Source organism: Lygodium microphyllum, chromosome 28 (genome assembly GCF_053477565.2).
Source record: "Lygodium microphyllum isolate KBCC chromosome 28, Lygodium_microphyllum_v1.1.10, whole genome shotgun sequence".
Lineage (NCBI taxonomy): Eukaryota > Viridiplantae > Streptophyta > Polypodiopsida > Schizaeales > Lygodiaceae > Lygodium > Lygodium microphyllum.
In genome coordinates, this window is record NC_141162.1 from 2,350,744 (window position 1) to 2,422,832 (window position 72,089).

Below are 72,089 nucleotides of genomic sequence, written 5' to 3' on the forward strand. Positions count from 1 at the left end.
TCAAAATAAGACTCCATCTTAGAGGTCCATTCCTCTAATTCTGATGGTGAAGATGACTGGCCATTGAATTTGGATAAAATAATTTTGTCCTTGAATTCTCTATCATGGAAGGGTTGCTGTCCCAAAACTGGCTGATCAGAATTTCCAAGTACAGAACCCCCAAAATGAGATTGAAATCTTCCAACAGGTGGCTGAGAATTACCCTGTAATCTTCCTGTTGGTAAAGCACCCCTAGAATGCTGTGTATGCAGTCCGAAAGCTTGAGTATTGGCACCGTTCAAACTGCCCAAATAGTCATCATGCCTTTGTGAAGCTTCTCCCACTTCATATTGACTATTGGGTATGCCTCTTCTTCCTATGATTCCATCTCCATGACCATTTTGGTTGGATGGCTGAAGTGGAACTGAAGGATCAGTATTTGAACATGCCTTTTCATTAGCTTCTTTTGATGCCACTTGTAATTGTAAAAGTTTAGAGACTTGTGCCATGAGTAGTTCATTGGACATTACCAATCTATCAATGGAAGCCTTAGTCTGATCAGTAGATTGAACCATCTGATCCATTCTTGATAGCATGGCCTCATGTCGCTCTCTATGCCTTAGTTCATGAGCACACAAAGTATCATTGAGCATGCTAATTTCTCCTTGTTGAGGCTCTTCAGGGTTCTCTTGAAATGTGCTTTCCATCATAGAATCCCTGATTTGCTGTGCATAGTCCTCCTGGACCTTATTTTTGCCTTTATGCCCTGCCATACTAGTGCAGTCCTGCAGTACCCCCTGTCAGTAAAACGGCTATAACTTTGGCTAGAAAACTCCGATTGCAAAACTTTTTTGTGCGAATCGAAGCTTACAATGCCCTCTTCGAGATGAGCTATAGCACGCTATAACAGGTTTAGGACAGAAAATTCTGTAACTGACTTTCAGAGTCTGAACTGTCCAGTCCTGCACCCTGTTTAGACCTGTAAGTGCCCTGTTTTGACCCTGTAATGCAAGAAAGTAACCTCCAAAGGCTACCAAACCCTGCAAAGGGGTATATAGGACCTGTGGGTACCCTGTAGTACCTGCACCTGTACTTCAGTATCAAAGGGTGTACCTGTATCCACCTGTAAATACCCTGTGGGTAACCTGAAAATGCCCTGTTTTACCCTGTTTTACTCCAATAGGTACTTGAGTCGTTGGAAAGTCTTCAATCTTCAATTCTCCACTCGCTGTACCTGTGTGAGGGATAAAACGGCAGGACGGGCTCCCTACACGGGCTCCGAATCACCGGGAGGTGGGCAAAGTTCCCCCCGGGTCGGTTGGTTGCACCCCTTCGGGATCTTCGATAGTGAGGGAGGGTCACCTCTCTTTTGTCCCACTATCTCCCCCGGCATCCACCTTTTTCCTCGGTGGGAATATCAACATGGCAGAGGCTAGTGTACTAAGCAATCAGCATGATATGCATTTGGAAAATATTCATTCAGCCTTTCATGAGATGCAATTGATTGAGATAAAAGAACTTGAGATGGGAGAAGGGTTTTACCTATGCAATTCAGTGACTCACTGATTGCTAGTACTTACCCTTTACAATTTTCCAATTTAGGCAAAAGAGAATCAACCAATCAATTGGATTAGAGTAAGCAAAGGAATCAATCAATGTATTCAGTCCATAGGATTCAAATGTTATGCTGAAATCTCAGATTAAGGCCCTTCATTCACTGATTGAAACTAATATGCATTAGACAAGCATTGCATTCATGAATAGATGAATTCAAGCAAAGGTTGGCTGAGAATTTGATGAAAATGTTCAATTCTTTAATCTCTCAGTCAAATGGCTTAAGCTCAGCAATTGGATTAATGAGAGAGATTAAAAATTGAAGAGAAATACCTTGACATGGCTGAAAATAACTTGCCAAATGCTTGATAGGGCTCCCGGTTGTCCAATGTTAGCAAAATAATCCAAGAAGCTTGCTTATCTGATGGTAGAGACCAATCTTGAAGCTTCAAATGCTTGAAATTGAAGCATTAAACCCGTTTCCCCCAAATTTTTGCTCCATAGAAGCTCTTGATCTTCAATCTTAAGCCATCCCGTGCTTAATCCTTGCAATTTGTTGAAGAATCCTTGCTGAAATGATTCCACGGGCCAAAAGGATGAAGAATCTTCAAGAAATTGTCAAGAAATGGAAGCTTGGGCTGAAGCTTTCATGGCTGCCCATGGACTGTTCATGTAGGGTTTCAAGAGAGTGAAAAGCTGAGAAATATGGTTCTATTTTGGAGTAAACACACCAAAACCTTGAAGGAATCACTGCCAATGATGAATTAGAAGCACCATAGCTGAAGATTGGCTGAGAACTGGAGGAGAACAGGGCTGGAAAAATCAGCGCAAATTTCGGGCTGCTGTCCAGGCCACGTGGCAGCTTCTACAGGGCATGATTGGTACTCCACTTGTTGCATTTGATGTCTAGAGTGCCATTATGCAGGCCATTGTTGATGGAGAGCAAAGATCAGTGAGAAAAGAAGAGATCTCAGCCAGCAAACTCCATGAAAGCTTGGGCAGAGCTTGAGGAAAGAGGAAAGGAAGACCTCTTTTGAAAAGTAACTGTAGTTTAGTCTCTAACTAAGCCCGGTTAACCATTCTTTACCCTAGTTACCTCCATTTTTGCATAAAATTTGATGACGTCCAGCCATTTAAGCCTTTACCCGCCATATCTGACCTTGAATAACTCCAGATGTAGTCATTGCTAACTGTAGTTGTCCTGCAGCACTCCACTAGTCACTGTCTTGTACCATTTTTTTGTCTGAAATTGGTTTTGAAATAGGAAAATTGGAGTGAAAATGGAAGAAAATAATGGATCAAAGACTGAAGCTCTGATACCACTTGTCAGAGAGAGAACTAGGGAGAGAGAAAGAGGAGAGAGAAAGACTGCAGAGGAGAGAGAAAGACTGCAGGAAGAGAGAGAAATAGAGTGACGAGGAGAGAGAAAGACTAGAATTGGAGAGAGAAAGACAGGAAAGATGTAGAAGCCATGGAAGCTTGGAGCAAGAAGGGAGAGAAAGATTATAATTGTATTGATATGTCAAAAAGATATGAAAAATTACAACTTCTCTCCTTATATACCAGTGTCAGTGTGACATGGCATATTATTAACATTCTAAGTATTCCCAGCTTCTTACAATAAGATTCTCAAGTGCCTAGGATCAAGCGCTTACAAGTTACAACTCCCTGAGAATATAAAAATCCACAATGTATTTCATGTTAGCTTATTGAAAGCATACGTAGCTAACCCTAACCATATCCTTGATGATGAACAAGTTATAATACCTAGCCAAGGAGTCCTTGAGCTACAACCTGACAGAGTAATTGATGTAAGGGAGAGAAAATTGAGGAGTACAACCTGACATCTCGATTTCTCTAAGGGGAGAAGGATATAATATTTCCACACAATAAAAGTTAGTTGATTAGTTCAAAAGTTAGTTAGTTAATTAATAAGTTAGTAAGATTACTAACTAAGACTAACTAAGGTAAAAACTAACTAACATTAATTATTAATAATTTTTATTTAATTTAAAATATTTTATTTAGAAAAATCAAGAGTCGTAAATTCGATATTTTTTTCGAATTGGCAAGGATCGTGGCCACCCTTCACGTAAATTACAACGTGAAACGAAACTTATGAGTTATATTAATCACTAGGATAATGTGTATAGTTTGGATGGTCTAAAAATATTAGACTTTTGGACAAGACTAGAATATTTTAGATATTTTAGAGATTATCTTAATTTAAAAAAAAAGAGATATGGAGATTTCTAGAACTAGATGTCATTTAAAAGAAAAAACAAGTGATGTGTAGTTAGTTTGAAGATTTTAAAGAAAAGTGACTGGCGAAATCGCGCGTGCCGCGATCCAGTTTACAGGCAGTAGACAGCACTTTGAATAGAGAAAAGAAGAAGGAGTGAACTGAGAGCTTTCTAATCAAGTGTCTTGGGGTTTTACCCCCCTTTCTACCTTGGCTATGTGAAACTGTGATTTACATGTTGGGATGATTGTAATTGCACTACTTGATACATATTTGAAAGGACTATTTGTGTTTGCTAGAATCTAGATTTTGGATTGAAATTATTGCCAAACAGAATAAAAGGAAGGATCGGCTAGGCTACCCCCAAGCTAGCGGCGAGACCCTACTCCAAGGGGGTCATGATTATCGCTACGAGAGGCTTGGACCAGCTCCGTAGGCGAAAGGTCTGTCAGTAGGGATAATCTCGGGCAGTAGGAATTGTAGGTGCCAGAGGGGGCCCTGGCTGTAAATCCTGCATTGTTCCAAGAATCTGACGAGCACCTTCATGACCCAGGATGGGATCCTGGAACCCTAAATACTAGTTATGAGGGTGAAATCTTGGTGGACAGAATGTCCTTATGGAATTCTATGTATCTTCCGTTGGGACGGAATGATGGAAATTGTAATAGACTTCCAATATAATAAAGAAGTTTGCTTTACTGTTCGAATTGTATGCGTGTTAGTGAGATAAATTATGTGAAGGAACGTGTGACTTAATGGACTAATTAAGGAAGCTGGTTGTATATGTTCCAATAAAGGTGTTGTAGGTAATTAAAAAACTAAAGATGACCCATCATCAAAGGAAAGCGGGTGGGCATAACCCCCGACAGGTCCATCCAATGGTAGGGTGGTCCCAGTTAGATGGGAGCTTTTCTACGTCGGATATAGCAATAGGAAGACGATAAATTGACCAACTAGTCATTAGGTAGAACGGACTTGCATTGTTTTAGGGGGCCGGAATGGGATTTTGCCTTATGGGCAGGAGGGTTGACGTACCGCACTCCCCTCCGTCTCCCATTCTCTTTGAACCAAGTGCAATGGCAAGTCCGCTTGAGATCGAGTAATCCTCTAAAAAGTGGAACTCGAAATTACTGACGCTAACTAGCTGCTAGGAGACCCATCCAATTTTAGGAACCCAAGTCTTCAGGTCGATCCTAGTGGGTTCGGCCAGAACTCTCCCATTGCGAAGTAGACTCGGTAGGGCCTAAGTGACAACCCCGTGATGTTCCAAGGGAGCACCGGGCACCTTTTAGTAGTCCATCAGTAGGTTTTTCCATAGCATCATTTATGGAAAAACCTACTGATGGACTACTAAAAGGTGTGCCGTGGATTGGGACTAGCGGACACCTTATAGTTGATGCTACCCGGTGCTCCCTTGGAACATCACGGGGTTGTCACTTAGGCCCTACCGAGTCTACTTCGCAACGGGAGAGTTCTAGCCGAACCCACTAGGATCGACCTGAAGACTTGGGTTCCTAAAATCGGATGGGTCTCCTAGCAGCCAGCTAGCGTAAGTAATTTGGAGTTCCACTTTTTAGAGGATTAGTCGATCTGAAGCGGACTTGCCATTGCAATGGAAACATTGACGGTAGGGACATCTCCTACGGATGTGCCCTATCTCTCCACATGTATGGCATCTCTTACCTAGATCTCGAGAGTCATCTTTACTACAATTTTCCGATTTAAATTCTTGGATGATTGGATTCACTCGGAGTAATGCGTCTTGCAAGTCTGTTGGACGCATTGCTTCAAGACGATGGTTCAAAGGAGTGTTTAGGCCATGGCAAAACTTGGATACTTGCTGCTCAATATCCATAGGTGGTGCGTATTTTAGTAGGGTTACAAACTTTGAGTAGTAAGCTTCCAAAGTTAATTCTAGTTGCTTTAGCTTGAAGAATTCATTAATCTTCAAAGTCTGGTAGGTTGGCGGAAGGTATCGTCTGCGTACAGCATCTTTCAGCTGAACCCAAGTAACAGCGGCTTCAGAAACACCTTCATCTTTGCACCATTGCTTCCACCATAATCGAGCCTGGCCAACTAGCTTAAGTTTGGCTATCATTGCTTGATTAGTAGAGGCAGTTCCCGAAGCAAAGAAATAGTCATCCATCGACTCAATCCATATCTATGCCTCTGCTGCGATGTCTATCCCTTCTCCATCAAACTCGGGTGCCTTAATTTGCTTGAGAAGGAATTTCTTCTCTTGCATGTCAACATTCGTGGGTGCAGAAGGTGCCTAACAATCAAGCCATACTGCTTAGATTATTTTGTTTAGGATATGTCTACAAACCATACATTAATCAATCATGTATCATTACAAAATTTCGCTCTGATACCAACTGTGAGGTGCCTTCCCATCGGCTTTCCAGGCACTCTTTTAGCGGTCTATCGAGAAACAAATCTAAGTGTCGCTGCCCGACACTCCCAGGGAATGTTCCGAGTTTTGTCGCCTAGGGTTTCCCGAATCCGCCTCGCAACGGAACGTTCATGACCAAACCCACTAGGATCAACCTGAAATTCGGGTTCCTAGTTGTCAAGGTCTCCTGTTAGCATTCTAGCATCGGATCTTGGACATCCTACTTTACGCAGAGATACCCAATCCGAAGCAGATCCATGCCACACTTGGTTCAAAGAGAATGGGAAATGAGAGGGATGCGCTGCTCAACCTCTCTGCCCATAGGGCATAGTCCCATTCCGGTCCCCTAAAATGGCATGAATCGGGTTCTAACCTATCAATATCTAAAGGTCGAATGACGATAAAAACTTGTGAGAAGCCTCCTAGTTCTCTGGGACCACCCTGCCGTAGGACGGACCTATCAGGGGTTTCGCCCACCCGCTTCTCTTAATAGCTTTAGTTTTCTAATTAGGTCCTACCACATTTATGTGTGACACTTAAAGTCAGCTTCATTAATTAAGCCTTTTAGGGAACAGGGTTCGTTCGCATAACTTATAGCACAGACATGAAAACAGAGCAAAGCAATCTATTGACAAACAAGATCAAACAAGTTCCTTAACTTATCTTCAAGTTAATCTTTGTCTCCTGCCCATACAGGAGAAATTATATTTTGCTTTTGTCCAACAGAAGTATCCCTTCTGCCCTGCAGAAGTAACCGGTCCAATTCACATGGCACCAAAAACTCAATCCTTTATCTAGAATAAGATCTCCCAACATGCCCAGATGTTGGGGGCCATGGAGGTCTTCAACTCCATTCTAGACCTAACAAGGGGTGTCCAGAGCTCCAACTGACCCGCAAGCTGTCTAGGAGCGAAACATCATTTTTTTACCACTCGACCTTTAGCCCATGAATCGAGCAGTGCCCTCTCGGGTTATTACGTGGTGCGACCATGGAGGTGATCCACCCGTACAATATATCCTTCCTTAATTAAATCCTTTAAGAATGAAGCACAAACAAGGCATTCAGCCTAATATCATTTTCCAAGAAAACATTCATTTATTCCCATGGCGACTTGTCATCACAAACCCTTGCCATGCATTTACCATAAATCACAAGCACTTGGAATAATCATCCAAACAACAACTAACAACCAGTTGAATGTAAAAAACATTTAGGATGCTGTTCAATCAATCAACAAAACCAATTGCATTCTTTCCAAAACAATGCAAGAGTAGATGATATAATATTCTCCAGTGCATATTTGCTCTCCCCCTTGGGATCTAAGAGCAATATTATGCAAAATGGTTCTTAACACTTTCTTCCTTCGGCTAGGGCATATGTTAAGGGTTCAAACACTATTCATGATGTAAGTTCTATAGGTCACTTACCTTGATTGATAACCCAACCCTGAATTTGGATTGGCAAAAGTCATCGTCATCCGACGGATCTCAAGACATCCTAGTTTTAACCCTTATGATCAGTTTCTTGTACTAGCTCTTAGTCAAGTAATGAGGCAACTAGAAAATTATCCTCATATATCAAACATGTTATAGGCATAATGTGTGAATATTTAATAAGATAAGTACGTGATTATCTCAAGTAATTAGACTCTAACATGCCTTGCCTTGAGCTAGAATATAATTCTTCTTAATATTTGGGTTCTTAAGCTAAGTACTTTTGAAGTATCTAAACTTTAAACTAGTACTTTCTATTCATGAATATCAATGTCATCTTCTTTTAGTAATTATGCTATTTATAACCCTTGAATGTACTTTAATCTAGCACTTGTATGCCCAATCTTTTAATATCGTTCTTTTGACGTCTATGCCATTCATAACGCTTGACTAATTCTTCCTTGTAATTGCTCTACTAGCAAATAAGTCATATGTAACTAGGTGCAATTATCTTCCCTTGATATATGGACTTCACAAACTCCATCTTCCGAGTAGGTGAGATGAAATTTATCCTTTCCCATGACCTATACTCGTGCAATAGTATGGGGCCTAACGTATCTCATACGAGAGTCGAAAGAAGCATCTATCAATTTGAAAATACATTACTTACGACCGGAACCGTAGTTGGATTGATAGTGATGCCTTTGCCCGAAGCCTTGTTGCTAGTTGCAAGATTGTCATCCGCACATGACATTCTTCGCTTGGAGGCCATCGTCCGCAAATAGACTCAAGAGATTAAGGAGTGGAATAGATTCAATATGGGAGAACGTAAGAGAATATGGTTAAGTCGAAGATCGAGGTAGAGGGAATTGAGCTAATTCTCTTCCTTGCAGCCTCTCGAGGTGACTCTTCTCTCTCTCTCTCTCTCTCAAGCTCTCTTTCAAGCTCTTCCTCACAATCTCTTGAAGGAGTATCCTCCTCTCTACCTCTCTCTTGCAGCCTCTCGGGGTCTCCTTATGCTTCTTATGCCTCTCCCATGCCTCATATTTATAGTGAATTAGAGAAGAGGGCTTGTGGTTGAGAAGTGGAGCTCTTTGTGGAGGGGGATCTTGGAAAGATTAGTGATCTGATACTCAGATCATAAATCTGATGGTTCCATTGGCTCCGAAAGGGGGGTAAAACCCCAAGACGCTTGTTTAGAAAGGTGTTAGTTCACTCCTTCTTCTTTTCTCTTTTCAAAGTGCTGTCCACTGCCTGTGAACTACGATCGCGGCGCGCGCGATTTCACAAATCCTCTCTTTATTTTTTTCTTTTTATAAAATCTCCAAACTAACTAAAGTATCTCTTGTCTTTTCTTTTAAATGACATCTAGTTCTAAAAATCTCCATATCTTTTTTTAGGATAATATCTAAAATATCTAAAATATACTAGTTTTGCCCAAAATCTAATATTTTTGGACCATCTAAACTATACACATTATCCTAGTGATTAATATAACTCATAAGTTTCGTTCACGTTGTAATTTAAGTGAAGGGTAGCTACGGTCCTTGCCAATCCGAGAAAAATATCAAATTTACGACTCTTGATTTAAATATTTTAAATTAAATAAAAATTATCAATAATTAATGTTAGTTAGTTTTTACCTTAGTTAGTCTTTAGTTAGTAATCTTACTAACTTATTAATTGACTAACTAACTTACGAACCAACCAACTAACTTTTATTGTGCGGAGATATTACATGCATTTTCTTCATTTAAAACAAACTCATAGAGGCCTTTTCCAATAAGGAAGTTTGTGATATGAAGCTTCTATAGAGGGTAGTTGTTCTTATCCAACTTCTCAATGATGCAGTTTCCACTATTCTTAGCCATTATCACAAAATTGATGCAAAACAACAAGTAAGTCTTTTGCAACCTTTCGCAATAAGTGTATAGTAATACTCATAAGTAACCTTTTTCACTGATTGTTCAATAGTGCATGTAATCTGTAACTTGTTAGCAAATAAAACTTGTGTTTACTTCTTGGCAAACAGCTCAGAACTTACATATTCAAAATCTATAACTTATGTACCTACTTTCGATTGACATGACTAAAATTGCAGTATATCCTAAAACTATTGTCCATAACTTTGTGGATCTAAAACCTGGTCTAAAATGGCCTCAGCTGATCTCTGCTTTTGATGCCTCCATAGGCACTATCCAAGAGAAAAAGTGAAAGAATGGGAGAGCTTCTTACATATTGATTGGTTGGCTACTTCACTTCAGCTTTCAAATCCAGTCTTTGTCAATGGTGATGCTCTAATACCATGTCATGAATCATGTGGTGGGAAGACTTGCTTGAGCTACTGCACGAAATACACACCATACACACAAGAGAAAGCCCACTCAAGAACACAAGGAGAAAGATGGAGGCCAAAATATTTTCTTCAAAGTATAGAATGTACATAAAGTATAGATAAGATATAACATAAAGGATAGTAGTTTACTAAGTCAAACAGTGCATAAATAACTATATTATTGAACTAGTGCTATTTTGTAGGTAGTTGCAATAAACTAAATGTAATAAGTGATAAGTCAATGGCCATGTAAGAGTCATAATGACCATCGACATGCTAAGTCTGAATGTAAGGATCCATCTAACCAAGCAGTACGTCCATCGTTATTTTTTGCAAGCTTGCTATCTCAACAAGATGGATAGGGCAAACTCTACACTATTATTTTATGACCAAGTTGCATACTTGCACCTATCCTAGAAGGCTTGCCTTCTGGGAAGGGGCAGGATGCCATGGAGTACTTCCAGTAGACACCCTAGTATATTCTAACTAGAAGAGAATCATTGATATTAGGGTCAAAGTAGCATTGTTAACAAGAATATACTACTAAGTTTAAATGGTGTAATACAACAACCTTGAGGTTGCAGTCTAGTACATGAACTCGGGCATAATTGTGGGCTTGAGAGAAGGAGGGTCATGATAAGAGGGTATTCTTACATATGAATAGGGCTTAACCCCCCTTTCTTTGTGTTAAATTTATAATTTATCCCCTCCCCCAACAAAAAAGGAAAAATGAAAGAGCAAAGAAAGGCTAGATTTAGCATAAGCCTAAGCTACATGCTTGGTCTACATAATTGTGGGCTTGAGAGAAAGAGGGTGATGATAAAAGGGTGCTCGTACATATGAATAGGGCTTAATCCCCCTCTCTTTTGTGTTAAATTTATCATTTATTCCCAGCAAAATAAAAGGAGGAAAAATGAAAGGGCAAAGAAAGGCTAGATTTGGCATAAGCCTAAGCTACATGCTTGGTCTACAAGGTGGTGGTGATCTTCAACACGATCGTGCTCTGAAACAATACCGTCGGCATCTTCATGATCAACATCGTATGCTCCATCACCTACGCCTTCTGCGTGACGTTCTATTGTTGTGCCGACCTGTAGAGCTGTTGTGCTAATCTGTAGAGTAGAACTGCCGAATTGCAGGGCCCTACGCCACCTCGGGTAGGACTTAGATCACCACCTAGGCCAGCGCTTTCATGCCAGTGCCTGGAACAGAGTTGCCAGCCAACTGAGCTGCTACAACCAATTGTCGCCCTTGAATTCACTGTGTGGAGCCCTTGAGTGGCTGCCCTGGTCTGCAGCAATAATGTTCCTGTGTTGATGCTACCGGCTGCCGCCACTACTAGCCGCTTGACCTGCTTATCGCCACCTGGGGCTTCAAGACTGAGAAGGGAGTTAGAAATTACCCGCATCAAACACAATAACCACACCTCATTGCTTAGTATCACCAACATTGCATGTCATCGTCGGCACATGCATTCTCAGAGGCTCACACTATATATCAGCCTGCTACGGGTGATAGCCCGCATATAGGCCGTGTGTCAGTGACCCAACACCTTTTAGGGGCCATTTAATATATTACTTTATATTATTATTATTATTATGTTGCACGATTTCCTCAGCACGTGCACATGTAAGTTGGTAGAGTGCAAGGATCTCTAGCAAAGGACAAAGGTTTGGTTCCCGGTTGCATCATGAAATTTCTTTTGGTACGAAAGGGTGGTTCCATTTCCCCTGGATGATACCGGGTATCATTGTCGCATGGAATATGTGTAGGAACTCGTGAAAGTCGCTCGTCGCAAGGACGCTTTGCGAGATGGGAGCAAAGGATGAAGAAGAGTATTCAACTCAAAGTAAATACATGGAATAAGAAGAATGGTTAGGTTTCACATTCAATCGAATACATATGTGGGCAAGGTAAGACGAAGTGGGATTACAAGGATTACAATCTTCACAATGCATCATTTCAGCTTAGATGAGCATGTTCATGTTTAGGTATAGATGCACAAGGTTTTCATTCATATACATTGGCAATCAAAATAAGAAGCAAGGGATATAATAGAGAAATTATGATTTTAAACTCTAGAAACTCTCTCTGTCTCTACTCTTTCTTGTCACAACATCAAAATCCCTTCACAAGATGACTCTATAAGAGCTCTTAGCACTTGCCATAATGACTTCGAATGGGATAATTTACTCATGGCAATAAGGAGTAGGGCCTTCAAACTTGCAAGTGATGTCGTTTAGCAAACTGGGCAACAAGCTCAGAAGGTAGCTCTCCTTCCCCTTCCTAATCCATAGCTACGCGAGGTATGATCAATCCACGATCCTCAAAGAAGGTGTGTTGTTCTCCTAGGCCTGTTTTGTTGTCCTTCCCTAGATATTGCACGATTGTAGAAAGGTAAGGAAGATCAAAGAAATGGCGCAAAATTATGAGCCATGGGTAAAATAGAGTAGCCCTCATGGTCAATATGTGACAATTGGGAGAAGCAGAAGAGAGCCTCTTCAATACACAAGCTCCAGGGAAGAGTAGATGGGCACAATATCCTCCTGCTGATAAATAAATAAGACCAATATTGATAAAAAAGTCGAAGCCATGCAGTAGCTTCTCCACACGTCGACAAAGCTATTCATCCCTAGCAACTCCACAAAGAAGCTCTTATTCCAGCCGCCAGAGAAAAGCTTCGTGTTCAAGGTTGCAATGAAGCCTAGCTTTGCCACCTCCTTATACAATCACAAAGCCACCACGTAGAGAGGAAGACGGCCTAGAATTCAGAGAACATGCTCATAGATGCCATACTGTAAACATACAAGCCCCTATTACACGTTGCCTCTCCGCTACACCGACTACATTATCTTTATCATCTCGACCCACACTTGCAATTGTCGTCACCTTTTCCAATCATAGCCATCACCATGAATAATGCGTCCCCCCCCCCCCCCCCAAGGAACTTTCAATCGATCCCCATATAGGAAAAAAAGAGAATTCCCCATGGAATTCCCTAGTTGAAAATATATATAAGTGGGGAAAGTAAAAACTAGGGAAAATGGGACATTTCCTAGTGAGAATAAGTAGGGAATCACATAAGACCTTTCCTATATTTCCTACATAGGAAAATACAAAATTTTCTATGTAGGGAATAATTCCTATATAGGAAATATTTCATATATAGGAAAAAATTTCTAGAGGTGATTCCCTAGGTACTCTCACTAGGAAATCTCTCATTTTTCCTATTTTTTACATTCCCTACTTATATGTACTTTCAACTAGGGAATTCCGTGGAGATTCTCTTTTTTCCTTATCACTTTATCTACTTTACCCTTCCTCTTAGACATGCTAATATCAAACAAGAAATTGCACAATAAATTTTTAACTAGAAAATTATATAGAGAATGTCATCATTTCTAAGTAAGGATCAATAACATACATCTAATGATCAAAATAGATTAAACAAATTAAGACATCAACATCTACTTCTAGCAACCAAAAGAAAAATAAAAATAATTTTAAAGGAGCATAGAACTAAAAACTAATTAAGCAACATGTGTGTCTTGATTGTTTTATCCCTTAAATCTCCAATATGTTGCAAAGTAATAAATGTTTGTCTACCCTCTTCTCTAAATTTCAACATGGGTGGCGGATAGATATCATCATATGATGGTATGTGTATCACTCCTATTGATACTCAAGTGATCAAATATCATTACTTAGTATAACCATTTCAAAAAATGACTCATTATCAACATAAGAAAGCTGGTAATACTTGATTCTTGGCTTGAAGAAGTGTTAAGGCAAGCAATCTCAATGTCTTCCTTTCTTGCATTGTCTCTTGTGTCATCTTTAGTAACTTGTTTACCTATATATACATAGAGTTAACCAAAGCTCATGATAATACAAGGTTATGAAAAATTTCAATAACACAAAAGAAAGTAATCAGATATTTTGTATCAATTTGGGTCACCAAATTTGTACAAGTTTTTGATCCTTAAAGTTGGTACCTGCATCTTGACTTGAAGAAACATTATTGCAAGTAACCTCCTGATCTCCCTTTCTTACATTACCTCTTTTTCCACCTTTTGTTGTTCTTTAATCTATATTTATATATATACACACAATTACTGAAAGTTTAAAAATATGAATAACTATGAACATTTTAAATTAGACAAAGAGACTAATTAAAGCTAGTTAATCTCAAAATGAATCACCTAATAAAGCAAGATGTAAAATATGTACAAATTTTAATTTTCAAAGTTTAGTAGAAATAAAGACATATACCTGTATCGTGATTTGAAGAGACATTAGGGTCAATGACCTCCTTAGCTTTCATTGTTCCATTATCTCTTGTACTATCATTTGTGATTTTGTTACCTTTATGTACACATAATAAACCAAAGTTTAGAAACACATGAGACATTTGTAAAACATCAAAACACGCATTTGTAAAACATCAAAACATCAAAACACGCATACCTTTTTTGCCCTGTTCTTTACACCATCTGATAGTAAATTGAGCAGGAGAAAACAAGGAATTCATTGTTCATACTTTTATGGGCTCACCAACTTCTCCTTTTGGTTTGAAGCATCTTACAGACTTCCTGTTGAACAGTGCGCGAGGGAGACGAGGATGGAGGAACAGAGAAGAGAAGAGAGACACGAGACACCGGAAGTGGAACCCCAGAAGTGCATCAAGTGAGCACACATTAGCTGCAACATCAGCTCCTTAGCTAGAATAGATAAAACATCAAGTAGAATAAACATAAGCTTGAACAGACGAATCAACTGAAAATAGACAAACAACAATTGGAAATAATGAAACATCAGCTAGAACAACTCAACAGCTGGAATAATAATGAAACATCAGCTGGAACATTTCAACAGCTGGAATAAGAATGAAATGAAATATCATCCCATCAGCTCGAAACATTTCTTATAAACAAAGCGTGGAATAATTTCAACGCATTAGCTGTAATATGGATGAAATGATATGAAACATAGCATGAAGAGCCAAAAATCAGCTGGAAGAAAGAAACATTTAGAATAATCAAATGATGAACGAAATACCGACAATCATTAGCAAGAGCTCATCAATTTTCTTAGTGCTGCTCAGAGCCCAAGCAAACATCTCAGCAATCTGGTTCTGGGACTCTAGGAACATCTTTGTACGCCTAGCCTCCAGATCATCACGAAATCGCTCAGACTCTCTTTGCATCTGCAGTTTCATCTCTTCTAATCTGAGAAAGCGCTCCCCCAAAGTGTGGATCGCGGAGACCAATTCGGAGAGCAGAGTGCTCTCAATTGGGGGCTGTTGATGCCGCAAGCTGGACTTTGAAGAAGTCCTATGGTAGAGGAATCTATCCATCTTGAAAGCCTTCGCAGCCTCATAGTCCATATTGTGGCTACGCTTCTTGTGGAGAGATGTCTAAGAAGTATCATGGTCATCCAGAGACCGGTTGCGATACCAGCATTATCACTTATGGGACCATATGCATTTATGGCTAGACAGGTGGCAATGGTACAAAGCATTCCAAGAGCTGCAACTGTGATCCCGTACATGGCTGCTAGGGTATGGCTAACATATATGGCAACAACAATAGCAAATATTGGAACAATTACAGACTTGTAGCCAAGTGCCAAACCAAAGATGACATTGGTAACAGCTCCTGTCCTGCAAGAATCAGCAACATCCTGGACTGGTCTGTATGTATTGCTGGTGAAATACTCTATAACGTAGCCAATTACCAACCCTGCCCAAAGCCCTACTCCAACGCAAAAAAATAGTTTCCAGTTTTGAACCATCTTTGCACCACCGTCAGGATCATATATGTAAAACGTGGATGGTAGTGCAAGCCAACAAACAAAAGCTGCACCGAATGTCATTAAGTCATGATTTGTGCCAAATGATGACATGGAAGCCACAACAAGAGCTGGGCTAGAAGCTTCAGCAAAGGAGCCAAACAAATCTGAACCCATTCTAGCAATATCTCCCAATTATCACCCACATTATCAGCAATGATCGCTGGATTTTGTGGATCATCCTCTGGGATATTCTTTTCTACTTTTCCAACAAGATCTGCTCCAACATCCGCAGTTTTGGTATAGATTCCACCTCCAACCCTTTCCAATAGAGCCATAGATGAGCATCCAAGCCCATAGCCAGTGATGGCCTCAAAAAGGCCCTCCCAATCATCCTTGTAATAAAGCTGGAACAGTTTTATAGTGATGTATAAAACTATGAGGCCATTAGCAGCAAGTAAGAAACCCATCACCAAACCTGATTGGAAGGCGATTTTGAATACTTTGCCTATCCCTTTTCTGGCTTCCAAAGTTGTGCAAGCATTCGCATATGTTGCAATCATCATGCCCAAAAATCCCGACACTATGGACGTCAAAGCTCCCAATATAAATGAAACTGTAGTGAAAATCGCTGTAAAGAGAGCTGGGGCACATTCCTGCTTTGGATCGTATCTGCAAGGCTGGGGCTTAGTACTGAACCCCTTCACAGATCCCAGGAACAAGAAAATGACAGCAACAAATATGCCCATGAAATAAACCAAATACTTGTACTCTGTCCAGTAAAAACCAGGCTGCCACTGTCTCCCTACATGTCAAATGCCTGCTGGTTCTCGCCCACAATCAGGAAATCAGTGAAAAAGCAATTGCCCTTCTCGTCATTGTACTCAAAGGCATATGCCATGATGCTTCCTTCTGTTAGCCCTGAGCTTCTGCCAACTTTTATTACCCTCCTCCCCACGATGCTGTTGATGCTTTCTTGCAAGTTAATAGTTATAACATCTCCCATCTCACCTACCCCTTTGATAGTATTTGTGACTTTGGAGACATCAAAATTGTCCCCGAATGGAATGAAAGCACCATCAGCTCACACAAATGTCTCTACCCCATGAGCAAACATCATCAAGTATCAATATTGTCATATCAAGAAATGGAAACCAGAATTCTTCTTTCAACTCACAGAGAAGTTTATAAAATGGACAATAAAGAATGCCTTAACAGCATACAGCTCAAAAACAAGTAGCAAAGAGGGAAACCTGGATTCACACTTGTAAAAATGCCATACCACCGCTCATCTGTAATAAAAGATGTTGCCCTTTCCACTGCACCCAAATAAACACCACGTCCAACATTTGGAGGCAATGGATGGAACATCTTCTGGTTGGGGTAGTCCAAATCAACCGCAACATGTCGATTTGTCAGAAACCCAACCTGACGAGTCCTTGTCCTACTCTGTACTATGGCTCCAAGTGTACCAAATGTCTCCTGACCTGCAACCTGTGAAATTCACCAGAGAAAGAAACGTATCAGAATTGTCAAACTAGTAATGATGCAACAATTATTTACATGTATTGCAACTAAAAATCTGCCAATCTTCACCTCTACAGTGTAAAAAGCACCATCAATTGTTTAATGGATATATGATGAAGCATGTACACACTCTCAACATTTTTCAAAGTTTATGGAAAGGAGGGAAAAAATGTGCAGAAAACATCTAATGACACCAAAAACACAGAAACACATGAGATGGTCATTTCTATTTTCTATACACAAATATGGACATCATCATGCTGCAATTGAGTATATTGGTAAACAAAATGATGATAGATTCGAGAGTGATGCCCCTCAAATATCAATGTAGACATATCAATCTTCCACTAAATTGTACACTATCATAATGCATCAAATGCCCTCATTTGATATGCTAGTTTATACAACTCAATTAAATAAAAAATACTAAACAGTTTGTTAGATCAATATAAGACATCAATCTTGATTACATAAAAGGGCCTACAGTTGATCCGAAAATTGAACTAAGACCACAAGCATGACATCAAAAGAGTAGACACATCCAGATTATGACCATGCTCTAAGGCTATGCAACTGATCCTTGAGACAATTTAGAAACTTGGTTGTAAGATGCACACCTCCAAAACAAACGTAAAATTATAGAATGACTAAATTTCAAGACGAGTAGTTTGTATTCAAACTTTGAAGTTATTCACTGGCTTTTTACCTGAGATCCTGGACCGATGGATGGGTCATTGCCCCTTAAACCTTCAGCCAGCTCTGTGTATACCTCTTGCTTAGGGGTTGCGGCTAGAATACCAAAATAAGAGAACTCTACCACATCAACATCACACCATATGCCTCCAGCTGGTCCCTGAAATCATCCAAATGGGTATAACTATAATATTTCCGTGTCAGCTTGCCAACTTAGATAATGATTTAGCACTTTTACAGAACTGGACTTTTCTCCTGCACATTACTCATGGAAAACCAGGCAAGGAAACTTCTCTGAAAAAGGGACCATGAAGTTAAGCAAGAAGTCCACTACATTGAAACTAGTATTACCTGTGGATCTTTAGTTGACATCATAACGCTTCTCATGTACAGGCAATCTAGGCAGTTATTGCTTAAACTTGATCACAGAATTAGAGGCCATAAAACCACATGCCATGGGTTTTAGAGACAACTTCCTTCACCTCAAGATAAGTTGGAAGCCTCAGGCACTCTTGAAGCCATGCTTTATGAACCTTCCGAGCTACAAACACAATGATTGTAGGAGTACTTGTTAAATGCCCCTGCCTTCTGCGGAATCCCACTGCTGTTCGAAGGCTGACTCTGCGTAGGTGCTTGCTATGATATGCTCGGATAGTCATGACATCCAGAAGTGTCAAAGCTTGCCTGCCATTGGCCACCCTTTCACTTATGTCTGAGTTTAGATCCTTTTATAGACCAAAAAATAAGCTTTTCCTTTCTTCTACTCTAATATGAGGCCTATATGCAGGAGGCCATAGGAAATAAGCAGCACTACCTTCCGAATGGTGATGAGCACTAGATGCCAATGCTTGCAATGTAGGACCATCTTCTCCAAGAAGATGACTAGAGTTCCCAGATGACATGGAATAATCATGATCTAGTGCTGAACTCTTTGATATAGGTGAAGAGGAATAGCATACCCATGAATGATGAACCTTTGAGATGTCAATCTCCTCAAAAGGCCTACAAGAACAACATTTGATGTCTCAAACAAAGGTAATTCAAGAAAACAGGTAATTCAAGAGAAGTAAATGCCAAAAGATCACTTTGGGTTGTCTTGGCCTTTTGTTAATCAAGCGCACACTGCACAAATAAGGATGGGATTTGCTATGAATCTATTAATAACAAATTTCAAAATAAAGAGGGTTTCCTTGTCATCTGCAAAAAGACCCGCCTTCTGGGCACATGTGATATTCGATGAATTGCATCTGAATTGCCTCATATTTTTGGTTTTTTCTGTTTTGGGTTCTCCATCAAGAAGCCATGGTCATCATCAGGAAGACAGCAGGCCTCCTGTCCCTGCCCTGCCTCCATGCCCAGAATGTCAAGACTCATTCAATCCGGAGGATAGACATCATCCTCGCAGAAGGGTTGGGGACAATCATGAAAGAGCCAAAGGCCTTGAGCCCTTACACCTCCATTGATGCTGTGAAATCATCAGGAGAGAGAGCGGTAATGATGATGATTGCCAGAGTAAGAAGGCCATAGCGATTTCGTGTCCCAGGGCTACCTATTGCCTCGCACAAGGGTGCCCACCATCCAAGGTCAGCTCTGTTCTCTCCTCGCCCTTGTCCTCGATTCGTAGATTTCTATGTGTGCGCTGATGGACAGAGCAAACCTAGCAGAGCTCTTTGTATTCAATTGTGGAGGACCCAATGCCTTCACTCTTCAACCTCGTTATGCAGACCGGTCATAGGGAATTTGAAAAATTTACAAGCAAATGCGGCAAGCTGTCGTAGGGATAGCAACTGTGTATACCTCCATGGTTGTCGATGATTATGCCGTGGGTTGAGTCTCAACGACCAGCAGATGAAGAGCTAGCTAGCACTATGCAGACTGATATGCAGTATTTACAATACGAGTTAGGAAGTCTCAAATTGAAGGGCCTTGACCTATACAGCAACAATGGTTGCCAGATGTGTTTCAATCTTTCACCCAACCTCGCTTATGTAGATTGTCGCATGTAGTAGCAGAGCCCCTGCCCCATTGTTAGCCCTCGATTATGCACAGTCTAAATAAGTACCCGCACTGTTGCAAAAATCAAAAGAGAACTCTATTCTCTCTTTCCTTCTTTTAATGTGAAGGTTCGATCACAAAGTATTTTGAGGTTCATGGAAAAATATGCTATTGGGCTTCAAAAAGCCTTCCCAGAGGCTTCAAAATTTTGTCTTTCTAAGGAGCTTGTACCCCCACTTTGAAGATATGCTCTCTCCTCCTCATCTTTCTACATGTTGCAAGCACTTCTCTTACAGTCTATCTAGATAGTAGGTCATATTTGAGCATTCTTATTGGCCCAAATGGTGCTAATGTTAATGCCCTAATGACATTCCATAGGTTTAATATGCCTTTGTCCAATACACCTTTGTCCCCAAACAATGCCATCTTCATCATAACCTCTACATTAAGGCCTACAATTGTAATCCACCCTGTCACGTTCTTTTAGACAAAGCCTTCTTGCAAGGCAATGCTAGAGAACATGGAGAATTGACTCCTAAGATTGATGGCACATGACACACCATGCATGGATTTTTATGAACTTATTAAGCCTCTCCTTCATGTTTAGCTTCTGCATATACACCTTACATAGAGGGGTGTTCAATTTGTTTATGGAGTACTAGACCACACTTTTCTAGTGCATTTCTGCCATATCTATTCTAGGTGCCATTCTCTATAGCATGAGGCCCATTTGACTTGCCTAAGCTTCCATGAACTTGTCATAGGGTGAAGCCTATCTCCTGGAAGGAAAAATGAATTTCAGGGGTTATTGTAGTATCTCTATTTGAGCCTAGTCTCCTTATTGGAACAATCAAGACATTGTATGTACCACCTAGCTTAATCTTGATTGTCTTATGTAGGGAAGGCTCTCATGCATAATAGGGATAACGAGGGTAACATCACAAAACCACATGGCTTGATAATGGTCATCTTATGCAAGGAAGCTATCATGTATGACCAGGATTATATCCTTGCATGACCAAGATTATGGTCATCATTTTTGTTCAAATTTTTTTATGTTGTAAAGAAATTTCAATGAAAAGCAATGAACCTGAAGATGAAAATCAAGGGAAGTCATGTGTAGTTGCACTAGTTGCCTTTGATAAGCAGTAGTTTGGCGAGCACCTCTGTTGTAAGCAACACTATTGCAAGATAAGAGCCCAAATCAATTTCAAGCCACGTACTCTAAAAACACTAGGCAAGATGGTTGCTTTGAACTACTATGACACCTAGGCAAGCATCTAGTATGTTATAGCTAGGTTGATCAATGTCATTAAGTATTTCTCTTGCTTTAATATATTTCAGTAGTTTGTTTTTTCACCTTCAATCCTATTGAAAGATATGTTTAGACCCTAGAGTTTATGCAAAACACCCAGCCACTTTGGAACATTGCCAATCAGAGTGTTGCTCAAATTGGTAAGATAGAATATATGCATTGAAATGACTTCAAATAATTGGATGGTATTTAGGTACATGACCACCACCACAATACACTCCCAAGTTGAGTCTAATATGCTTCTTGACATGAGATTCTAGGGCATAGCTGCTACTTAAGATGGATGCCTATTGAAACCCAAAATAACTTACTTGTACCAAGCTACTCAAGAGGATTACCACACAACCTACTTGTACCAAGCTTCTCAAGAGGATAGGCTGAGGAGTGTACTAGATAGCTAGGCTATGGATCTTCAACCTTCATTAATCTCACTGGATTCATAATGCCAAAATTAGGACTTTCATGTGCATGTATTTCTAGTCACTGTTGCATGTTACTTGAATCATAGCATACATAATGTACAAGATAATCAAATAAATTCCTCCATCATATGCTCAATAATTAAGGTCTGATGCTAGAAATCTTGAAATCACCCAAATTATTTAGAATCAAGCAACTACAGCTTCAATTATGCTACTTGGAAGCCTGGCTCCCTTAGCAACTTTGCTAACTCATTCAATCCTAGGTAAATAAACTTGCTTTTGCTCACATTAGTTACAACCCTAGATAGCTCTCGAAAACTTTCATACACTTTCATCAACTACATCTACTAGTTGCTTCTCTACTTGCACAATATTGGTTGGTTATTATTGGCAAAGAATTGGGAGACCAAGTGTTTTCTTAATGGTATAGGAAGCCCCTTGCTTACTCCATGTTGCACCTTCAAATCCAAATTCCTAAGTAAAGGGTTGGTGATTATGGTGGCAAAGAGTAATGGGGCAATGAGACACCCTTTCACATCGACCTCTTTACCTCAAATGGACCTAAGCATAGACCATTTACAAATACATTCTAAAGAGATTGAAACATCCCTATAGAAATTCCACGATTCCTCCTTGATCATCTATCATAGTGATGAACTCTTGTTGCTTCTCTTACTTCATCAATTTATAAAATTAATTGGTTGAAGCACCAACCCCATAAGATACCATTTCCCTTAGACTAAATTTTGGCAACTTCACCTTTATGTTTTTGCAAATCCTCCATGTAATTCTCCACTTCTTTGAGAAGTTGATAAAACATCCCATTACTAGAACACCTAGCAAGCGTCGTAATAATATGCTCCCTACATTGCTAACTTCCTAGATGCAATCCTCTTTAAAGTCAATCCTGATTTTTGCCATACGTATTGATAATATCAATGATAGTATCTATGGATCTCATCTAGTTCTACATTGGATTAGCCATTGGATTGTTGGTTTGTTTCCAAGCATCCTTTAGCTATAGGTTGAATCCTTCCCTTAAATCTAGAAAGGAGCTGTTGAAAGAGAGGGGCTTCCATTTCTTTCTCCTACTAAACTCATCTAGTTTGTAAGGGGCTCAAATAACTTTTGATAACCATTTGTGCTTGTTTGGATGCTAGGTATATCCCACACTTCAGGGGGATTTGAGGGGAATTTCAAGATTTAGAGCTATGTCATTGAGTTGAATTGAGATTCTTCTTTGTTTTAATGTGATAAGGAAATATTTATATTGTTAAAAATGATATTTTATTTGTGGATGTGTAAACGATTTGTGCTATGTGAGTAATAATTAAAAGTTATCAAAATGCACAAATGTATCTTACAGCACATGTACATTTTGGATGCGTACAAACATATCCATTACAAGTGTGTATTGACGTTTTCTTATTTGAGATTGACTACATGGCTAATGGTTAAGTCTATCAATTGTGATGTGTTATTACTTAACATGACTATATAAGCATGACTATGTTAGATGTTATTTACAAATTTGTTTTGATTTACTGTGCATGCACATTATCCTATGATCCATAGCTTCATAATTTTGTCCAATAAACATGGCTATATCAGGTGATATATAGAAATTTGCCATGCTTTACCATATAGACACTTATTTTACTAGTTATAGCTTTATATCTATCTAATAAAATTAAAAACCTAGTTCCAATTTAAAAAATCCTAGTTACTAACTAGAAAAAAATGTGCATTTACTAGATATAAAGCTACCATCTAGTTTAGTGTCTAAAGTTCCTTATGGGGGGGCTCGTTGAGGTGGGCATCGTCCTCCTCGTGGCCGTAGCGATGCTGGGAGGTGTCGTCGTCTGCGGCCATGGCAACAGTACAGGGGAGGTAGAACAAGGGTCAAGGGGCAGAGGAGGGTGTGGTGACTTCACATATTCACCAACAAGAAAGGGAGGCAATGGTCTCTCCTCTCTCACAGCCCTGTCGTTGCTGCAACTTGCCGATCCTGGCTGTTGTGCGCACGCTCGGGTGCAGCGACTTCACATATTCGCCGACATGACAGGGGAGGCAGAACAGGGCAGGTAGGGGCAGGGGCAGTGGTCAGGGGCAAAGGAGGGCGAGAAGGAGTTTGAGCATAGGTCCCTGTCACATCATTTACTCGTGAAGGAAGGTCTTCAGCATTAGCACCATACTTTTTCCTAACACCAAAAGAACGATCAAGTTTCAAGCAATGTACATGAAAAGCCCCCAAGAAAACCATTACATGAATTGCCATACCAGGCTGTTATTCTTAGACTTTCCTCATGAATAGGTGGTGGTGTGATGAGAACAACAAGTGTGGCATCAGAAACACTCTGAGAAACAGGCCAAGAATAAGACTTTGAAGTCTTTAAGATCTTAGAAACTTAGCAACTAACAACCTCGCTCTGATACCATGTTGAGCAGTGTGCGAGGGAGACAAGGAACGGAGGAAGAGAGAAGAGAAGAGAGACACGATACACTGGAAGTGGACCCCCAGAAGTGCATCAAGTGAGCACACATAGTTGGAATATATAGAGGGGACCAGGGATGCTATATATAGACAAACTATATATAGCTAATACTTCCCACTAGCAAGATTGAGCATGTTCAGCTTCTTATCCTGAAACCATACAAGACAAATAACTTAACATATTAGCCAATCACGTTTCAATATAAAACTTATGGTAACCTTCCATGAAAAGAACTTCCAACCTGTCCAACAGTTACTGCTATCTTGTTGTATGGATCAATATCCATATCATAAGCTATGCCACGAGAAGCCATTTCTTGATGATAATGTGTACTCTTGATGCCCATTGTTGTTGCCTCTATGTTGCAAAACACCACTGATCTACAGGTAAGTGGTTTTACAATTGAGCCAAAACAAAATAGACTTGAGAATCTAAAAATTAAAAGTAAAAACCATGACTTTAGGAGGAAGCCATACTTGTCCGCACTAGCACTCAACAAATTGAAACCACCACAAGCAAATTTTGATGCACTGATTAAAGCTGAATGATCATCTCATGTCTCGATGACATCAAAGTTCTTAAATTCAAAAATCAAGTGTGCTCAAAGAAGTACTCTATAAGACAAACTCTTCAATAGCATAAGACAAAAAATATATCTACCTCCAAAACATGAACTTTGAAAGTGAATTAAATGACCACCATGTTGACAAAGGAATGATAGACTATGAATGTACAAGTCACAATAGCTGCATAAATCCACAATGTCTAAGACATGCAAAAGCATAACTGAAGTTACAATGATCTTCATTTAATATTGGCCACTAGCACACCTTGAGCGTGAAGATTGTAGCAGAGTTTCTCAAAAGATACAACCAACCTGTGCTGCCTTTGAATAATCTGTTGTCAACAGGCTTATGGATGTATGGTACGTTCCAAACTCTGGATGAGGTTGCACAGCTCAGCAATTTGGAGGCGACAATCTAGAGGAAATCAACATATACAGCAGGAACTGCATCCTTCTTGCTCTACAGCTCCGCACCATTTGGTTGCACATAAGAAGGTGAATGACCTTGGCACTTGGTTCAAAGAGAGTGAGAAGTGGAAGATAATAAAATGTTGATCCCCTTGCAGATAAGGCATCATCTCACATTAGCCCCCCAAAAATGAAGTTGAACCTCATATATATCCTACTGAATTTGGAGGATCATGTATTAATAACTCCATCTAATGTTTAGAAAAGCTACCCAAATTATTAGGTCCATCTAGCCATAGATGATTGGTCATCAGGATTGAGGTATTCTCACGTTCCTTGATGGGATTTATTTTACTTATCTAATTAGCAAAGGTACCATACTATTACAACATAAAAAAGTAGCTTCCTTTTATTATCATGTTACATAGGGTCCATTAACACAACATCTAGCGCATAACAAACACTTTGGAAAACAACATTCTATTGCACAAAAGATAATATATAAAAACACCATCCCATGAAGTAGTATAAAATCCATCTCCCTACAGAGAAAACAATTTTCTAGCCTAGGATGTGAGCTTCCAACCCCATAAGATTGGGTTGTATATGATTACACTACTTCAGTCAACAACACACAGTAGGGAACTTATTAATTTAGAGCCATGATAAGCTTCCCTCAGCATTAAAGGTATCCTATATAATAGGGTCACTTGACCTTTTGCCTTCTCAAACACTCATGTAATAAAAAACACCTATCTCCTAAAAGATCATGGGATCCCAACCCACTAGTGAGTATTTTGGCATCTTATAGGATGTTAAGGCATATTGGGATGGAAATGCCAATGGCTTGAACTACAATGATAAAAATTTTGTCAGATTGTTCCATGAAAAACAATAATTTTAGAGAATAATTTCAAAATATTTGTTATAATTAGACGAAATGATAATTTCATAGAGTAATTTTAAAATATTCGTAATAATGTTTTTTGGGGCCATAAATATAGTCGTTGGGATATGATCTTCACAAGTATATATGAATGGTCTTGCTAAAAATTCATGTGTCTATTATTTCTAAGGGTAGAGAAGGGATATGATAGTGCTCATGAATTTTCTTGAGTTGTTCCAAGATTTTTGGGAGCTTTGAATTACCTCTAGGGCTTGACTTATAGGAATAAGGGCTGGAGCAAGTTAGGAGGGATTAGAGGGTAGCATAAATAGACTTGTCATGGATGTTACACTTGATGTTTGTTATGACCACAAGATGATACTAGCCAAATAGGTGCCTATAGGAGAAGTTGCTACACAAGATTGCACACATCATAATTTTTGAATTGCCAAATGCATAGCATGATTGAAATCCTCACGGAGAGTACATTAAGATCCTCTAGGGGTTCAGCCTCTCTTGTAGAGATTCAAACCTATGGTTTTTTACCCAACATGGAAGGTTTAAGATGTATAGGAGAGAATAGCCCAACATGCTTTCCTCCCCTCCTTGCTTTTTATAGTACTCTATTTTAATATTGGCCTTGTTGAGCATGTTCTTAGCACAAAAAACATGCCTTTCTTTTAGCTCTCTTATTTTTTCTCAAAAGATAAATTCAAAATTTTTCCAATCTTAATTTGTTCTTCTTTTCCTCTTATGTTTTCCTTTTATTATGATGCACTTTCAATGTTCCATTGAGAATTTGCAAGAGTTTCTACATTGTTTGAATTATTTCACCTACCTTTGAGATTGGTGAGAATTTGATATGCTCCCATCGATACTTTTCTATGGAATTTCTCAACTTCAAACCCTAATAAAATGAGAATATCCAATGAGGATTTCTTTGTTTTGGAGCACTAGTTCTTTGTAAAGGTAATATACTTCCACCCTTGTAAGGCTATTTAGGTGTAGCCTTCTTGTTATTCAAGTCACCTCATAGTGAACCTTAAAGTAGCTTCCCATCTATCATGTTGCAAGCTTCCACATAGAGCTAGCTACAATAGTTGGCAATCACTAGAATCCTTGGTACTTATATTTTTGTGTTAAGACATGAAGTTTATAAGTTTAGTGCTAGTTTGAAAGGTGATAATATTTCATCATACAACTAGCAATGTAGTTTGCTTTATTTTCTATAGCCACATGTTTTGGGCAATGCAATTTAGCTTTTTCTCAATATGGCTACGCGCTTTGCCTTGGTGGTTCTTTTTTCCATGTGCACTTCCATGACCAATATGGTCATGCACTTGGTAATGTGCTTTCCTTTTTAATATGGCTATCTAATTTTCATGATGGGGTATATATGATTGTGTGGTTGCACTTTGAATGTTTGCTCTTTTTGTTCATTTGGACAGTAGGGAATATGATGTTAGTGTGTGGAGTTTCTATTTAATCCGTTGGTGCAATATGCTTTTTTCTCACTAATATAATCATGAGCTTTGCAATAAGATGGATGTCATGGCCATGATATATGCTTGGTCAATGTGGCCATGTACTTTGCTCAACATTGTAAGTGTTATTGTTGCTAAATGCAATGACTCTATTGTTGGGGCCACATAGTTTGTGTTATTCATGTGTACTAAACATCTTTTTTTTTTTTTTTGTTATTGTGATTACCTTTCAACAATTGTGGTCTTGCTTTTGTGTCAATGTGAAAAGCTTACCTGTGAGTAAGTATTATACAAATGTAAATGTCTAATCAATGAATATTTATTTACTAATTATACCTAGAAAAATCATGAGTTCCAAGTTAACTTGATAGAATATCTATAATTCCTACTTAGAGGATAGTACTTGCTAGTTATGACTAGTAAAAAGTAAAATTTTCTAATTAGGTTGATATTATTACTAGTTACACAATAACTTGCTAGATAATGTTGCTAGATAGGGCTTCAATTTTCTAGATACTATCTAGGAAAAGGATGTTACTAGTTAGAAGAGACTAGTGATGGCAAAATTATCTAGTTATAACTAGAAAATTCTACATTCTTCTAGTTTGGTTAGTAATCTTCCTAGTTATAATGTGAACTTTCTATATAGTAAGTGGTTTAGAGTTTCTTGTGACCTTTGTCCTTACCTTCTCGAAACCATCATTATCAACTTGAATTGAGAAATAGAGAATTGTGATCAACATCATCTTTATCTTATCCTCATTGTACCTTTAATTCCCTATTACATAAAAGTAGGGAATCACATCCTTATAATTCCTTATTTAGGGATTTTCAAAGGAATGTGGGGAATGCTCTACATTCCCTATTATAAGATGTAGGGAATGTAGGGACTTTCAAAGGAATGTAGGAAATGCTCTATATTCCCTATTATAAGATGTAGGGAATGCAATTTCCTAGTTATAGATGGGGAATACGTACTTGTCTACATAGGAAATATTGGAGAATTTCCTATATTTCACCAAATTGCCTATGTGGGGAATGATTGAAAGTTCCTTGTGTCAATTCTTCATATCCTCTTCAGCACCATGCGGCCACCTAGAAAGCACGAAGCTTTTTCTTAAAAAAGCGTAAGGCTTTGAAAAGCTTTTAACAAAGCTATTCTCCTCTATCTCGCCAAAATCACGTTGCCATATCTCTGCGCCTCAGGATAGATTTCAAGCGGGGTTTCTTGTCTTTTGTGCACCTAGGATGAAGAGGCTGCAAAAAGGCCCTACACTTGCGAACCATTCTTTTCTTTACATTCAGAGTAAAACTGAGATTAACTATAAGATGGATGGTGGATGGCATTGAGCTTGCATCCATGGCCCGTGGGGTCTACGTTTGACAGTGTTGCAGCCTGCAACCTGCAGCTACGATTCCACCCCCCACTCTCCCTCTATTAATTGAGTCGTTACTCCTCCGTTTAAAAACTAACTTTAAAGAATAACTTTTCAAAAAAGAATCACTCCTTCGTTTCGGCTCCCCTAACAACACTAGTTGGATTTCTCAAAAGAGTGATCTGCTCTCCTTCCTCTTCTCTCAAGATAGCGCCCTCCTCCATTTCCCTTTCTAACAGTCATCCATCAAGCTATCATTTCTACCCGTTTATTTAGCAATGTAACAAAGCTACCCACACGTAACAAAACACACATTTTGACTATTTTCTGAAGTTACCATTTCTACCTCTCACCATGATTCCCGTCAATGTAAACCATTCCACATCCACTATTGCCAATCAAAAAATTTATGTCCAAAATCTTCCATCTGGTCCCTTTGATGCCTCAAATCTTCAATGGGAGGCACGTTCAAATCCGTCATCAAAATTTGACATCCAAAACATCACGTACATTCCATGGGACCGATTGGATGATTTCATATGCGGTGAATCTCAAAGAAAGGATGCTCCAACTGGATTTCACAAGCAATGGACCTCAAAGAATGCACCAGGCAAACTTCTACGTCCGATGCCAGATAGTCATATGCAGCGTATCTGGTGAATCCATATTTTAAAAGCGGAAAGTGGCACACTCAAATCAATCTAAGTACATTGTGCAATACCATTGAATGTTATATTTTATTTTTTTTCCATAGGTTTTGGTGTAACTTTGGTCCGATTGATGCTGTGATAACCCACCATCCATGAAAATCCAAAAGAAGACCGGAAAACGAAGGGTTGAGTCCCAAACCTATGCTGTGGGTTGTCAATGCCACTTTGTGGCTACACAACTATATCTTTGGCCCACAATTTGCCATTTGAATTATATACAATACAAGCATGTTGATGCAAAATGAAATGTGTGTCATGGTGCACTATACACTGGACAGTCCAATGCAAGGATGGCCTTTGCACCATGGCTATCAGTGAGGATGAAATCATGGATCTGTGACATGCTTCACAAAGGGTATACCCCGCAACAAGTTTTGCAACAACATGTAGACACAACGCAAAGGGATGCCAAAGATGGTATCTTGTAGACCACAAGAGATACTTTTCTTACATTGCGGGATATTTTAAATATATCAAGAAAGTTGGAAGTTGTCACTTTGCAAACAGACCAGGATGATGCACGCAGCGTGCACAATTGGGTCCTTACCAATAAGAGCCAAACCTTTTTTCATCAGCTCTTTGATGAGGCAAAAGGGAATGCATTTGCGCTCGTTGTGCAAACTGATTGGCAACTAGAGATGACAAAAGTGCATGGGAACAATGGATTGTTGGCAATGGATGCCACATTTGGAACTAACAAATATAAGGTATAGTATTAGAAAACAAATTTACACTAATTTTTTTGTTCATTGAAAAAAGTTTATTAATGTTAACAAGAATGGTCTTCTGCAGTTTCATCTATACACCATCTTGGTGTTTGACTCTCGTCGTAATGGTGCCCTTGTTGCATGGGTCATTACATCTTTGAGCACCATGGCTGACATTCGAGCATGATTACTAGCCTTTCGGGATCGAATGTTTGATGCAAAAAAATCATGGCAACCTAATGCATTTATGGTAGATGATGCGCTTGCAGAAATACAAGCTATTAGGTAAGCCATCTATAAAGTATTTCTCCATATTAATTGTTTATTTATGGCACTTTTATGTTGCATTGTGCATGGGATTGGAGGTTCATTATATTTTGCTCTTTGCAATAGGGAGGTCTTTGGCGTGCCAGTATACCTTTGCATTTGGCATGCCCGATGGGCTTGGTTAAAGAACTTGTGCTGACATAAACTAGATCAATAAGACCTAGTAAAACCCTCTCTCGCACATAGTGATAATGCACCTCAATGTGCTTTGTTCTAGCATGATAGACTGGTTTATTTGCCAAGTGTATACTGCTCATGTTGTCACAATAAATGACAACTGGCCCATCTATAGACTGATGCATATCATAAAGTAGCTTATGCAACCAAGCTACCTCACATGCAGCCATTGCTGCACCCCTGTACTCAGCCTCTGTGCTCGACAAGGCAACTGTAGGCTGTTTCTTGCTGCTCCAAGTGACTGCAGCACTCCCAAAAGAGAACACATATCCAGTGGTAGATCGTCTATCAGAAATACTACCAGCCCAATCAGCATCAGTGTATCCATGCAACTGTATATGAACCCCAGTCTCATAAAATAGTCCATACTGCAATGTGGACTTCACATACCTGAGTATGCGTCTAGCTGCATCCAAATGCGGTTTCCTTGGAGCCTGCATAAACTAACTTACCAATCCAACAACATAGCTCAAATTGAAAGCCAATAGTGACAAGATACTGTCCTATCTTGTCAGACCATGCTCTAGGTGCTTGCTTCAAGCCATACAATGCTTTCTTCAACCTGCAAACAAACTCAGGATGAACAGCATGCACATAACCTGCTGGCTGCTCCATATATACCTCTTCTTGCAAATCACCATGCAAGAAGGCATTCTTTACATCCATCTGATGTAAAGACCATTCCTTTGATGCAGCCATAGCAATGACTGCTATTACGGTTGCCATCCTTGCAACCGGACTGAATGTTTCTTCATAATCAATGCCATATGTTTGTGCATACCCCTTCACTACTAATCTTGCCTTGTATCTGTTCACAGAACCATCTGCATTGTGCTTCACCTTATAAACCCACTTATAGCCAATTGCATTCTTACCTTTAGGCAAAGGTACCAGTTCCCATGTAGCATTTGCTTCCAAGGCATCCATTTCTTCATCCATGGCTTTCTCCCATTTTTCTTTTCCCATGGCTTGCTCAAAAGAAGTGGGTTCTCGTTCCTGTATCACTTTGACCATATATGCATAGTGAATTGCTGTAAATCCATCATATTTCAGCCTATCCACAGGATACCTAACTCTGGTAGACCTGCGCAAAGTAGGTTCACTCCCAGGTGCTCTCAAAACATCCCTGGTCTTCCTTACTCCAGGTGTAACAATAGAAGGAATACCCAATTCATCATCAATGCTCTATTCTGAGCCACTGGATTCACCATCCACATAAGAGTGACCTGCATTCACATCAAACATGGGTTGATCTACCTTCTCTTTTCCTTTTCGTGATACCTGCATACCACTATTTGCATTGCTTAGAGAAGATTCTCCTGATCTCAATCTGCCTGTCCATGGCGAAGAATGTGAACCACTGCTAGAGGACGCTCCAGGTCCACTAATATCTTGTGACTGCTGCTGTGAATTCTGTGCAGCATTACCATTTTGTGCATCTACATTATCAATCACATTTACTGGTTTATACCAGCTACTCATCTCATCAAAAACAACATCTCTGCTCACTGTAAACTTACGAGTAGAAGGGTTATAGCATCTATACCCTTTCTGCTGCAAAGAGTAACCAATAAAGATGCACTTCTCAGCTTTTGGATCCAACTTGGATCTCAACTCATCTGGCACATGAACATAGGCAATGCAACCAAAAATTTTCAAATGAGAAATATCTGGTTTCCTACCAGTATACCTCTCCTCTGGAGTCATCCCATGTATTGCTGCGGTGGGAGTCCTGTTCATTATGTAGACTGATGTAGCAACTGCCTCCGCCCAATAAAAATCTGGCAAGTCTTTTTCATTGAGCATGGCACGAGATACCTCTCCAATATGCCTGTTTTTCCTTTCTGCAATTCCATTTTGTTGTGGGGTATGACTGCATGAATATTGCTGCTTTATGCCATGCTCCTGCAGGAACCTTGCAAACTCATTTGAGAGGTACTCTCCCCCTCCATCTGACCTTAGGCATTTTATTTACAGGCCTGTTTCTTTTTCAACCATAGCTTTAAGAGTTTTAAAATGCCCAAAAACTTCACTTTTCTTTTTCATAAAATACATCCAAACTTTTCTGCTATAGTCATCAATAAAAGTGACAAAATAATGAGAGCCTCCAAGAGATACAGCTTTAGTAGTCCACACATCAAAGTGGATTAATTCCAATGGCTTCTTACTCTCTTGAACATGTCTAGGAAATGGTTTCCTTGCCTGTTTTCCAAATTGGCAGGCTTCACATACCTTATGCATTTCTGCAACCTTGAATTTAGGCAATCCTGCAACAATATTTTGGGCCTGCATTGATTTAAGTCACTGTACATTAACATGACCAATGCGTTTATGCCAGATATCAATATCTACAACTACACCGGTCCCATGTGCAAACATTGCTACACTCAATTCAAACATGTCTGCATCCAACGTAAACATTCTGCCCTTCTTCTTTCCTTTTGCTATCAAGCGACCTTTATTTTCCATATCCTCAACAAAGCATCCATGAGGATTAAATTTGACCTGCAAGCCCTACTCAACCATTTGACCAACAGAAACCAGATTCTTGGTGATATTCGGGACATGAAATACATCGGACAGGTATTTCTTTTTCCCATCCTGCATAGACAAAGGATTTTTTCCAATCTGCACAATAGGATGTGCAGTATCATCACCAGTCTCCACAAATCCTGGTTTTTCCATTTTCCTTGCATCCTCCATCCATTCTACATGACCTGTCATGTGGTTTGATGCACCTGAGTCAACATACCATACATCGTTGCTTTCTTCTGCACTTGTCACAGAACTGTTCATGTCCTGCACCATAAACAAATGCTCATTTCTGTCATCACCCTGTCTACTAGAAGATGCATAATTCCCTTGTTGCAGTTTTCCATTCATGATGTCATTCTGCTTTTTATAGCAGTCTTTAGCCATATGACCCATTTTACCACAGTAGTAGCATTCAACATTACTGTTTACATTTTGGCCTCTTTGCCATCCACCACGACCTCTTTGGCTCCCCCTACCTCTAGAGTTACCATGTCCTCCTCCATAGGACTAGTTTTCTTGAGTTTGCTGCATATTCTGATTTCTACCACGGCCTCCAGATCGGCCTCCTCTACCTGTGCCTCTACCTCTTCCAGCATTTGAGTAGAAGACAGCTTCTTTTGAAGTTCCTCCTGAAGAAGTTGCACCACCATTTCTCTGCTCCTCAGAAATTAGAAGAGCAATCAACTCCTCAAAATCAGGAAATCTTTCACGGACGGAAATGGATGTTCGAAACTGTGCATAATCCTTTCCTAGACCATTCAAGGTCACAGAAACTAAATCATCATCTTCCACTGGCGACCCAATGGAAGCAAGTGCATCTGCAATCTTCTTCACCTTCATGTGGTAGTCATTGATGCTCATATTTTCTCTTTGCACATTATGCAACTCTTGCTTGAGCTGCATTTTCCTGGCTTGCTTATTTGTGCTATACATTTTTGACAAAGTATCCCATGCCTCCTTTGGCGTACTTGTATCTTGAATATGCACAATCATAGAGTCTGAAATGTTGATAGACAGCCAGTACATAACTTTCCTGGCTCTCTCATGCCATGCTTTAAATGCCTGCATTTGCTGTTGATTGGGAACATCAGGAAGAACTGGTTCTTCTTCATTTCCTGCAACAAATTCCCAATATCATTTTCCCATAAGGAAATTCGTCATTCTAAACTTCCATGCTTGGAAGTTGTTCTTGTCAAGCTTTTCAGTGACAATCTGTGAGAGAGAATCAGACGCCATTACAAAACACTGCAAAAAATTCTGTCACTGCAAAGAACACAGCTTCAACCTCACAAATGCAAATCTGCAAAACTGACGAAAGTGGTATTTGACCACACAGTCACTTCCTAGTGACGATTTTGCATCAACAGGCAACAAGGATGATTCTGTAACTCCCAATGTCTCTGTGCACAAGCATACGATGCAATTTCTACAGTAACTTTTCATCGACTTGTAGAACAGTGGTTGCACAGCATAAAACTGGGCCTTTTCCTAAGTGCGTGCAGAAAACTTCCGCCTCCAAAACAGGCCCCGAAATGGCCTCAAATAAAAAAAACAGGGTCGCCAAGGGCTAAAGCCCTTGCCCACAGCATATACTGCCCTCTTGCTTCACCGCGAAGGGTGTCTCAACCTGAGACAATGCACTCTTGCAATTTTCGGTTGTACTCCCTGTAGAGATCTGCTCCCAAAACAGAAAATGAAAGCAACACTGCTCCTCTTACCAGAACACCGCGAGCTTGGCTTGCTTTCTTGAGCTCCTTACCACGAACAAGGCTCTGATACCATGTCAAGATTGTGGGAGAGAAGGAAGGAGTCTCACTTGTAGCTTTCTTGCTTGCATAATAGGAGAATACACACAAATGTGGAGGCTGAAAACAGTTTTCCTCTTCTTAGTTGTGTAAGCCAAAAAGAACTCAAGTACAAAGAAATAGAAGAACCCTATATATGGGTCTCAAACCAAACTCAACTAACTAAGGTGGCATACTAACTGAGCCATGAACTAGAATAGATAAGGATAGCTGTCATCTAGCTATTATTCATGGGCGGTGTACCAACCGCATCTGCAACTGACAAGTCGGTGACATAAATGCACAACGGTCACCCTGGCATATCACGAGTGGAGCTCGATATCTCAACATAAGCACCACTGGATGAACTTTTGATTCTCCTCAGCCTTAAAAATATCATGGTATTTACTTGGAGTGGATGGCCAATGACCATATCGAATGGATTGTGGAGCGAGGGAAAATACTTTTTCAACACAAGCATCTATTTCTCTCTTTGTCTACATCCAATACATTCAATGCAAAAATATGCATTGAATCATAGACTAAATCCAATGATAAATTGAAACCATATAGATCATGCAATCTCCACATTATAGACTCTCCTGATAATCCTGTTTCCTTGAGTATACATTCTCGTTCAATCTGTGTGAATGCTTTTTTGTATTGTACAAGTGCTTCTTTCATTCCTTCTATGGTACGTTTTTATGGAGGATACCAAGCTTGATATCTATTTCCATCATAAATATAGCGACCTTGAAATGATGAGTTATTACTATCCAAGGTAGCTTGAGCTTTGTCCCTTCGGCAAAAGGATTGACCTCCATCTTTAAACATTCCAAGTTTGCATTGGGCTGGATGATCACCTGTGACCATCATTAACATTGTACGTATCTTGCAAAATTGTGTTTGTTGAGTGGAATTATCAAATATATGTTCAATTGGATAATTATAAAACACATTTACTCCCTCAATGAATAACTCCTCAAGCTCTTTTATTAATGGTCTCAAAATGATCCCGAATGCAAAGCTTGAATTGCGAATCAACTTCTTGCTACTTAGTGGCAAAAATAATACAGGAAGAATCCCAACCCTAGACCTTTTTCCACAGTTTAAAATCATAATTTCTACTGCACCAGAGTCTTTTTGAGTTGTTCGAGAAGCTTGGAATCCATCCCAATGTAGAAGTAGAGCAAAGTTTCAAGGCTCTCACTACATAAAAAATTAATTTAGTACAAATACGCATAGAGCAATAACTAGTATGATTCCATGTATTCACAAGTAGATTTGGTATACATATTTTGAAAAGATAACTAGTGAAATATGTACCTTGCATAACTGTTGATGGTGTTTATTCAAAGTACGACACTTATTGCATATAAATATATACTCCTTGGTAGATTCACTCCATCCATGCCGAAGTGTTTCTGATTTTCTTGGAAATGTGGAAAACACAGTATTACACCTTGAGTTTTGGCAGATGATAGGTAACTCGTACTCAACATTTGGATTCCAGAAATCTTGGACCTCACGACATTTTGATCCATTCCAAAATTCAAAGGATGAGTTTGGATACATAGAAACAGCATGTCCAAGCCATCTCTCCTTGTGGCGCCACATTTGTAAAAATCCATGGCAAAGGCTTTGACTTTTTACTAAAAGTTGTAGTTGATTCTTAATAGGTAAATAGTCAAATGAAAGCATATCCTTTCGTGGCTTTTGACACCTTGGACACTTGGAAGAACAAATCAAGCAATCACGTTTCAAGATGCTTTGTCTTCTATTTCTTGGACAAAAACACTTTTCAACATTTCCCACATATAGATATTCTCTACTAGGCTCAAAAAGCTCTATCTCATGAGGATTATCATGTGTACCTCCACAAATCTTATAGCGTTGAGATTGAATCATTCCAAGTCCATTGTACATTGTAATCAATTGCTCCCAACATGCAGGAATCCTTACTCCATCTAAGGTCCCATCCCATGTCTTAGGCAATTGAACCAAGAGCTTACTCAAGCTTGGTTTCAAAGGCTCATTATCTCGTTTTCCAACTCTCTGGCCACCCATATCACCAAACAAAAGTTGAAGCATTTCATCCTGAGCTGTAATAGATATTCTATGTTTATCCCAAAGAGCTTGTAACTCAATTACCTTCTCAAGTATCTGGATGCATAATAAGGACTCTGTACCATCCACATCTGCACTACTTGGATCAACGTCTTCATGTATATCCATATGTTCATGTATATCCTCACAATGTTGATCTGGGTCACTATATGCATGATCTCCGTGATCATGAACATCATTTATTATATCATTAAGATGATTTATCATACTTGGAGACCTGTCACCATAGGCATTGAAAGTACTATTGTTGTCATTGCATTGTGGTGTCAATCCTATCTCGAGTACCAAGTCTCGATATTTTAACCTTAATTGTTGATGAATAGCAAAGGTAGAAGGAACCACATATCTTCCACCATGACAGTATAAAATGCAATTGCACCAAACTTGTCTCCTCTCTGTGGGTCCATCTATAGTTTCAGTTAATTGTTCCTCATCTTGGGCCATAGTCAAGTTTGGATTTTGTAAACCAGTCCTCCTATGCATATTACCAAGTAAATCTTGGCGGCTATGATGGTAGAAAGTACTTCTACTAACCATCTGCCATCCTTGATTAGTTTTTGAGCACTTGTATAAGCATGAGCATCTTCTCATATCACTTGAGGAACTTGCCATCTGTGCCACAAGAATACCATTCAATTAAAACTTTATATAATCTCTTAACAAATTCAGTTTTCAAGCTTGCTTTTCTAAGCATGGTTAAACATCTCCTCAAACAAGAGATTACAAAATCCTACTTAGATAGAACAAGAATGTATGTCCTAGTAGAGGTGTTTGTACAAAAAGGAAGGCCCATCACAACAGTTATCCTTTCCCAAAGCATGGTTAGACATCTCCTCAAACAAGCAAAGGAGATATTACAAAACCCTGCTTGGATAGGAAGATCGTGTACCTAGGGCCAAAAAGACCCATCACAACAGTTATCCTTTCCCAGGCATGGTTAGACATCTCCTCAAATAAGTCATTTTAGGATGATTACTATAGGAAAATCATGAGTATTCCTCATTCCAAAATACCATAGAATTTTATGCAGCATAGAAGAGTTAGTGGTAGCTCCATTTTTACTTTTAGCTTTTGAAGGCATAATCCATTTAAGTAGAGTGCATTAACATTCCATGAACATACCCTTAAACATGCTAAATAATCATATTATCAATGTTTTCAATGCATCAAGACGAATATCTATTGTGAAATTTTCACAAAATTGAATGGAATCTATGATTAACATAGCACTGATCTCAACATTATTGAAGGTGTTGGTTCTCAAGCTACTTATTGGTCCTATTATCCTTGATTAGGATTGCAACCATCAAATTCCTCAAGTTTTGTAAAAGAAAAGTAGGGGATCTTTATGTGGTTCTAAAATTTTTTAATTCCAAGAAATATTAGGATACTAAGATAGTCAATGGTCATTGTATTTACTCCATGCAATGAGGGTTATTTTTTTAGGCTAGACGACCTTGGTTATCTATTCATAGGGCCAATAATTTCTCATGATAAACTTCCCTTCTATAAACTTTTTCTAATCATATTGTAAATCACCAAATATAAACATTTTGATGAACTTAAGTTCTTTTGTCCTCTTTGACATCTTGAGATCAATGGTAAGTTGGTTAATTTGGCTAAAATTTTATAAAGAGATGGGGGTCCCATCATCCCCATTTTGGGCTCCAACAACTTCCGCTTTAGATCCAAATATACTCTAGATATCTACATCTTTTCTAGGAAATTCATTGTGTCTCCTCTATATATTTGGGATGGATATTGGTAAATACTGGCATATAATGACCAATCTAATACGATATGCCCCATTATTCCTATGTCATCAAAACACCTTATAGTTAATATATATAAACTTGACTTAGGTACAAGGCTCTGGTCATTAACGCTATATCTAATCAATATTACTGACTCCCATAGTACTCTTATATTACTTTTCTTATAAGTCAAACGCTCTTCGGAGTTGTAACACAACATAAAATAACTTGATACTTTGGGACAACCCCATACTCCAAATCTAGCAGGTGGGATCCTTGGCATTAAGGAAACTCTCTTGAGTGAAATTATTTGGGTTACATGTCTATAAACCATAAGGTTAAGGGTACTCGTTCATTTGAAAGCAAGGAATCTTCATGGATGTTATAGAAAAGAAGTAGGTAGACTAAATCCCTTCTACCCCATGTATTCTCTATAGTATGAAGGTAACATATTGTATTATATTGGTTTTCAAGATGAGATTTCTTTCTAGATGCAAATTTATATTGGGACCAACCGCTTATAATTTGTGGGTATAAAATATGTTGGGGGATGCAACTAGTATCAAAGTAGGCATTCAAGGAGATTCTTCACTCCTTGCTTCAACCTCGGAAGAAGAGCTTGACTTGAAGCTTTCATGGTAGCCCACTCTTCATCGTTCCAAGGTGTGCATTGACCTTTCTCGTCAAATCTTGTTTGAGGGCTTCAAGGAGATCTATTGAGCATTGATTGATGGTCATTGAGCTTAGGAGCAATAGTAGAATGACTGAGCAGCTAGTGCACTTTGCGTTGATTTTCAATGCATCAAGACGAATATCTATTGTGAAATTTTCACAAAATTGAATGGAATCTATGATTAACATAGCACTGATCTCAACATTATTGAAGGTGTTGGTTCTCAAGCTACTTATTGGTCCTAGTAGAGGTGTTTCTACGAAAAAGGAGTTACAAGAAAAATATCAAGGACATACATTGATGGGCTCATTTTCCAAGCAAGGACATACATTGGTGGTTAGACATCTCCTCAAACAAGTGATACTTGGAGCTTGCTATAATAAACTTATGCTCAAGAGAAAACCTTGCATAAAAAGCAAACAAGAGAACCCTAAACCCTACTTGGATAGGAAGATCGTGTCCCTAGGGCCAAAGGCCCATCACAACAGTTATCCTTTCCCAAGCATGGTTAGACTCCCTCCTCAAACAAGCAAAGGTCACTAATTAAGAGACATGTAATCTTCAATTTTAAATTCTCTTATGCAACAAAAGTGTACCATTAAAAAAAGTTAAATTCTCTTATGCAACAAAAGTGTAATACTATCTAAGGCATCTTGGAGATTTCACTTATCAAATGCTTTGCATTTCTATTCTTAGTTGTTTCATTAGATCCATCCCATAACTAAATCTTAAAAAAGACCAGTATCACTCCATAATTAGCTCTTTAGAAAAAAAACAATTTCAATATCATTGCAAGACATAGAGGAATTTAATTGAATAGATAGTGAACCATGGAAATCTACATGAATTGATGTACAAAAGTGAACCTATTATATACACTAGTATACAATGCATGCGAATGCTCAAGCAAAATAATTGACATAATTTTTTTTTTCATATTCCAATTGATGAAATCACATCCTATTATCCTTAGTGTTAGGTAATTCAAAAACTCCCCTATTATTATCCTTAATACCATAACATTAAAACACTTTAGTTAAAAAAGCATTTCAAACTATATATTTTTTAATTATCCTTAGTCAAGTTTGGTTATACCTGGCTGGAGTTGGAGGCGTAATGGGCGGTTGAGAGACACAAGACGTCAGGAGCTAGGCCGTTGTTGGGAGGAGCTAGCCATTGGGAGGAGTTACTTTCAGGAGGAGATCAATTCTTTCCTGAATTGGCAACACAAGAACCCCCAAAATTAGGCACGTGTGTTAGAGAAAATATAAAGACCTTACAAATCAAGCAATCACGCGCATGACCAAGTGTATAATAATGAGGAAGACAAGTATAAAGACCTTACAAAGTTTCTCTAGTTCGAACGCCTTTGCCGAACTGGCTCCATTGGATGTTCTCGTGCCGTTTCTTCAGGACAATGCCGATAACTCCCGCGACTGCCACGCCCAGACTTTGACGGGAGAGGGCGCCCAGACTTTGATCATGGGGGAGGGCCACGCCACGCCCAGACTTTGGCAGGGGAGGGCGCCCAGACTTTGACGGGGGAGGGCCACGCCACATCGATGATGGTGAGCTGCGTCCAGACTTTGATCGACGGGGGAGGGCCACGCCACGCCACGCCACGCCGACAGGGCCACGCCGACGAATATGGTGATCAGCTGATACACTTTGACGGGGGAGGGCAGTAGGTCGGTGTAGTCCCGACGGGCGGAGAGCTTATATACCGGACGACGGCAAAGTACTACCGGGGGAATATGGTGGAGAGTAAGAGGACAAATATGGCCGTGAGCTGCCAGACTTTCACGGGGGAGGGCAGTAGGTCAATGGGGTAGTCCTGATGGGATCAGAGCTACCGAACGATGGAGGAGTGTAGGAGTACGTCGGGCCGAGATCAGAGCTGCTGGCCGCCGAGTGCAGTTCGCTCTTACGAGTTGCCGCGCGGCGCTTGTTGGCAGGCAGGGCACCACTTATAACAAGGTCACCTGCTAGTCGGCGACGTCGACAGTGCGCGCCTAGGAGCATGCGTCGCGCGCCCAATCAAATCAGGCCGATAGACGTATATATTGGGCGCTAAGCTGATGATCACTGTTGAGGAGAGAGCGCGTGCAGGTCACTGATCACAGTGCCAGTGCATAGGGCGCGCTATATTTGGGCACTACAATATTGATTGTTGCGAGAGCGAAGCTGGAGGGCGGGAATATGCATGAGAGCTCAAGGCGATTCAAGCCAGCTCCAGATCAATAAAAAAAAGAGGAAGAAGAAGATGAGGAGAATTAATTTGGCGCCAACGTTCCTCTTGCATGTCAATATTAATGTCATTAAGTCATTAATGACCTTGCAAATAATAGTAGTGTGACTTGCAACTAGACCTAGCGATGAAGAGGACTTTAACATGTTTTTATTTATCAATGTGGGGAACCAATGAAGAAAAACCCATGTTAAGGACCCATTTTCATCAAATTTTGTACTAGATAATACTAGATACCCCTAGCTCCATTATTCATAGATTTTTGAAAGAAATATTTATATTGTCCATGGTTACATGAGATAATTAATCTAAAGTCACACACACACACACGTGTGTATACAGACATGCAAAAAGAATTTATAAATGTGATGAGTTTTTCCAATGAGGTATTGTAAAAATTTCATAGCCATAAAACTACATTTGTTTTCAATTTAAATGTGCATTCAAAATCTTAATTTATTAAAACTTCCCTTTTAAGTGCTTATGCAGATTAAGATATGCTATCCTGAATTAAGAGACTTGAAGCATTGCATAATAAATTTCCATATCCACAAGGACACTCACAACATTTGAGATAAAATATAAAAAACCTTTGAGAATGAGGTAGAAGGAAACTTTGTGTTATAGCTGGGGGTTAGATCCAATTGTATCACATTGGGGTAGATGGTTGAAGTAGGGGCCACAAATGTTGGAGGTTTCTCGCAGGCCGGGGTCCTCAAGCACTTGTAATTGTGTATGCTCCTTGGGGGTGTGTCTCCCTATCTGTGATGTGATTTGTGTGTATGTTGGTATAAATAGAAGCCAATCTTCACGGGGTGTATATAGCCATCAAAAAAGTTTTACTAGCAATTGTAGATACTTGCATATTATGATGAATGATGGATTAGGAAAGTTTCTTAACTTTCTTACCAAATCAGTTGATTGAAGGCAAAAGGTCTCTAGCATGAAACATATATTGCTCCAGTGGGACTTCCATGGCCTACTACATATACTTGTGTCACAAGTATCTACAACACTCCCTAGTCATTATCCATGTCGCCCTTACAAGTAGAAGTTATACCTTGTTCAATTCCATTTCCATAAATAGTAAGCTTCATTTAGTTAGATAGAAGATGAAAGGAAATTGAGCTCTTGTAAGAAGTTGGGAATAGTTAGAATGTTGATAATATGCCATGTCACACAGACATTGGTATATAAGGAGAGAAGTTGTAAATTTTCATATCTTTTTGACAAATCAATACATTTACAATCTTTTCCTCCCTTCTTGCTCACAGCTTCTATGGCTTCTTCACCTTTCCTGTATTTCTCTCTCTAAATCTAGTCTTTCTCTCTCCTCGTCACTCTTATTCTCTCTCTTCCTGCAGTCTTTCTCTCTCCTCTGCAGTCTTTCTCTCTCCTCTTTCTCTCTCCCTAGTTCTCTCTGACAAGTGATATCAGAGCTTCAGTCTTTGATCCATTATTTTCTTCCATTTTCACTCCTATTTTCCTATTTCAAAACCAATTTCAAACAAAAATGGTACAAGACAGTGACTAGTGGAGTGCTGCAGGACATCTACAGTTAGCAAAAGACTACATCTGGAGATATCCAAGGTCAGATATGGCGGGTAAAGGCTTAAATGGCTGGACGTCATCAAATTTCATGCAAAAATGGAGGTAACTAGGGTAAAGGATGGTTAACCGGGCTTAGTTAGAGACTAAACTACAGTTACTTTTCAAAAGAGGTCTTCCTTTCCTCTTTCTTCAAGCTCTGCCCAAGCTTTCATGTAGTTTGTTGGCTGAGATCTCTTCTTTTCTCACTGATCTTTGCTCTCCATCAACAATGGCCTGCATAATGGCACTCTAGACATCAAATGCAACAAGTAGAGCACCATTTCATGCCCTGTTGAAGCTGCCACGTGGCCTGGACAGCAGCCCGAACTTTGCGCTGATTTTTCCAGCCCTATTCTCCATAATTTCTCAGCTAATCTTCAGCTATGGTGCTTCTACTTCATCATTGGCAGTGATTCCTTCAAGGTTCTGGTGTGTTTACTCCAAATAGAGCTATATTTCTCAGCTTTTCACTCTCTTGAAACCCTACATGAACAGTCCATGGGCAGCCATGAAAGCTTCAGCCCAAGCTTCCAATTCTTGACAATTTCTTGAAGATTCTTCATCCTTTTGGCCCGTGGAATCATTTCAGCAAGGATTCTTCAACAAATTGCAAGGATTAAGCACGGGATGGCTAAAGATTGAGGATCAAGAGCTTCTATGGAGCAAAAATTTGGGGGAAACGGGTTTAATGCTTCAATTTCAAGCATTTGAAGCTTCAAGATTGGTCTCAACCATCAGATAAGCAAGCCTTATGGATTATTTTGCTAACATTGGACAACCGGGAGCCCTATCAAGCATTTGGCAAGTCATTTTCAGCCATGTCAAGGTATTTCTCTTCAATTTTTAATCTCTCTCATTAATCCAATTGCTGAGCTTAAGCCATTTGACTGAGAGATTAAAGAATTGAACATTTTCATCAAATTCTCAGCCAACCTTTGCTTGAATTCATCTATTCATGAATGCAATGCTTGCCTAATGCATATTAGCTTCAATCAGTGAATTAAAGGCCTCAATCTGAGATTTCAGCATAACACTTGAATCTTATTGACTGAATACATTGATTGGTGCCTTTGTTTACTCTAATCCAATTGATTGGTTGATTCTCTTTTGCCTAAATTGGAAAATTGTAAAAGGGTAAGTACTAGCAATCAGTGAGTCACTGAATTGCATAGGTAAAACCCTTCTCCCATCTCAAGTTTTCTTATCCCAATCAATTGCATCTCATGAAAGGTTGAATGGATATTTTTGAATTGCATATCATGCTGATTGCTTAGCACACTAGCCTCTGCCATGTTGATATTCCCACACCGGAAAAAGGTGGATGCCGGGGGAGATAGTGGGACAAAAGAGAGGTGACCCTCCCTCACTATCGAAGATCCTGAAGGGGTGCAACCAACCGACCCGGGGGGAACTTTGCCCACCTCCCGGTGATTCGGAGCCCGTGTAGGGAGCCTGTCATGTTGTTTTATCCCTCACACAGGTAGAGTGAGTGGAGGATTGAAGATTGAAGACTCTCCAACGACTCAAGTACCTACAGGACTAAAACAGGGTAAAACAGGGAATTTACAGGTCACCCACAGGGTATTTACAGGTAGATACAGGTACACCCTTCATTGCTGAAGCACAGGTGCAGGTACTACAGGGTACCCACAGGTCCCATATACCCCTTTGCAGGGTTTGGTAGCCATTTGAGGTTACTCTCTTGCATTACAAGGTCAAAACATGGCACTTACAGGTCTAAACAGGGTGCAGGACTGGACAGTTCAGACTCTGAAATTCAGTTACAGAATTTTCTGTCCTAAACTTGTTATAGCGTGCTATAGCTCATCTCGAAGAGGGCATTGTTAGCTTCGATTTGCACAAAAAAATTTTGAAATCGGAGTTTCCTAGCCAAAGTTATAGCCGTTTTACTGACAGGGGGTACTGCAGGACTGCACTAGTATGGCAGGACATAAAGGCAAAAATAAGGTCCAGGAGGACTATGCACAGCAAATCAGGGATTCCATGATGGATAGCGCACTTCAAGAGAACCCTAAAGAGCCTCAACAACAAGGAGAAATCATTATACTCACTGATACCTTGTGTGCCCATGAACTGAGACATAGAGAACGACATGAGGCCATCTTGTCAAGAATGGAGCAGATGGTTCAATCTACTGATCAGACCAAGGCTTCTATTGATAAGTTGGTAGAATCCAACGAACAACTCATGGCACAAATTGTAAAATTTATGCAGTTGCAAATGGCATCAAAGGAAGTTAATGAGAAAGCTTGTTCAAATAGTGGCCCTTCAGTCCCACTTCAGCCATCTAACCAGAATGGTCATGGAAATGGGATCATTGGAAGAAGAGGCATTCCAAATAGTCAGTATGAAGTAGGAGAAGCTTTATAAAGGCATGATGACTATTTGGGCAGTTTGAATGGAGCTAATACTCAAGCTTTTGGACTGCATACTCAGAATTCTAGCGGTGCTTTACCAACAGGAAGATTACATGGTAATTCTCAGCCACCTGTTGGAAGATTTCAGTCCCAATATGGAGGTTATGTACTTGGAAATCCTGATCAGCCAATTTTGGGACAGCAACCCTTCCATGATAGAGAATTTTAGGACAAAATTGTTTTAGCCAAATTCAATGGCCAGTCATCTTCACCATCAGAATTAGAGGAATGGACCTCTAAGATGGAGTCCTACTTTGACATATTCCCTAAAACTCATGATATGAAGATACACTTTTCCTCCTTGCACTTAGAAGGATTTGCCCACACTTGGTGGAGGTATATCAAGAAAGAGAATGTACTTATTGAGAATTGGGAAGCTTTCAAGGCACTTATGGCTGAAGTCTTTGTTTCGCCTCTTGAAAAAGAGAAGTTAGCACGAAGATGGTATGGTTTGGAACAAAGGGGCCTAAGTGTAAGAGAATATACAAACCAATTCCTCAACTTGACCATGTATGTGGAAAGCATCAGTGATGAGGCCAAGTTACATAAGTTTATGTATGGTTTAGAACCATCCTTGTCAGCTGATGTTATGGTGCAAAATCCTACTTCACTTTTCAAGGCTATTGAGCTTGTAGAGCGCTATAGAAGAAAGTATAGGAAAGAGTCTTCATTTAAGCCAAGTTATGGACAGCCAAGGACTGTTTTAAAGCAGGGATAAGTTGGTAACATTTATGGCAGCAACCATATGCCTAGTGGGAGTTTATGAGTACCAACTTATCCTCCATTTAATGCTTCTAGGCTTCAAAGCAATTTCAGGACAGCAAACAGTCCAAGGGTTGAATTTAAGCAGGGTGATAACAAGCCTAAGTCTACTTCAGCCATTACAAATTCCAAATCTATTCCCATGGATCTTTACAAGGAAAGAAAGGACAAGGGCTTATGCTTCAAATGTGGAGAAAAGTATACTCATGACCATGCTTCAAAGTGTGTATACAAGAATGTCAAGCCAAAGCTTCAGAGTATGCTAGTCTTCGAAGACTTTGAAGATGACTCTTTTCCTTTTGATCTAGACGGAGATGTTCCATTTGATCCTGGTGGATTTTGTAATGAGTTGCCTACTGCTACTAATTGTTCTATCTCTATGGATGCTTGGATGGGATCTAAGAGCCCTAATACACTTCGTATGAAGGGAAGCATATGTGGAAAGCCAGTGTTCATCTTGATAGATAGTGGCAGTACCCATAGTTTTGTCAATAAATCCATTATGTACAAGTTGAATTGTGTTCCCACCGACTTATAGCAGCCCATTAGAGTACAAGTGGCTAATGGTGAAGAGGAAATCAGCACACAGATTTGCCCACAGGTTTCTTTGCAGATGGCTGAAAATTTTGAAGTCAAAGTAAACCTGATCACTTTGGAAATGGGGCCCATAGATATTGTACTTGGTTGTGATTGGTTGATGACCTTAGGCAAGATTACTATGGATTTTTCACAGTTATATATGGAGTTTTTCTTCAATGGACAGCTCATCTGTTTACAGGGAATCCCTAGTAGATCTGATTTTCAGCTTATCACCATTCAACAACTCAAGAAAGAGTACAAGAAGCGCTCACAGATATTTGTTTTGCATTTGAACAAAGAAACACAGGATCAGCCCAATAATTCAGCAAACCATCCAGCCTTGACAGCTCTTCTTGAGGAGTATAGAGATTTATTTGAAGTACCTACTTCATTGCCTCCTAAGAGAGCGGTGGATCACCCCATTGATTTGGAACCCAACTCAAAGACAATCAATAAGCCACCTTATAGACTATCAAAATGTGAACAAGAGGAAGTAGCCAAGCAAATCAAAGAGCTTCTTGAAATGGGATTCATTGAACCAAGTTCTTCACCTTATGCATCCCCAGTCCTGTTAGTCAAAAAGAAAGATGGATCTTTTAGAATGTGCATTGACTACAGGGATCTCAATAAGATAACAGTGAAGAACAGGTATCCTATACCCAGGATTGATGATTTGCTTGATGAGCTTAAGGGGGCTCGATTCTTCACGAAGATTGATTTGAGATCAGGGTATCATCAAATTCGCATGAGAGAGGGTGATGAAGTCAAGACTGCTTTTAGGACTGATCGTGGGCTCTACCATTTCTTGGTGATGCCATTCGGGCTTACAAACGCTCCAGCTACCTTTCAAAGCCTGATGAATAAGATTCTGCAACCTTTCCTCTTTCAGTTTGTCCTGGTATTCTTTGACGACATTTTGATCTATAGCAAGACTTTACAGGATCATTTGTCACATATGAGGAAGGTTTTTGATGTGTTGAGACATCATAGGCTTTTTGCTAAGGAGAAGAAGTGCTATTTCATGCAGACTGAAGTGGAATACTTGGGACATATAGAAAAAGGAATACAGGCTAATCCCAAGAAGGTGCAATGCATAAAAGATTGGCCAACGCCTACTACTACTACCTCTCTTAGAGGATTTCTTGGTCTATATTCATTCTATCGCAGATTTATTAAGCATTATGCGGCAATTGCAGCCCCTTTAACTGACAGGTTGAAGAAAGAGGTTTTCTTTTGGGATGCTCTTGCAGATAGCAGCTTCAACCAGTTAAAGGAATTACTTACTTCTGCTCCTATCCTTGTATGCCCGGATTTCTCCAAAGAGTTCACTATACAGTGTGATGCTAGTGGCCGTGGCATTGGGGCTGTTTTGCTTCAGGAGCATGGAGTAATTGCATTTGAAAGCCGTAAGCTTACAGATAAGGAGATGGCCATGAATGTTTATGACCAGGAAATGTTGGCTATCCTACATGCAATCAAGAAATGGCACCATTACTTATATGGTAGCGGATTCAGAGTACATAGTAATCATCGGGTACTCAAGTATTTCCTTACTCAGTCAAATCTCACTCCAAAGCAACGACGATGGGTAGCAACATTACAAAATTATGACTTTGACATCACTCATACAAGGGGCAAAGATAACATAGTGGCTGATTCTCTTTCTCGTATGTGGGCCTGCAAAGTGTCAGCCATGACGGAACTACATAGTGATTGGATTGAAGAATTACAGGAGGCCTATCTCTTAGATGAGGAATTCAGCCAAATCTTTCAGAAATTACAGCAAGGTCTTATGGAAGAAAACTCACATTACCATCTTAAAAATGGTCTTATTTGGTGGAAGGGCAAGATTGTTATTCCCTCTACTTCTTCTTTCAAGCAGAAAATTATGGAGGAGTTACATTCTTCGCCTTTAGCTGGACATTTGGGAGTTTTCAAGACTTATGACAGGATCAGTAAGAGCTTTTATTGGAAAGGACTGTGGAAGGATGTCAAGGACTTCGTTATGAAGTGTATGCCTTGTCAGCAAAATAAGGATAGCACCCATAAGCCAGGAGGTTTGTTGCAGCCATTGCCTATTCCTATGGGTAAATGGACTCATATTACTATGGACTTTATCACTGGCTTACCTACTACTAAGAAGGGGTGGAATAGTATTTATGTGGTGGTTGACAGACTCGCCAAAGTAGCTCATTTTATTCCAACAAAAATTCAGTTTACTGCTTCTCAAGTGGCCAACCAGTTTATGGAGCATATTTTCAGATTACATGGATTACCGCAGGTGATTGTCCATGATAGGGACTCAAAGTTTATGAGTAACTTCTGGCAAGCGGTATTTACATCTATGGGTACCAAGTTGGCTCCATCTACGGCTTATCATCCCCAAACTGATGGACAGACAGAGAGAGTTAATAAATGATTGGAGACTTATCTTCGCCATTTTTGCTATGATGTCCAAACCTCATGGGATTCTTGGCTACACTTGGCTGAGTTTGCTTATAACAATTCCACTCATGCGAGCATAGGAGTTTCACCCTTTGAGGCTTTGTATGGTTACAAGGTGCCCTTACCCACAGTCATTTTTAATGAAACGATCAATCCTCATGGGAAGGAAGAGTTGGAAAGAATGCAGACCCTTCTTCAGCAATGCAAGGTGAACCTAAGGAAGGCTCAAGATCAAATGAAGATGTATGCTGATGAGAAGAGGAGGCCTTTAGAGTTTCACGAACAAGAGCTGGTTTTGTTGAAGGTGCCCAAATCTAAGTACTCTACATTGAAAGATGGATCCAGTAATAAGCTTGCCCACAGATTTTATGGCCCTTACAGGATCCTTAAGCAGATTGGAGATTTGGCATACAGACTAGAGCTTCCCTCTTCTACAAAGATTCATAACGTCTTCCATGTTAGTTAGCTCAAGCCTTATTATGGTGATCCAGTGGATATAGTTGATGAGCTGCCACCTATTGATGAAGATGGTCTTGTTCAGTACATCCCAGAGGCTGTTATAGGTCAGCGCGAAAAGAAGCTTCGATCACGTTCTATTGTGGAATATTTGATAAAATGGAGAGGTTTACCCTCTGAAGAGGCTTCTTGGAGACCTGATTCAATATTGGATGAGTATCCATACTTGAGGGATACATTGGTGGCTGATGCCTATCGCTTATGGAGCTAATATTGATGCAGACTGGTTCAGGACAGCACGCTGTTTTAGAACAGTTTTTATCGTACCTCATTTTCAGAATTAAGCTATCCACATGAGCTTAAAGTACTCTTCAAGAGCTTCGTTTTGATATGTGGTACATCTTATTTGGACACTTCTATCAAAAGTTATGGCAGATTTGATCCAGCAGGGACTGTTTATTCAGCAAGTTGTCTACTTTCTTTTGGAACTATTTGTTGAAGATTCTATGGCTCCATTTGCTTCTGAAGTACTTCAAGTCATGTATATAGTTGGGTCCTCTTTCCGTTCTTCAAATTCAGCCCTTGTAATGATAATTCTTCATTCATTTCCCATTTGTAAAGCTGTAAAACAGAGTAGTACTCTGTTCTATCCATCACTTCTTTACCTCTTTCTAGGTTTGTTTTTGAGGACAAAACTTTTGGGAAGGGATGGATTGTAAGAAGTTGGGAATAGTTAGAATGTTGATAATATGCCATGTCACACAAACATTGGTATATAAGGAGAGAAGTTGTAAATTTTCATATCTTTTTGACAAATCAATACATTTACAATCTTTTCCTCCCTTCTTGCTCACAGCTTCTATGGCTTCTTCACCTTTCCTGTATTTCTCTCTCTAAATCTAGTCTTTCTCTCTCCTCGTCACTCTTATTCTCTCTCTTCCTGCAGTCTTTCTCTCTCCTCTGCAGTCTTTCTCTCTCCTCTTTCTCTCTCCCTAGTTCTCTCTCTGACAGCTCTACTCAGTCGTGGCAAAAGTAGAAAGAACTTAGCTCTAACAGGAAGTCATAAGAAATGTAGGGTATTCATAGCACCAAGCTTTTAGTACTAGTAAGTTATATAGGGTAATGGCCAAATACTGGACCTTAATTAAAAAGAAAGAAAAAAAAGCATGCTCCCAACATGCCTAAGGACACATTCTTTCTCCCTAATGGGAATCGTATGTAGGAAAGTGAAATAATCTAGTAGGTTTCTATCGCATTGTGCATTCTATTTTTAAGCAAATCATTATGGTCCTCAACCCATTGATGTTTAGAATGTACCCACTTTTGTGGTTCAAAGTGGATATTTTAGATGGATCACTCTCATTTAATTTAAGGTTACAGGTACAAAATTTAACAAGAAAAGAAACATCTACCAAATTATGCAACATTTAAAGGTGTAGATACAAGGCATGCTTCAGACTTAACAGAGAGTAGATTCATAAAATAAGATTCAATGCATATTATGATCTTGCATTGAATTTACAAGAACTTGGGATGAGCATGAGGAACACTCCTTCAACAAGCCTCTGGCAAAAAGGCTTCTACATAGCAGGCCTATGGTAAAAGGGCTACTTGCTCTACGACCTAATCAAGATAGGAAAGTCAACATGTGGCTACCTTATCCAACTTTCTACACTTTGATAGAGCTATCAAAAGTGACAAACAATTCGGAGCTCAAGTTGCTACTAAGGATGTGGACTATAGCACCCCTAATTTCTAAATATGTTTTCTTGCATTGAACCATCAAGGTTGCACCATTCAAAGCTTGACTACTGATGGTGTCATGTATGCTAACATCCTTGCCTGCTGCATGCTTGTGTGCCTTACCAAGTGGACTTTGGTGAGCCAAGGTTCATATGCCATGTCAAAATTGGAACTTAATTTCTTGATGTGTTTGAGAGATTGGTGCAAAATTATCATTTTGAAAGACTCTTACACTATAATCATGGCAATGTAATATGGGGTATAGAGAGATTTTCTTGGATGCGATTATAATAGTGTATCTAAAATTGATTGCACACATAAGGAGTGGGATTGTGCACTTGTAGCTGATTGTAGATCACACTACACGAGTGATTCAAAGCACTACACCATTGATTTCCCAACCTTTGCTTGCCAATCAATGGCATAGCAGGATAGTGCAAGGGATTAGTTACCTAAGTTTTCTTTTGCGTACAGAGTCAATAATTTGACAATATCCATAATTACTCTTAAGATTATGATGTGGTATACTGTAATAGAGAGTGGTGGTTATATATGTGGTATACTATCTCTTGCTTATTTAGTGTAATGAAGTAGTTTATATGTGCAATGTATAACTTTTGAAGTTAGTGGGTACTAATGGCTAGACAATCTAAACATTCATAACTTGGTCAAGTGCAAATATGCAAATGAGGTGAGGATCAAATAATTGCAACTAAACCACATAAGGGTATTTCTCATATTTATACTTAGAGGGGTTTGATCTACTTAAATATGGCTTCTTTAATATTTGTATGCTTAAGATTTTCCATATTAGCATAAGATATCCCATAACTTATGTAAGGATAGCTAGAGTTGCTTCTTTCAATCTTATTAGGCAAGATTGTTTGCATGACTTACAATACTCTTCTACATGGTATTTACATGGCATTTCCAAAATTTAAAAAGAATACCATGTGCTCATTTGTGCTTCCGAAATATTAGGTATAATATAGTAAATAGTTGCCTCGGTAAGGAAAAGTTCTTTTAATTAGAAGCTGTTGGCCTCCTAGATAAGGTCATATAGAATGGATATTGCATGCTAGATGCCTTTACTTTCAACTCTATACTTCATAGCCTGAGAGAGAGAGAGAGAGAGAGAGAGAGAGAGAGAGAGAGAGATTATAATTCTGGCAATGGTAGGTTATCTTCATAGATGAAGACGAGTGTCTCATAGTTAGATAGCTTAATATCCCATTTTTTAAATATTTTCTTTGACTCATATTATGTATATAAAGAGCTCATCTCATTGATGTTTCAATATATGGAGAAAGGTGGAGGGAGAGAGAGTTTTTCTTATTAAGATAATTCATCGTATGATAGAATTGACTCAATGTGTGTGTGCACGCGCGCGTACATTTGTGTCTGTGTGTATAAAATAGTTTAAAAAACATTATTGAAATGTAGCTTGAAATCTAAGATGCAATTTCTAAGACATATATTTTAATATGTGGTTTAAAATATGAGGTCATGAAAGGCTGCTTAACGTTATATTTATTTTCCTTTTGTTTATGTGAAGAATATGTATACATGACACAAAAGCTTCTTGATGCTTGATTGGCATTATTGTAAAAGTATGATATTACACACATGGTTTATCCTAATAGCTTTTGTACGATTTAGTGAAATTATTGTAAAAAGAATGCAATACATATATGGTGTCTTCTAACTTTTGTGCGATTAGTGTTACAATCATTTTATTGTTTGAGCCATAAAACCCAAAACTGATGTTTATGTGTGAACCCTCTAGCACTAGTTGTGCCTAGTATTATCATTACGGGCTTAGGTGTGTGGGTGTGGGTGTGTTATTTAGGTATACATGTATTTGTATTTTGAAATTGAACTTAATATAAAGATATATACACGTGCATGTATGTCCATAATATGTTTGGATACATATGTGTATGTATGTGGATCATTTGTATAGACATGTATGAGTGGCATTGTATGGATGTGTATGCATGTACCTGTAAACATGCACATATACTTGTGTATACATGCATGTGTAATCAAGTATACAAGAAAGGTTATGTTAGTAAAATAATCCATTGCTTAGTTGAAGATACAGCCATAACCAATGTAGCACGTTCATAATCTTTTTTATTTACCGAATGTTATAGGAAAATAATTTTCTAGTCAAAGGGCAAGATAAGTTTCTAGTCAAAGGACATCAATTTACTAGTTATATCTAGGAAAATCCTATATTCTTAATTGACTAGAAAGATTGTATGTAATTTGCTAGTTACAGAATAGTAATTTACTAGTTATAAGTAGTGAAACATGAAATTTCCTAGTTATCTTGGTATTGTTACTAGTTTTACAACAAGTTACTATATAATGTTACTAGGTAGGGCTCCAATTTTCTAGATAGTAACTAGAAAAAGGGACTTACTAGTTCGAAGAACCTCATGACCCCCAAAATTTCTAGTTATAACTAGGAAATGTTGCATCCTTACTAGTTTGGTTGAGGTTCTTACTAGTTATAATATAAATTTTCTATATAGGAAGTGATTTAGAGTTCCTTGTGAATGTGGGTGGCTTTCTAACACATTGTGGTTGGAACTCCGCATTGTAGAGAGGAAGACGGCCTAGAAGTCAGAGAACATGCTCATAGATGCCATACTGTAAACATACAATCCCCTATTGCACGTTGCCTCTCCGCTACACCGACTACATTATCTTTATCATCTCGACCCACACTTGCAATAGTCGTCACCTTTTCCAATCATAGCCATCACCATGAATAATGCCCCGCCGCCGCCGCCGCCGCCGCCGCCGCCGCCCAATTCTTCATATCCTCTTCAGCACCACGCGGCTACCTAGAAAGCACGAAGCTTTTTCTTAAAAAGGCGTAAGGCTTTGAAAAGCTTTTAACAAAGCTATTCTCCTCTATCTCGCCATAATCACGTTGCCATATCTTTGCGTTCAGTACGTTGTTTGCTGTCGTGATTTACGACGTCATTCTGCTTAGAATCAAAGAAGGCCGCCCTTTTAACCTTGTCACCACTATCAATTCTGCAGGTTTTCTGGTTCGCCGTTTCTAATGCAGTTGTAGCTCTGATTTTCTCACTAGCTCCCTTATGATAAGTTAGGCTCTTGTCATGTAGACAATAAGCGTCTGCCAGATGCTTCTAGTTGCAGGGATTTGGACTATGCAAAAATTATGACTGTCCTCTCAGTTTGACAATTATGCTGAAGGGTGACATTAATGTATGAAAGCTTCTGTTTGCCACTTTGACGTCATGAGCACCTGTGTCCTCATGGTCTTGCATGCACTATTGGCGCCTGACATGAAACCTCTACTATTGCTTTTCTTTCCCTCCTCATGTGCTAGTACTGCAACTACGCTAATTGTCGGTCTCTTATGGTCTGCTCTAAAACTGTAGCCGACTTTGTGTTGTCACCTTTCTCTCACAAAACTACCATCACCGTCCTCTCCACTATTAAAAGTAGTGCTACTTATTAAGCACCCACTTATAATACTTAGGATGTCGATGATCATAAGGCAAGCGGCACAATTTGTCTCATCTTGTGACTAGCTTTGTTGTATAGAAGAACAATGTGTCTATGAATCAAAGACAGTGACAGTCTATCTCTCCTTGCACTAGCTCATCATCGATCGATATCAATGAATGGACCTTATACCTACATGCAATAGGCTAAATATGACATTGAGACTGCACCAAGATTTAGCATAAAAAACTTAATGGTATCCATATATGCCTACTGAAACTTATGTGGAGCACTAGTCCATACATTGAAAGGAAATGTCAAGGTATCACAAGGAACCTCAACATCATTATCCACAGAGAATATTGCATTTGATGTAAGGCCATCCAAAGGCTTGAACCTTGCATGTCAGTTCCATACAACTCGAAGAAAATCCATGTTTGGGTAGAGAGAAGAGTCACTAATTTTCATATTATTTTAGATAATATTCTCCTCATAGTTGTGTCCTCCCAACAATGGCATCGGATGTCAACTTTGACAAAGCATGCCAAACTTCCAACACATTGCCACTAACCAATTCATACAGGCCTCATAATAATCATCGCATAATCTATCTCGAAACTCTGTTTTTGATTCTCAGAATCCAAGATCAATCAAAAATAGTATTGTTCTCTAAAACACATCCCATTCATAGTTCAAATTGAATGGCAAACAAAAAGACGCACATAATAGAAAATAAATTCCTAATGATGCTAACTAATGAGTTTAAATTCCTGGTGAAAAACTTCGCCCTCAAGTTCACAATGCTGGATATGTAGTGTCACGACACCGTGTCACCATGCAGGCCGGAATTTAATGACAACCATGTTGGGGCATCCACAACCATGTTGACTATTGTCTTGCAGGTGTTCATCATCAGTAAATGGGAAGATCCAAGGTGCTTTTACTCGTTATCGAGTGCAAGGGAAATTCTCCACATCAACATCTTGCCCTACACACATGGTTCCACCCCCTATTCCCTTTTTTTTTCTTGCACCCACAACCTCTCTCCCACCATAACCCCATCTTATCATCCTCCTGCTTCCTCCAGGCCCTCAATCACCACCATCCAACCATCACCATCTAACCATAGGGGAACAAAGAACAACCACTATTGTCACTGGAGAAAGAAAAGGATTGGTACCAATGGAGAAGACAAAGAAAAAAAGGCCTACTATGCCAAAGGTCAGCCATTATGCGAAGAGACTGCAACCACCACTATCTCTGAAGCAAGAGTTACTAAGAAACAGAGGAGAATCACCTATTAGAAGGATGAGCCATTATCAAAGGATGGAGGAGTTGCTAGAGAAGGAGGGAAGAACCACCAAGAAGAGGGGAGGAGCCATTGGTAGCACAAATAGAGAAAGAGTTGCAAATGATTCCTTGGCCTTTAAAGGTCACTTGTGTCACATCATTACGTGGTCTAGGGTTGTTGCATTCAAGAGAAGCATGTGAGGGAGATGACCTTCATTATATCTACTTGCATATGCAACAATTAATGATGTCAAAGTGATGGCTAGTTTCATTATTTAAATCTCGAGAGTTTTTAATTTTTTTGACCTCTATGTACACTTCATTGTACATGCACTTAATCTTATGCAATGGAACATGTAGTGGCATGTGCATTGGTACTCACACTAACACGCATACTATGTACACTCATGTGTATGTGCACTTGTGATGCGGTTGTGTGCAGGTAAACCTTCCACATCCCCCCAACCACACACCACCATGCATATTGGGGACAATTGTAGGTGCTCACACTTAGTAAGGGCTCTTGATCAAACTCTCTTTCCTTTTCTCTCTTTTGCCATGAGCCCACCCTATTTTCAAGGGAGGTTTAATGAGTAAAAGAAGAAAGGAATGAGGTACCTTGCAATGCCATGTATGCTTTCCCACCATTCCTTGTTAATCAACACATAGATCCTTACATGAGTGCACTCTTGTGTACCCTTGCACATACACACACTCCTGTGCACTTATATGCACTTGTATGCACTCCTGCATATAGTAAGGCACAAGTACTAGCCCTGACACTCCCATGTGCATCTATGTGTACCCTTGTGCACTTATATTTGTAACATGCATTATGCACACATCCAAAAGCACCAATTTTTCTTGTATAATAACTAGTGCCCATCCTTGCACTCATCTTGCACCTTAAGATATACTATAGTGCACTCCATTATGCACTCACTCAATCTTATTTAATGGCACATACACTACTATGTGCATTGGTACTCACACTGATACACCTACTATGTACACTCGTGTGCATGTACACTTGCGGTGTAGTTGTGTGCACTTGAACCTTGTACACCCCCACCACACACCTCTATGCATGGGGAGAATTGTAGATGCTCACAACTACTAAGGGTTGTTGATCAATCGCTCTTTTCCTTTTCTCTCTTTTTCCAAGAGCCCATCTTGTTTGCAAGGGAGGGTTGATAGGAAAAAAAAGAAAGGAATGAGACACCCTACAATGCCCCATATGCTTTCCCATGATTCTTTATTGATCAACACATAGATCCTTGCACAACTGTATCCTCATGTACTCTTGTATACTTCTGCACATTCTTGTGCATTTATATACACTTCTATGCACTCTTGCACACTTTAATGCACAAGTACTAGCCCAAACACTCCCACATGCATCTATGTGTACCCTTGGTGCACTTATGCTCACACCTTGCATTATGCACACACCAAAAAGCACCTCCTGCACTTGTATAATAACTAGTGCCCATCCTTGCCCTCATCTTGCATCCTCAAATATACCATAGTGCATTGTATACTACTCTAGTGCACTAGACTTAATCGTATTCTGTACTATAGTTTACTTTAGTACACTTACCCTAGGTTAATCTATACTAGCTTGTAATAAAACAAATTTCATACCTTTAGTTCATGGAATTAGCTTATTTTTAGATTATGAAAGGCAAGAGGGTGCCAATGTAACACATCTTTTACATATTTGCAAACTTGAGGGTTTCTTACCTTCCCCACCAACATTGAGGGTGGATACTCAATATCTACCATTGTAAGGGTGAATTTCTTAGAGAGTTCCAGATAAAAGGTTTCGGAGAGCTTAAATGTTTTCTTGGTATTGAGGTCATTCTCACACCTCAAGGAATTTGGATGCTATAAAAGTAGTATTCACACAATATGCTCGAAAAGTATGGTATGCTAGAGTGCAAGCCTGTGGATACTCCATTAGAGTAGAATGTCATGTTCACAACAACTGATATAGGAAATGAGATTGAGAATGTGGCTATGAATAGACAGATGGTTGGAAGCTTGATTTATATTACCATCACTCAACTCGATCTTAGTTGTACAATTAGGTTGATCAGTCGGTTCATGCAAAGGCCAAGGAAACCTCATTTAGATGAAGTGAGAAGGATTATGAGGTATGTAAAGGCTACACTACATTACGGGCTATTTTATGAGTATGGTAATTCTATTGAGCTTATAGGATATAGTAATGGAGATTGGGATGGATGTTCATACGATAGAAGATTGACAAGTGGGTATACATTTGGTCTTGGTAATAGCATGATTAGCTGGAGCAGTAAAAAGCAACCCACTATGGCTGTCTCAAGTATTGAAGCAAAATATAGAGGTGCAGTCTTAGTTGCATGTGAATTTGTTTAGTAGGTTAAGATGTTAGATGATTTAGGATTACATGTGAATAAACCTATCAAGTTATATTGTGCCAACATGAGTAGTGTGCTTTTGGCAAGTAATCCTATTTATCATGCTAGATCAAAGCACATTGAAGTGCATTACCATTTCATTAGGGAAATGGTGCTCGAATGCAAGGTTGACCTCATCCATGTGAAGATAGAAGACCAGATAGTGGACATCTTTACCAAATCACATGGTAGAGATAAGTTTACTCACTTCAAATTGTTACTTAGGATATAGGAGGTGATTTGAGTTTGAGGGAAAGTGTAAAAAATCAAGGTCATTTATTATCCTAACATGACATCTATTGACATTAGCTATCACCAACATATGTGTGTGATGAATAAGTCGAGAATAGTTAGTATTATGGTAAATTAGACTTAATTAGATTCATCTTTGTTAGGTCACTATTGTAGAGTGTGGAAGATGAATAATGAAGATGAAGACAATATAGAGTAGTCTTCCCTCTAAGCTTGCCCCATTTATATGTCTCTCTCTCCCTTTTTGAATTTCAAATAATTTTTCATCCACTAAGGCTCTGTGATTCTTGCTTTTCTTTTTGCAACAAAACTATCATGATCATCATCATCATCCAATGCATCACCACTAGATGCATACCAACTGCTCATCTCATAAAAAATAGCATTCCTACTCACTTTGAACTTACCTATGATAGGGTTATAATAAGGATACCCTTTTTTCTCTAAAGAGTATCTAATAAAAAATACATTTTTCAGCCTTTTTTTCTTGTTGCAATTTATTACTATGGATATCATCCTTCTTAGCATAAAAATGGACTACAATATGACTTGTCTTTCTAAATAAAGATAAACAATACTAGAATTTCCAAAACCTTTGCTCTAGAGCTCCCCCTGCCTCTAAAGTTTCCAAGGCCTCCTGAAACCTGTATTTCAACAAACTACTAATTTAAATTATTTTGCTAGTTATCACAAGTATGTTCTATACCACAACCTCTTGATGAGAATCTACCACGACCCCTTCCTGAACTTGAGTAAAATTCTTGGACTATTCACAACTTCTTTCAAATGATTCACCCTACATGTTGATCTCTTTAATGATCATAAGAGAGACGAAATCATCAAAAAATAGAAATGGCCTTCTACACATATACATAAGTAATAAATGATTTCCAAGCCTTCTCATTATTGAGGCTACTCAAAGTAGATAAAATTAAAATATCATCATCAGGCATTACATCAGTAGCTCCTAAGGTATCTGCAATGCTTCTCACTTTCAAAGAATACTCATTTACAAACATCTTCTTTTCTTCAAAGTATTCAATTCTTGCTTGAGTTGAATCTTTTGTGCCTCTATATTTACTAAAGACATGTTCTAAAAAATTATCCAAGCTACATGTGAAGTTTTTGCATTCTTGATCTGTCTCTACATAGTATTATCAATGACTGCAAATAGCAAGTACATGACCCTTTTGTCTTTTGCATTTCATTATTTCCATACCTTTTATTTTTCTCTAGTCGCAAGATTACTTAGCTCTTAACCCTTTTCTTCATCTGAAACAAACTCATAGAGACATTTTCCAAGAGAGAAGTTTGTCATACAAAACTTCCATGATGGGTAGTTATTCTTGTCTAGCTTCTCAATTATGAAATTTTCACTATTCTCTGTCGTTATCACAAAATTAGTACAAAACAATAAGTAAGTCTTCTACAATCTTTCACAACAAGTGCACAACAACATACTAAGAACCTTTTTTAATGACTGCTTAATAATACATGTAATCTTCAACTTGTTAGTAGATAAAACTTGTGTTTGCTTTCAAGAAAACACCTAAGAACTTAGAGATTTGAAATCTATAACATGTGCACCCTCTTTTGATCAACACAATTGAAATCATAATATATCCTAAAACTATTGTTCGTGCAACCTTGTGAGTCAAAAATGGGGCCTAAAATGGCTTCAGATAGCTAAAAAAGAAGCAACTAAGCCTCTCAGTGGAGCTGCTTTGATACTATATCCAGAATTGTAAGGTGGGGAGACTTGCTTGAGTTGCTATGCTAAACACATATCATATACACAAAAGGAAGCTCGCTCAAGAATATAAGAAGATAGACGAAGGACAAAAAATTTTCATATTGTTTTATTTCTTCTTCTTTCATACATAATACAATATACACGAATTGTAGATATGATACAATATAAAGGAAAGTGGCCTTCTAATTCAAATAATGCATAATTGACTATACTAATTGATTGGCACTATAATTGTGCCAGTTGTAGATAGATGTAATAAACTTAATATAATAAGTGATAAGTTAGTAGCCATGTAAAGATCATAATGACCACCAACATGCTAAGTGTAGATGTATGGATCCATCTAGCCAAGCAGTCCATCCTCAATGTTTGCATGTGTTGAGCTTGCTATCTCAGCAATTTGGTCAACAAGCCCTATGCTATAGGATACATTACTAGATGACTTCTATTTCTACTAGAATTTGATTTTTTTGTGGTGTTATATAAGGAAAATTAATATTTCATTATTGACGACCACATCTCTTGTGTCACCAGTGGAGAAGTAGTTGGCATTGATGACAATATTTCCAATGCCTATTTATTTTTCATTCAATAAAAAGCTCAACTATTTAAGGTACATCTTACATCCCACTAGGTAGACATCATTATTCACACATTCTAGAAAATGGCCTACTAGAGCGGGCTATTCAAAAAGCATAACAACTCAAATCAATTTAAACCCAATAAACTATTAGACTTGGGGGGCCGGTCACTTATGAATATATGTATGTATAACATGAGTTCAAAATAAGGATTTTTAAAAAAACCATTTTTATACATTTTCTACATACAGAAGGATACCATATAAAGGAGTTACTTATAAATTGAATTAGAAAGGATTGTGTTTTATTCTAAAAAAACTCATCGATTAGGATATTTATAAATAGGCCATGAATGCACGCTATATATAGAGGATATATATATATAGTGAACCTCTCGACTTATTAGATGAGTCTTGTCTTCTAACATTAAACACAATATTAGTGAGTTTGGGAATCTCCCAATTCCCATTTTTTGAATACTAAAAAGGTGGCACGCGGATAATATGCCCATAAGTTTCTCAAAAACATATGACCTATCACTAGAAAGCACTTGAAAAATGGAATCTATTGAGCTATAGAGCGCTCGATTTGGAGTTATAGTGTTCAAGTTATGACAAATCCAAATATTTGACCATGTGTCCCAAATTGATGGGAAATTCCAATCTTCCCCAATATGGTGTTCCTATCAGATGATTTTTGGTCAAGTATATCACCTGGTGTAAGATGGTTTTCTTCAAAGATGTATATGCAAGCATAAGATTAAGGGTGTGCTATAAGAAGCACATGGATAGATTGTAGAAAGATATTTTGATGTAAACACCATTGTAACAAGGAAGATTCTACACTTCCAATTATATGGTGGCCAACTCTCTTCAAAGACATGCCCATTGTGTCCAACGTTGTGATGAGTGCCAATGTACCAAACTTCCATTAGGAAGGGGATCTCACTTATCTATAATTGCCTGGAAATAGGCTTTAACGGATCAATTAGCCCTCCTACCTAATAATCTCAAGCATGATATATTATTGTGGCCATAGACTACATGACTAAGTGGCCAAAGGCTGGGGCCACTCAAAAGAATGATACCAGAACCATAGCAAGGTTCTTATGAAATAAAGACATCTCATGCTTTGGTTATCCCATTGAGATTTCTATTGACCAAGGGACCCATTTCTTAAATAAGATTATTGTCCATGTTTCTAGTCTTACACTAGAAGTCTAGATCCTTACTACTCTGAAGCAAATGGCCAAGAATTTGTGACTAACAAATTTCTCATTAGCATCTTAATCAAAACTATCATTGTCACATTCAAATTGGGATCATAAGCTCATGACAACACTATGAACATATCACACAACATATAAGATAACCACATGACTTTAGGCTAACATATGGGACCCACATGGTTATGCTAGTTGAGTTCTTTATCCTGTCTTTATATTGCAATTCAAGCATGCTAGGAAGACACTAAAGCTTGGGTCAGATGACCCATTGAACTTAAATGCCTCATGAAAATATATCTCCTTACAACTCATGCCCTCTGGGCTAAAAAATATAGATAAAAGTCCTAGTTAGATAAGCATGCCAAATAGTGATCCTTTAAGAAGGGTGACCTCAATTGCTACATTTCATCAAACAACATAAGAAAAAATTGAAACTTTGAGGCCTTAGCCTCTATTTCATTTTCATCATCAACAAAATTGGAAATGTGGAGTTGAAAGCCTTGGAAGAGTAGAGCATTGGTCATTTAAATGGAATTCCTATTAGATAGTATTACCCTCCAAGCCATTATTTGCATGAGCCACACATGAAAGACACTGTCATTTCCATACAAGCCATCATGGTGACTAAGAAAACTTGGTATGAAAAAATAGAGTGACATACATAACTCACCCATTTTTTACCTACCACTATCACTAACATGGTAGTAGAGGATGATATTATCATTCCACCCACCACTAGTGGCCTTTGAATTCAATTGATTGCCACCAAAGAACTTCCAGTTGATGCACTCATTGATGAAGGGGCTGATTGCAACACCCTTCCATATTATTACTAGCAAGAATTATACCAATTAGATCCACTAATTCAAAGCTCAAACCCTACAAACAACGACCTTAATCACTCTTGGGGGAAGTGTAAAATACAATTTACTACGGAAACAAAGACCATTCCTATCTCCATTAATGTTCTTACAAGCATGGAAGGATCAAGAATCAACATCTTATTAGGAAGCCAATTTAAATTCATCACAAAATTGCTACATCAAATATGATGATAAATATATGTAAATGATATTTCCAAGATCTAGAGTTTTCTCACTCTTCAACCCTAGGGGACTAACTTTACACCCTCTTCCAAAAGGGATGCTAACACCACAACCACCACAAAATACCCCAAAATCATAATGGCTCTCCTGTCAGAGCTAATAATCACATGGGCTCAAAATAGCCAATGTGATAAATACCATCACCTCTCCACCTCATCTCCTATACAGATCAGTGTCCAACTTATCATGCATAGGATCTAGCTCTACCTAAACAATGGCCTTCTCTTGACCTCAATGGGGGTTGACTATATGTTAACCCTTTATATAATGTGTATTCGAAGGATATTAGAAACATGTTGTAAGGCAATAAAATGACCCCTTCCCCTTTAAGAAACTTATAGATTTTTTCCAAATTGTAGTTGAAAAATCTCTCTTGTAAATATAATCATTTAAGTTTTACTAAATCAAATAGTCATTCTATTGATTGCACATGGTACAATTACATTTTTTGAGATGACCCTCTTAAGCTCTCAATGAAGAATCCATACACCCAAACACTATCCTTGCAAGCTTTGTATCACACATTGATGGGTCTTCAAAGCTCTACACATGCAAGGATATTGTCAAGGTTGTAGATACCTATGTCTTCATAAACAAACATTGTCCTTACCATCATACTACAAGGATCCTTTATCGTATCCTACAACAACCAGCACAAACCCTCAAAGATAGGAAATGCACTAGTAGTAGCCCCATGCCACTACTCTCCATAATGAAAGCACAACCAATCAAACTAGGATACCTTGCCCTAGATACCATCAACCTAGAGGCAGCCAACACATCTACATATGCTATGCTAAATGTTAGCTATAGGCACACCCCAATTTAATGACCCAAACACCCCATAATGAACCATGTAGTTACCTCCCAAGAGTTTGCCATATTAAACTCTACACCCTAGAAGCACAAGTAGCATTAGCTACCAAGCCTCACATGCTCAAACCAAATAGTACCATCGACCTCAACGGATTCACCTCATGGGTATAACATCAACAAACCTCCCTCCAAATCAATGCATGCAAGCCACTTACCCTAAGCCGTCTAAAAATTCCCAACACTATGAATATATGAAATAGTGTAAGAACTAGCACAATGGACCAAGTGATCTACCACTAACTATTTTTTATAGTTAACTCCACCTTTTGCACATTCATGAAACTACATGCCATGATTGATCTAGGTCTAGATAATGCCAACATGGTTATGATCACCTCCCAATGCCATCCTAGATGGGAAGAGCAAGAGTATTCATATCTTAAAAGAGTATTAGTTCAAGAGAAACTCTCATAATAATTCCAAAAAACATAGCTACAAAAGTGCCAAATCTTCTTGACATATGCACTATGCAACTTAAAGATCCATTCTAGGTGGATACACCCAAATTTCTATCTACCTCTCCCAACCATTTTATGCAAAGTTGGAATCAATCATGCCATGACATGGCTACTCAAGGTAGTCACTTCTTCATTGGGGCATGTCATGCAATGATCTTGCTAAACATCAACTCCACATGTTGTGATTTGATATCCTTCCATTCTATCCTTGCATTCTACAATATTCATGCACCAAAAGAGTTGATGCATCAACCATTGTTAGACGACACATTGATAGAAGAGAAACTATCCATTGCCAGTCACTTCAATAGAACCTCACTAATTAGCACCATTATATTGTGTTTGTGTGTCCAAATGGTTCAACCTATAGACTTGGACTCTCTCACTAAGCTGAAATACAATCTGAACTTCTACAAATGATGGATTCCCAAGCAACCCATTGTATAGAAATAAAATCATCATGCTATAAATATCAATAAAATTATATAATCGAGTTATGAAGCTTGAAATCTTGGATTCTTTTCTATAGCTGGTGAAGGAGAGATTCAAGCATTCTCCAATTCTATCAACTCCTCCACACAAGTTAAGTGACTATCAACTCCTCCACATGAGAAGAGTGCCCATCATGCCAACCCTAACTTTCAACCAAAGTAACAATTGTGTGGTACAATGTTAAAACTAGTAAAAGAAGGGATAAGTAAACTAGGGGTTTGATTTTTTAAATAAATATATCTAATTGATGTTCACTCTTCTTTTTGTAAATGATAACTACGCAGGCACCATTTCTCATTGCCACAAAGCAACTTGCACCTATCAGAGACCTACTGAATGAGCATTAGGTAGTGTTCTTCAACCAACAAACAAACGGATTGAATTTGGAGGCAAGTATTTAGGGTGTGTGCCACCAACAATTCTCAAATTTAACTAACCTTGAGAATTTGGTTGAGAAATACTAGATTGTTAGTGAACTCATAGCCAACTATGACCTTCGTAACTACATCAGAGCCACATCAATCCACATCCACTTCTTGACCTATACTAGACTGATCAAGAACTATGACCCAACTACCAAATCAAGTAGATCTATATATGAGAATCTAAGCCCTCAATTGTATCCATTTTTAACATTATGTTAATTTCATTTCTCTAAATTTTTAGATTGTTCCTTTGTCTCAAATGTTGTATTGTATGTAAATTTTAGTTCTCTTAATTTTTTGATTGTTCTTTTGTCTCAAACATTGTATTGATTTAAAATTGGTTTCATGGCTGTGGATTTTAGTGTCTACAGCTCCACATTGTGTGACTCATGGATCATTAAGGAAACAAGTTAGATTTCTTGGATCTACAGATACAAATTTTTTTTAAAGATCAAATGTATACTAGTGAGGTTATGGCACATGTAGTGGATGGAATGTATATGGAGCATGTACTAGGTGGTAATGCTTGCAAAAGTGTGTTTAAAATACTATGCATGATGTGGATAATGAAATGGTGGATGATGTGCTTGATCGTGATGGAGGTGGCAATCATATAAAGATAGCTTCAAATTTAAACCATGAGAACCACACAATCCATTATATACGGGATCATGGCAATGAGGGGCGAATGTTACAAAACCATTGCACGACTACCAGTCCAGTGATGTTTGTTGTGCATAATAGTGTAGTGAAGGCAAGCCTACTAAAACTATATTGCATAATGGGTAGGATCATGGTAGAAAAGGGATGCATTTTTCAAATATTATTGTTAGATATGCTCAATGCCCCAACTTCATAAGATGCCACCAATGATCCATGGTGCTCAAAGTTGTAAGGCCTCCATTATGCAGAGAACGCATGTGTGAGAATGGACATTGGGTGGGTCTTGACTTGTATGTCAGATGAGGTCTATGTGACCAAATGGCAAAAATGTCACCTTTGTGGATCTAGTCTTTGGGTTAGATAGAATAGTTATACTGGTAGTAACTCGAGGCACAATGCATCGAGTTGTGGGGTGTGGGAGTTATGAGAGGCTCCTTGGAATATTCCATCGATGACTAGGGGAGATTTATAATATGGTTGGACATGTCGACCAAACTACCTTCCTAGGCTCTAGAAGAATGACCTCGCTAACTCCATCATGAATCTATATTTCCCCCAGTTAGAGTTCTTCAAGCTACTCTTAAGCTCTTCACCTATCATCTATCTAGATCACCATCTAAGCTTCATAGTGGAAGTGCAGCACAAGTGGACAAAGCCATCTTTGTATTAGTTCGTTTGAAATTAAATCAGTCTTTTTTTTCTCATATTTAGTATGTGTCCTCTACTTCTTACTCAGATTCTGTGTGTTGTGCCATGTAATTTCTACACGGTATCATAGAGCCTAAGGGGCTTTGAGGAGTGAAGAGTACATGAGAGGAAAGGCTATCAACACCAAAGAGAAGAAATATTGTCTGTTGCATCAAGTAGCAATGTTGGTGCATCAGGTGGTAGCACTATTGTACTAGTGACTCAAATACTAAGGATTCGTCTACTAATCTTTGCAAAGACAAGTTAGACAGTACAAAACTATACTTTGTAGAAGTCTAAAATCATAACTATCCTTGATTCTTATGAGCTTTTGGAGATGGTGCTTGAGATTGACCCAGAATCACAACCCACTCTTGACCTATCAAATTCGAGTATTATGATTTCTCCAAATGTAGATATTCTATAAGCTTGGAAACGAAGGAACACAAATACATTGTGTACCTTAGTTACAAGCTATTCTGACAATATTTTGACCTTGATTCAGCATCATACAACCAAGGCATTAGAGGCTTGGAATGTATTGAGGATTCAGTAGAAATGTGAAATCAAACAAGGATCTAGATGACATATGAATATATGGATTTTCATATAAGCTCTTTTATTTAAATTTTATGATGATTTTTTTTGCATATGATGGAAAAATGATTGAAAATGGTTGAAATATGTTTACTGATATCTGTAATTTCAAAAAGTTGATCATTTTTCATCACGCATATTAAAATTAATAAAACTCAAACCACGGGATTTAATGAAAAATAGTGTTGTTCTTGGGTTTTGGAAAACAAATGATGTTCACATGGCATGAAAATGAGTATGTTGATGGACTACACTTCACATAAGTCAAAAATTTTCCAAAACTTAGAAAAAGAAATAAGTCATGTTGAAGTAAAGAAAAAGTTTCATAAAAATAATCAAATGAAAAAAAAACAAGTTTTTGGTATTAAAAAGTATGAAAATTTAGGAGAATCTTTGTGATTGTGTAATGAAGGCAAAGCATAAGGGTTTGTTTCAGTTGATCTCTATTTATAAGTTAAAGTGTGTATTTAGAGCTTGTTCCTATGAAAAATTGTCACGAAATCTTCCTACATCTGTGCAAGCAAGCAAAACGTAAACAATAGGGGATGTGGGGTTGAAACGAAAGGATATTTGATTAAGTTACTGATTTCTTTGCATATCTTAGCATGGCAATAGCTTATATTACTTTTAAGGGGAATAACATGGGTTAGCCCAGTGCTATTTCTTAGCAATGCAACACAACGCTAGTAGAAAGAAATCATGAAAAGATTATTTGTGCACTATCTTCACGTTGGCTAGTTTTTAGTTAAATTGTTTGAGCACAGAGTGTCATACACTTTGCATATGTAATCTAAAAATAATATCAAAAGATAAATTCCTAGATGCACTGCAATTATATATCTAGGTGACAATGAGCATTGAGAGTGTAAGATCCCCTTAAGTTTACCGTAGTGTAATATCTTAAGGAAACTTATTAAACCACATATTCAAAAAATTGGAAATTTTCATAAAGTTTGGAAATTCCTAATGCGATTAATATTTAGGCACATGGTCAAATCTTACCCCCTTATTTGAAGGTGAAATTTTTCCTAGATACTATATAAGCAATCTCTCCAAGTTACACTCTCAAATATGGGATTAAGATTTAGCCACTTGGTCAAATCTTTACTCCTTATTTGAAAGTGAAACTTGTGAGATTTTTGAATTCTCTAATATGGTATTTTTAAGTGCGAAAGGGATGGAGATTGAAGGAGAAGGAGGGGTAAACAAAGGGGATGGGGAAGGAAGAAGGAGGGGTAGGCGGAGGGGATGGAGGTGGGGCATGGAGAAGGAGGAGGAAGAAGGAGCATGAGGTCAATGCAGAGGAGGCTGGGAGGTGTTGCATGATGAGTGAAAGGAAAGGCGGGTGGGGGAGGGGCATTGCGATGGTCGCGCAAGTTGGATCGTAGCACCAGGGCGAGGCGGCAATGCACGTAGAAGGGAGGGGAAGTGGGGGGGGCAGGATAGGCAAGGTGTGAGGCTAGGTAGGGGGTGGGCCTAGGGTAGGCAGTGTAAGAAGGGGGATAAGAAGGAGCGGCAGGGCTAGGGGTGGGGGCCAAGAGGGAGGGGAGAGGGGGAAAGGGAAAGGTAAGAGAGAGGGATGGGGAGAGGAAACTATTCGGGGGAGAGAGAGAGAGAGAGAGAGAGAGAGAGAGAGAGAGAGAGAGAGGGAGGAGAGAGAAGAAGGAGAAGAAGAAGAAGAAGAAGAAGAGAGACAAGGGGGACATGAATGCGTGGGAGGGTTGTTTTTTGGGGGTGGCTTTTTGTTTTTTAAAGTTAATTTTTTCTTGTATTTTAAAATTGTGATTTTTTTGTATAAAGGAAAAGTTGAAAAACATCTTCCCCCTCATCCCGTGCACAATGGGGTAAAAAATTTTACGGCACTAAATGAACATAAAGGGAGGAGCATGAACGGGTCAGCCACAAGATGTCAGAATTGACTACACACATGTTAAAGGTGAAAACTAGACATTCGCGTAGATAAGTAAGGCCACAAGGTGAAAACTTCATGAAAATTTTAATTTGAAAAGATTCAGGCTACGAATTGTCGTGTAATAAAAAGAAAAAGTGGGCAAGATGATAGAGGGAATAAGATAGACAACATGAATGATACATATGGTATAAAAAAGCATACATTCACATGGAAAATCTGAAACAAAATCCACCTTAAAACATGATTAAAAATGAATAATGAAAAATTTGTTCGCCAGAACAAAGCGGAGGAAAAAGTAAAAATGTCCAATTGGATGCAGGGCTCAAGGCTATCCAAGTAGTATACTATTTCGACAAGAAGAGGGTGTATTCACATGAAAAAATAACAAAATTCACATAAGAAAATACTCACAAACACGCAAAGATGAATAATGGCCAACCCATGCATTAGAAAAATGGATTGTAAAAAGAAAAAATACATAGGAGAAGGGAAAGTTTAGGGCTATCAAGTCGAATTGCAATTCGAGTGCGAGAAAGGTGCATTCGCACGAAAATATGCCCAACTCACATAAAATGTTTCAAAAATTAATAACTGAGTAATCATTGCTCGAAATAAAGGGTACTAAAAAAGGAAAAATATTGAGTTCAAAGGGATGAATAGGGTTCTAAGGTTAGATTTTAGTTCCAATGAACTAAGATACATTCACATGAAAAAATGACAAAACAAGGAAAAAGGCTACAGAGGCAAGGAAGGACCCCAAGGACAGGGTAGAACATGATGGTTAGGTGGGGAATGACCCCAACAAGGTATAGAGAAGACATCACATCATTTAAGAATCATATAGTAATATGTTCATGAGGGTATGTAAATGAGACACACAGAGACACACCCCCATACTTAAAACCTTAATGGGCCGGTTTGTCTAATTAGCAAGGACCTAGCACTTTACCATGAACCATACTTAAGACATGACATGTATATATAAAAACAAGAGGTAGGGTTAGAAATACTTGGCCCATTAAAATGGTTGAGGTGGACCATCGTTGGAGACGTTGGGGTCATCTAGGGAACCATGTAGCAATACCTAGGGAGGTAGCATTATTGATGAAAATCCATTAAGAAAATGATGATGAATATAGCACTCAACTCAACAAGCGCTCATGTGAGAATGATAGATCTATCTCTCACCCCACTGCTCATATCACTCAAAGAGGAAGGAAGAAGAACCCATATCTCACATCCAGTTAAGAAATCGACAAGAGGAATGACACAAAGAGAGTATGCCAACATGCACAATTGTTGGTGCATCAATGCGTCTCAACCCATGTGGCATAGGTGCAAGAAGGCAAGAAAGGGAGCCTTGCAATTTAGTGTACAAAGTAGAGTGATGTGTCATGTGGTGATGGCATAGGTCTATCTTATGTATGCATAAGGAAATGGAAACGTACTTGGCACGAGTAATGTAATATCTCTGAATCCTCACTTCTCAGAGTTGGGTGAAGGAAAAATTAGCCACTCTCATCACCCTTTTGTCTCATGCTTTATTGATTAATATAGGAGGGCAACCCATACTTACATCCCTATCCTGTTAGGATGAAAGCACACATCGTTCAAGGGGCTGTTAATGAAGAGGGGATTTGTCTTGTCGATGATTTCAAATAGTCTCTACTATGATGAAGAGGCGTACCTAGGGAGAGAAAAAAGATTAGGAACTTGAGTTGCATGTAGAAGAGATTATCTGTTGTGGGGGTAAAACCCCCTTCAAAAGCACAGGATACAATGCACCAAGGGAGGTGTCTTTGGAACTGCATCCTAGGGATTTCATTGAGGAGTCAACTATTTTGGACTATAGGGTGTTGCTACCTTTTCCATAGCCAACTTCCCATCTAAGGGTG

The 72,089-nt window shown here is 38.8% G+C and overlaps 1 protein-coding gene across 1 annotated transcript; it reads right to left on the reverse strand.

Moving 5' to 3' along the window:
* Positions 1-36,256: 36,256 nt before the first annotated feature.
* On the reverse strand, positions 36,257-37,703 carry LOC148011129 (uncharacterized). Its single transcript, XM_087669892.1, has 2 exons — positions 36,595-37,703; positions 36,257-36,341 (listed from the first exon to the last, which is right to left on the reverse strand). Exons 1-2 carry the CDS (start codon positions 37,701-37,703, stop codon positions 36,257-36,259), a joined length of 1,194 nt encoding a protein of 397 aa, XP_087526018.1.
* Positions 37,704-72,089: the final 34,386 nt, after the last annotated feature.

Bases quoted from the DNA above. Each gene is read 5' to 3' on its own strand.
- LOC148011129 (XM_087669892.1), bottom strand. From the start codon at position 37,703: ATGGCCCAAGATGAGGAACAATTAACTGAAACTATAGATGGACCCACA. The intron at 36,342-36,594 runs GTGTAATACTGT...TTTTTTATGTAG, and splicing joins ATCATCTGCCAAAACTCAAG to TGAGAGCCTTGAAACTTTGC.